We start from the raw sequence: 60,948 nt of genomic DNA, 5'->3' as shown, positions 1-60,948 counted from the left end.
AGTCTCAACTGATCCAAGTTCAAGGTGACAATATGAGGCCAAAAGTTAGTTTGAGCTTCTGTTTTCATGTCCCCTACATGCTGGGTCAAGGTCAAAGCCATATTTTAAGTACAATAGTTTGAACCTCCATTTTTTGTCAGACCTTTATTATATCGTTTTGAAGGATTTTCTTTAAATGTAGATACCTCATACTTGCACAACATGAAAATTAGTTTACTTCAGGACTCGCACTATGTTACACTATAAATAATGTCAATCTTATTTAATGTCAATCTATTCACACTATAAAACATGAAAACAGTGTTTGTGGTACAGTAGGGAAAAAATGCCCAGCAATACTTTATTGGTCATTCTCCGCTTGGGTACTACTTAAATGTACATTGCGTACTCGTTAAGTACCCTTAAATGTACCCTGGGTATGTAAAATATACTAACATATTCCCTCCAATTTATACTGTACCTGGGTTCTATTCCCACTCAAAATTCCAATGACGTAAAGCGTGCTATTAAATTTGAAGTAAATTCTCGTTGGCCAAAACCTGCCTCAACATTTTGTGAGGAGTTCGATAATATTATGACCATTTTACAGAAAATTTACATTAATATGAACATAATTAATTTGGAAAAAAGCCAACGATGACCAATACAGAGTTAGAATTCTCGGGTACGTTTCCGTTTTTTTCCTTAAACATTTAAGTATACTTAAGAGTACCCAAGGCACATGTTAGTAGTATCCGAGTCGACAATTAACAATCAAACCCCAGTAATCAAGTAGTAAAAAAAGCCGACAAATGTCCCATAATCCGAACTAAACAAAGAAATAATATTTTAACAAAATGGCGACCCACGCAAGACATGGTTCGGGCTGGCCAGTAAAACGGCATCCTTCCTCGGAATCCCACGCCGCCAGTAATGAACAAAAGCCAGGAAGCCCAAGATTGATAAACTTGTAAGTATTTTTTCTATAATCGCATGAACAAATGTGACTCATTTGCTCACATGAGTATTGTATAAAATTGAATAGTGGTCGGATGTTTATTTTCGGATTCATCAAACCGAAAGAAACTATTACTTTTCCCGCTTTTTAGACTCTTGAGTTCCGTGATATTTTTAAAAGATAGCACCCAATACTTGCACTCAAATTAAATTGTTGTCTTGTATTAAGCGATACACAGCATAAGAACTGATTGTGATGTTTTGTGATGAAACTGACATGTTCAGTCACAAGTTTCAATCAACTCAACATCTATCTTTTAGACATACTTGTTTGAATAAATCTGTGTTAGAAAACAAAACTGCATACAAACAAAATTACAATACTTAAACCATTTATCTGATAACTCAAATTTATTTTCCTTGGAATTATGCAAATGACAGGGCTTACAATAGACTCAGAACTCTGAGCTTTGGCACTAAATTGTGTTTGACTTTATCATGATTACCTGTTATTATGTTATGTTATAATCTAATTAAGTTCATGACCTCAGTCTGCAAAATTTACCCATCACGCTAAGGAAAAAAATTAGTAGCCAAATTTCAGCACTTACCTTATTTGCTCAATGATAGACATATTCATTATCATGAATCTATAGGTATCAACAATGACTGTATTAAATCAGGGGTTTTTCTGCCTATTTTGGGAAAAGGAGTCTGACCAATTGGGAATTTTTTATCGACAAAATTGGTCATTTTGGGAATTTTTGCTTCGATGAAACGGCTCATTTGGGAAAAAATTGTGAATTAATCATGCTTAAATAATTCAGTGGTTTAACAAATAAATTTGTTTTTATTTGGTTATTTTGTCTTCTTTATGTAAACAGATGCAATATTGGGCATGTTAATACAAGTACTGCAGTTTTGTTTTTAAGTTACAGTTACACTCTGTGATAAGAACTGAACAGTCAAAACCTTATGGCAAATATTTTTGACCAAAACAAACACTGGTTAGTCACACAAGTTATAAGACACTTCATTCTTTAAAAAAAAAAAAAAAAAAAAAAAAATTTTTTTTTTTTTTTTTTTGGGGAAATTGATATTTTTTTAAATAATTTCGGTTTGGGATCGGGTCCGTTTGCTTTGGGAGTGCCTCCGTCGTCCGGAGGCGCAGACAGTGCTGAAAAACCCCTGTAAATTATCAATGAAGTCAAATTTAAATAAATTATTTGTTACCTGAAATCAAATAATTTTATGTTTATTTTTATTTTTCATTTATATTTATTTTCATGCACTGGCATAAACAGTATACAATGATAGAACTTTCAGATTATGCCCCGGTCTTTGATTGGGTGGGTCGTGCGTAACTCTTATTCGCCACCCCCCTTCTCCCAATAATTTTTGCCGTAGTCTGGTGCTTCTTGATTCTTGAGAAATACATTTACTACAATGTATTCTTGAATTGACATATTTTTCCATAGTTGCAATATATAATTTATTGAAATGTACCGGTAAATTTGTAAGTCTTAAATACTGCATGTACTGAGTGGCTAGGCTATATTTAGTTACACATCGTCTGTTTAAAAAAATGCTTTGCATGCGTAGAACTTAGCATTGCAGACGGCAGCAATACTTTCGCGCTCTTTCTTATAACACCGGTTTTACATGGCATACCGGTATTAATGCATGTTGAATAGTTATTATCATGTGGCTGTAGAAAAACGGTGTAAATCAGTTCTACAAATAGACATGACAAAATATACATGCACTGGATTTAATTTGTTACCGCATCAAATTATTAACGGGTTTGTTTTTCACAACTTACTCGCCTTAAGTAATTTTACACAGCTCACCAATTGCAATTAACTGTCTTCTCATAATTAATGATTGTTTACAGTACGGTGAATAGGTGAGATGATTATGCCCGAAACCGCCTTTAATGTACTGCTTTATTTACCGGTTTTATATCACGTATTAATGCTACAACTGTGATTCATTGTTAATAAACGCTTACTCTGTGACCGACATCAATCAAAAATAATAATCGCTATATAACTCCGGCCGCCTCCATAAACATTCTCGTAACCGATTGAACGTTACATTTCACAGTTTGGCGACTGGAAAGTTACCCGAAAATTTCCCGTGATGCATCCGTCAGTACACATGACTGTGTTATGTGGCTTGAATATACGATACGGGCATCCGGTTATCTCTAATCAATGGACTATCTATTACCACCTGGAGCTTTTATGGCGATTACATGTGGAAATCGGTACCGAGTTCTCTTTAAAAGTAGGGAATATTATATACTTATAGAAAATATCAGGTTTTTTTGCAATCGCCATTTTCATTAACATTTTAAACTTTAAACGCCAGCTGAAAGATTCAATCGCCTATGGCGATTTTGGCGATCGGAAACGCTAACATAGCATCAGAAAAATTGAATAAAGATCACCTGATTGCGATGATAAAAATCTGAGAAAATAAACCAATAAAAAATCAATTTACGCATTTCAGGTGTAAATTCTTACAGTGACACCGCTTGGTTACTTCCCTTAGTTTTCTTTCATTAGTGATCTCCCATAGATTTTATAGAGAGTGTCAAGTCCGGCTGACGTGTTTAAAATGACTTAATACTTTTGGTAAACCGAACTTGCATTCTACGCTGATAAATGAAATAATAGTACAAGGGTTTTTATAAATTAAGTAAAACGGTTGAATGTGTGTTATTAATAGCTTTGAAAATTACGAAATACCTCGTGGTCGTACTCCCGATGGAGCTAGATCTATTGACACTGACAGTCTATCAGATGATGAGAGTGATGAGGATGATGATGGTGAAAACTTCGAAAAAATAATGCAAATAACATTGCAAAATATTGTAAAGAACTCTCAAGAATCAGATGTGATGGAATAAAAGTTTGAAGCCTGCAATACTGATTTGTTTACAATCTTACCCCCTCCCCCCCCCCATAGCAATCTATATATAACGACTGTTGTCGTCCTTTCATAATAATGTCACTGCAAATTAAATCATTTTTTTTCTCCGGCTATGAAACATTAACTGGCTATGACATTTTCAAAGTTTCATAGCAACATTGGCTATGAAGACAGAAAAGTTATTTTTGCAGACTGCGACCTAAACATATTAAAATTCAACAAATAGCTTAATCAGCTCAAATATATTCTTTTTGAAATGTATTCATGTAAGCAAATTATTTTGCTTAGTTTTCAATGAAGCTTAATTCTCCAATAACAGCACAGAAGCTATTTTAATCAGGCTTTGATAACACATGTTCTTCCTTATTTAAGACCTGCTGAATATCGGCCCTTTTCCCTAGACGTATTTTTTCCTTGAAACAGAAATTTTCCCCAAAACAATGATATCTATTTAATATTCGGGCAGTCATTGAAATTTAGATGTAAATCTACAAGCAAGTCGGGCTAGTAATATGGGAATTTGAACTAGCCCGAGTCAGATTTTACTAGCCCAAACATTTTTGTTAAAAATGCAGATAAAGATAACATAAAACATCCAAAGAAGCATTCATTTATTCAATCTTTAGAACACAATACAACTCTCTTATTAATTTCATCCTCATCCAAGTTAGCTTCCTCGTCATCTGAGCCAGCCTCTTTCGGATCCTGAAATAAGAAAAAATCAATTTGACACACGGATTTCAATTTAATCACAATTATAAATATATACATTAAGTTTAGGTAAAAAATTAGCAGAAATGTATCCCATATATCCATGTGAAAGAGAGAGCAAACCTGAACCACCAGAAAATATATAAGCAATTTAGTGCCAGGTTATTCTACAAAAAGCTAGTTGACAACAGCGTCAATCACACTTACCTCAGATTCGCATTCCTCAACGACATACTTCAATGACAACTGTTCGGCCATTACTTTCTGTGTCCCGAACGAAATGCAAAACATTTATTTTACATAATAATAATCCGGGAACCACAAAACCATGCACTTTATGCGCAGTAATCCAATTATCGGCTGATTGCCCAGCACGTGTGCGCAATGTGTTAAGACATAAGCGGCAGTTGATATAAGCGACTCAAAACTTTGTTTACAAATATTGAAAATGAAAGTGGAACTCGTTTTCTGTTTTCTGAATTGTACAAGCACGTCGGGCTTGTAATATTGGATTTCCTACAAGCCCGAAAGAAAAAATACTAGTTTTTTGCTGTCGGACTAGTGCGAATTTCGACGACTGTTCGGGGGAAACCTTTCATTATATAAGTTATCCTGATCCAGTGAAGAAAAATATTGGATAATTAAATTATCTGTTGCCTTGAATTTTTAGCTCACTTGATTGCTCAGGTGAGCTTTTGTGACTGGTCTTTGTCCGTCGTCCGTCCGTCCGTTTACATTTGTTCGTAAACGCTCTAGAGGCCACATTTATTTTCCGATCTTCATGAAACTTGGTCAGAAGCTTCGTCCCAATGAAATGTCCGTTGAGTTCGAAACTGGGTCGTGCCGGGTCAAAAACTAGGTCACTAGGTCAAAAAAAACAAAAAAACTTGTTAACACTGTAGAAGTCACATTTCATGCCCAATCTTCATGTAACTTTGTCAAAATGTTTGTCTTAATGATATGTTGGTTGAGTTTAAAAGTGGTTCCGGTCCGTTGAAAAACATGGCTATAGAGAAACCTTGTAAACACTCTGGAAGTCACACAATTTTTGCCCATTCATCATGAAAGTTGGTTTTATTGATTTCTCGGACGAGTTCGAAAATGGTCTAGATCGGTGAAAAAACATGGCCGCCAGTGGGCGGGGCATTTTTGTCTATATGTATATAATGAAAACATGTCAACACTCTAGAAGTCACATTTTTTGCCCAATTTTCATGAAATTTGGTCAGAACATTTTGTTTCCATGATACAAGAGTTGAGTTGGAAAATGGTACAGGTCAGTTGAATAACATGGCTGCCGGGGGGGGGCAGTTTTCTTATATTTATATAGCAAAAAAAAGCTTGTGAACACTCTAGAAGTCACATTTTTTGCCCAATCATCATGAAACTTGGTGAATAGATTTCTTTTATATATATCTCAGATGAGTTTGCAAATGGTCCCGATGGGTCAATAAACATGGCTGCCAGGGGGGTGGGGCAGTTTTCCTTATGTGACTATATAGAGAGAAACCTTGTGATCGAACACTATAGAAGTCACATTTTTTGCCTAATCATCGTGAAACTTAGTCAATACATTGGTTTTATTGATTTCTTGGACAAGTTGGAAAATGGCTCAGATCAGTGAAACGCACTTTTTAGCTCACCTGATTGCTCAGGTGAGTTTTAGGATTGGTCTTTGTCCGCTGTCCGTCCGTCCACATTTGGTTTGTAAACACTCTAGCATTCACATTTCTCAAGCATTCTTTATCAAAGTTGCTGAAAGATCTCAGTCAAGTTTGATGATGAGCAAAATCACATAATTAATGCCATAATTATCGCCCTTAGATTGTCCAAATTTTCATTATATTATACAAAATCCTTGTAAGCAAAGTTTGATGCTTGGTAAGGGGGGTCAACTCAAAATATAGGTCACCATTTCAAATCTTACAAAAACAAAAACACTCCCTACGCCAGAGTTTCGGTTCAATAATGATGAAACTTGACCAGGATGTTTGTCTGGTCAATATCTAGGTCATGTTTGACATTTGGTAAAGATTGAATGAACCGACTCCTCACAGGGGAGCGAACTAGGGCCATCTTGGCCCTCTTGTTTTTTAAAACAGTAAAATATGTTGAATTGATTATTTAAGACTTTAGTGTGTGTGAATATTCTGGGCAGTTATTTGTTGTTGTTTGTTTCAGTTGATCAATTTATTAAACTTACAGCGACAATTATATTTGCTGGAATTTCAATTTGAAATAAATAATTGAGTTATTGCCTTGGTTGTAAATTTTTATGAACATACGGTGAATAGATTTCTCATAATCTCTTTAAAGAAATCTCTGGAGGGAGCAATATACATGTATTTACATTTAATAACCATTTAGTGCGTTCGTATGTTTTATGCTCAGGATTGAATCAGAGTCCTGCTTTGTAATGCAAGCATTTTGCAATTATCCTATTTTTTGACTACTGCGAATTATCTACCTTGCATAATTTTTTATGCAAACATTTCAAAGAAGGTAACTCCAAAATATTTTGATTTTTATGTCAAACAAATTGTGTGTTTTTATTGTATTTCACTAAGGTTTGTGCAAAACATCATTTGCAAAGCAGAGCATAGCATTTACAAAAATATGCAGATATAAAGTAAGTCTTCATAAATTTCAGTTATTTGACCCCTGAAATTTCAAGCGTAGGGTCATGAGACTTCTGTTTTTAGCTCCACTGGCCAGAGGCCAGCGGGGCTTATGTCATCCTCCTGTGTCTGTTGTGCGTCTGTGCGTGCGTTTACTTTTCCTTAAAACATCCTTCTCCTAAACTACTTCTGATGAAATTTCACAGGAATGTTCCTGGGGTGAACCTCTTTCAAATTTGTTCAAATTATACCCCGTGGGTCAAATTTGACCCTGCCCCGGGGGTCACAAAATTGAACATATGCTTATATAAGGCCTATTTTGTGAAAACTTTCAAAATTCTCTCATCCATAACCATTGGGCCCAGGGCTATCAAATTTGGTATGTAGAGACATCTAATAGTCCTCTACCAAATTTATTCAAATTATGCCCCTGGGGTCAAATTTGATCCTGCCCCAGGGGTCACAAAATTGAACATATGCTTATATAAGGCCTATTTTGTGAAAACTTTTAAAATCTACTCGTCCATAACCATTGGGCCTAGGGCTAATAAATTTGGTATGTAGAGACATCTTATAGTCCTCTACCAAATTTCTTCAAATTATGCCCCTGGGGTCAAATTGACCCTGCCCCGGGGTCACAAAATTGAACACATGCTTATATAAGGCCTATTTTGTGAAAACTTTAAAAATATTCTTGTCCATAACCATATGGCATAGGGCTACCAAATTTGGTATGTAGTGACATGTATATATAGGGTCTATTTTGTGAACACTTTAAAATCTGCTTGTCCATAACCATTGGGTCAGGGCTACCAAATTTGGTGTGTAGTGACATCTTAAAGTCCTCTACCAAGTTTTTTCAAATTATGCCCCTGGGGTCAACTTTGACCCAGTCCTGAGGGTCACAAAATTGAACATATGCTTATATAAGGCCTATTTTGTGAAAACTTTAAAAATATTCTTGTCCATAACCATATGGCATAGGGCTACCAAATTTGGTATGTAGTGACATGTAATAGTTCTCTTCTTAGTTTGTTCAAATTATGCCCCTGGGGTCAAATTTGAAACTGCCCCGGGGGTCACAAAATTAAATATATGCTTATAAAGGTCTCATTTTTTGAAAACTTTAGAAACTTCTTGTCCATAACCATTGGGCCTAGGGCTACCAAATTTGGTATGTAGTGACATCTTATAGCCCTCTACCAAGTTTGTTCAAATTATGCCCCTGGGGTCAAGTTTGACCCTGCCCCGAGGGTCACAAAATTGAATGCTTATATTAGGCCTATTGTGGGAAAACTTTCAAACATCTACTTGTCCATAACTTTATGGCATAGGGCTACCAAATTTGGTATGTAGTGACATGTAATGGTTCTTTTCTTAGTATGTAAGATTATACCCCTGGGGTCAAATTTGATACTGCCCTGGGGGTCAAAAAATTGAATATATTCTTATAAAGGGCTTATTTTGTGAAAACTTTAAAAATCTCTTGTCCATAACCATTGGGTCTAGGGCTACCAAATTTAGTATGTAGTGACATCTTATAGTTCTCTACCAAATTTGTTCAAATTTTATCCCTGGGTTCAAATTTGACCTGCCCTGAGGGTCACAAAATTGAACATACGCTTATATAATGCCTATTTTGTGAAAACTTTAAAAATCTGCTTGTCCATAAACATTGGGCCTAGGGCTACCAAATTTGGTATGTAGTGAAATCTTATAGTTCTCTACCAAGTTTGTTCAAATTTGACCCTGCCCCGGGGGATCTCAAAATTGAACATATGCTTATTTAAGGCCTATTTTGTGAAAACTTCAAAAATCTTTCTGTCCATAACCATCCAGCCTAGGGCTATCAAATTTGGTATGTAGTGACATCTCATAGTCCTCTACCAAATTTGTTCAAATTTTATCCCTGGGTTCAAATTTGAACCTGCCCCAGGGGTCACAAAATTGAACATATGCTTTTATAATGCCTTTTTTGTGAAAACTTAAAAAAAAATCTTGTTCATAACCATTACGTCTAGGGCTACACAATTTGGTATGTAGTTACATTGTATAGTCCTCCACTTAGTTTGTTCAAATTATGCCCCAAATTTGACCCTGCCCTGGGGGTCACAAAATTGATTATATGCTTATATAGTGCCTATTTTGTGAAAACTTTAAAAATTCTCTTGTCCTTAACCATAAGGCATAGGGCTACCAAATTTGCTATGTAGTGACATCTAATAGTTCTCTAGCAAGTTTGTTCAAATTATGCCCCTGTGGTCAAATTTGACCCTGCCCGCGGGGTCACAAAACTGAACATACGCTTATATGGGGCCTATTTTGTGAAAACTTTCAAAATCTACTTGTCTATAACCATTGGGCCTAGGGCTACCAAATATGGTATGTAGTGACATCTAATAAATCTCTACCAAATTTGTTCAAATAATGCCTCTGGGGTCAACTTTGACCCTGCCCTGGGGGGTCACAAAATTGAATAAACGCTTATAAAGCGCCTATTTTGTGAAATCTTTCAAAATCTTCTTGTTGAAAACCATTCAGACTATGGCTACAAAATTTGGTATGCAGTAACATATTATAGTCCTCTACCAAGCATGTTCAAATTATGCCCTTTGGGTCAAATTTGACCCTGATCCGCGGGTAACAAAATTGAACATTATATATGTTTATATCTTGCTTATTTTGTGAAAACTTTAAAAATATTCTTGTCCTTAACTCTAGGACCTAGGGCTACCATATTTTGTATGTACATGTAGTGAGATATAGTAGTCCTCTACAAAGTTTGCTCAAATTATGCCCCTGGTGTTAAATTTGACCAAGCCCAGGGGGTCACAAAAGTGTACATGTGCTTAAATAGGGCCTATATTTAAGTATTCGCACATGCAGAGAATATTTGTTTCAGCCTTTTTTCAGCAGTGGAGCGATACAGGGCCATCATGGCCCTCTTGTTTTAACTCTATTTAAATCTCTTAGCCTATTACTGTTAGTGTTTAAATAACCTTGTTATATGATGGCTTATATCAGGTATCCCCTTACTAACTACACATTTGGCACCAAGGACCCACTTTACGAGAAGGATGCTTCAGTTCCAGCCAGATTTCAGAGGATGCGTGACGAATTCGACAAGTACGGAATGCGAAGATCTGTAGAGGGAGTGCTCATTGTTCACGAACATGGGCTGCCTCATGTTTTGCTGCTCCAGTTGGGAACCACATTTTTTAAACTGTAAGTTTATTTTGTGTCTTTCTGTTAATGTTATACTTGAATGCTAATTTAGTTTCAGTGTTGTTCCTTCCGTGGCAATAAATTTGTGCTTTGTTTAAGCTACAATTTTCTAGTAGGTATTGATTTTTTTTCTTTTTGTGTTGATTGTTTATGCATAATTTTCTGTTCATGTACAAAATTGACTGTTGAAATATTATCTTCAAATTTTGGGGTGCGATTTTTCCGCAGATGTGCACATTTCTGAGGATCTGATTGTCCCATGGATCATTTCTTAAATACGTGTAAATTAGTAAAAAAGGATGAGTGGTGGTACAACCAATTCCGCAGAATATATAATAAGTTAACCCGAAAATAAGATTTTGAGACCTCCGCATATTACACTGGCAGCATTATCTAGTTGCTTAAAAACATTTTCTGCATAGATCAGTGTTATTTGCTGAAAATTGAAATGTAGATATTAAAAATTCCTGTATACGAATGTGTCTTGTTTTTATCAGGCATACAAATTATTTTTTTCTTTTGCCCTTGAAATTGTTCGTTCATTTAAATAAATATTTATCACATACATGTATTGAATCTAATAATTATTTTTTTACCAGACCTGGAGGTGAGTTACGCCAAGATGAGGATCAAATTTTGGGTTTGAAGCGGCTACTGACAGAGGTTGGTTCATAACTGTTTCTTGTTCTACACTAGGTTGGTGCTAAGGACTCCGATTTTAAGAAACTTAAAGATGGCATTTTAATAAAGCTCTGTTCATTAGAAATCCCTTGGTATGTTTGAAAGAATGTTTTATTTTGCCATGTTTTCAATTGTTTTCAAAATATCCCTATTTTATATTATAATAGTCATGGAAATTGGTAAATCTTTGGTGACATCACGTTCAAAGCTAAACAAATTCTACATAAAGATTAATTCCATTTTTATCTGCGGACTACTAGTATAGGGAAGATTAAATTATATAAATAATGTGTGGTTAAGTTGATTCAACATTCGAGGTATTTAATCTCTTTGACAATGCACGAGAATAACGAATACAGAAGGCTTGATGACCATACCATGTGAGTTGGGTTTTTTCAGTCACATTTTGGGACGTTATTCAGCCCCATTTTTAAATGACTGTCTAAAATATAAAAAATTAAGGTCTCCCCCTTCTCTATTTTTTTTCTATACAAATGTAAATATATTAATAAAGTAATAAAACAAATTGTAATATAATGCATCTTTTAGTTAATGTCCCTATGCAGCTCTATGGTTGAACCTTAGGCTTAGAAAATATGATATATAATTCTAAAGTTACTGAAGTTAAAAGTATTTGTTAGCGAAAATAAAATACATGGACACCAATTTAAAAAAAAAAATCAAAGTTTTTCCCAGTCAACATGGCCCTGGAAAATGGTAAAATAAAGCACTGCTACATTTGTATGTCAATGATATTTACAAAATAATGGTCAGTTGTGGAATCTTTTAAACTGAACTATCAGTAGCCATCCAGAGTCAACATATTGTGATGCATTTATTTTGTTATTTTTGTCCAATGAATTATAACAAGAAAACTAAGACCAAGCTTAACCCTTTGCATGCTGGGAAATTTGTTGTCTGCTAAAATGTCGTCTGCTCAATTTCTAAAATAAGCATTTTCTTCAATTTTTTTCAAAGAATACTATCAGAATAGCAAACAGTTTGGATCCTGATGAGACGCCACGTTTTGTGGCGTCTCATCTGGATCCAAACTGTTTGCAAGGCCTTCAAAATTCGGTTCCAGCACTGAAAGAGTTAACCATTTCCCCATTGGAAGCAACGTGAAAATGGCTTTTGCAACCAGCATAAAACAAGAACAGTCTGCGAGTCTATTCAGGTTTTATGCTGTTTGCCATTCATCAGTATCTTAAAGTTGGAAATGAAGCCTTTAAAACTTGATTCTAGTAAAGAAGACTTTAAATTTGATTAGATTTTCTGAGGGACTACAAACGCATCAAAATGCGTTGATAAGGGGTAGAGCGTTAAAACTTGTTTGTTTACCATTGCTTATCCAGGGTCACCAATAATGAGTCAGAAGTTAAAGGGATTAGACTTTGGTATTTACTACAAAGTGACACTTTTTGGAAACGATTTGAAATACTTACAAAAATGTACCTTGCTTTTGGTTTGTAAGTCTACTACAAGACTTACAGATCACGTTAGAATTTCGTTACAGTCAATAAGTTTTTGATACAGTAATGCAGGTGTGTGATTTTTCTGCGGATTTCCACGGATCAGGTTGTCAGGAGGTCATTTCCATTTAGTAATGGGACTTGGACTTCAACATTTGCTCTAAAATAGCTGCTTTTTAGCTTCAACGTGCAGTAGTGTGTCCCAAACACAGCTCTTGTTTGGTCTTATTCTGCCACATTCCAAAAGTGAGTTTTTCCTAAAATTCCCAAATAAAGGGTTTCCAAAAAAAGAAATCAGTTGCAGCGTTTAGTTCATTTTCCAATCCAGCGCTTTAAATTGAACCTTAGTACCGGTAAATATAATATTAAAAACTCTTTATTCTCAATTTTAAAGTATTAGTAGGGAAAAAACAACAGCATCAATATCCCAATTTCAGTCAAAAGAACAATTTGTGTTTGAAAATGCAAACGGCCCAGGCCCAATTCCCGAAATAATGGAGAAAAAAAACTACTGGTTTCAGACTCTGGGGCGGCAGGATGGGGCTGCCATGGAGTGGACGGTGGAGGAGACCATCGGTAACTGGTGGAGACCAAACTTTGATCCCCCACAGGTGAGGCCTTCAGCGAGTGAAACAAAATCTAATTCTTATAATTGTGAAGATGTTTGTCCCATAGTTTGTGTGATGTAAGCTTGATACATTTGTTCAGTTGTTTAAAAAACAGCCAACCCAATTGATGAATGATTGTTATCTCTTTCATTGGTTGATTAGACTTTTTCTGCATGGTATATAGAGATTGCACAGTGTCCTTTGATGTGCGGTGTGTGTCCTCAACTTTAGCTTGTTAAAACTCTTAAAGGCCCAATTTTTTAGACAATTTTATGTTTCTTAACCCTTAAAGCGCTGGAGCTGAAATTTAAAGGCCTTTGCAAACAGTTTGGATCCAGATGAGACGCCACAGAACGTGGCGTCTCATCTGGATCCAAACTGTTTGCTATTCTGATAGTATTCTTTGAAAAAAAATGAAGAAAATGCTTATTTTACAAATTCAGCAGACGACATTTTATCAGACGACAAATTTCCCAGCATGCAAAGGGTTAATAGACAAAATGTAGTCAGAGGTCTAATCTGTGCAATCCAAATCTAGGTCACCATGTCAAATCTGTACAAATAATTCTTAGTGAAACTTGATCAGGAGTTTATCTATTCTAACAATTTTCTAGGCCATGCTTGAATCAGTATGCATCTGAATGCACATTAAAGAACTCCTGAAAGAACTGACACTTGATTCATTTTTGCAAATAGTAATGCGACTTTAAAGCGTGCAATAAGGACACTGTTATTAACAATGATGGATATGTTACAAGTAATATGTGCCAGTTTATTAAAATATCAATAAAATTATGATAGTGACAAATTTATTAATTTTTGGTCATAAACCATATTTATTTCACAAAGAGTATATTTGTTTTGTTCTTTATATTTTTGTTTTTCTTCTCGCTGTGGTCTGAACAGTAATGTTACACATTAACTCAATCCTTATTCAAGGGTGTTCAAGGTCACAGAGGCTTGTAAATGAAATATCTGCACCACGGTATGATCAAATCTATCCAAATTATTTTATTTTAAAAAATGTTATTTTCCAGACTGTGTGAACTATTTGTAAATGTATTCTTGTTCATTTCAGTATCCTTATGTTCCTGCTCACATAACCCGGCCAAAAGAACACAAGAAGCTGTTCCTAGTGCAATTACCTGAAAAAGGTACAATTTTTAGTTAAAACCATGTGAATTTACTTGAAATGATCCACTATTGTTACACTTACAAATTTATCAAAATTTACAAATTTATGTTTTCCACTTTCTAATTTTGCTCAAGTTGGTAAAGTGTTTTCATTAGTCCACTGGTTGGTACCAGGGCTTATCTATCAGTTGACCTTTCGTTGCTGCCCAATATCTCGAGCTACAACCGTGCAAAAAGAATGATGGCTTCTTGGAAGAAAGTGAAGTCACCTGTTGATTTTGAGGTCATAGTTCAAGGTTATAGGGTCTTGTCAGAGTAAATTGGTTTAAGCAAGATATTTTCAGAATGCTTTGACCTAAAATCATAAAATCATGAACATCATATAAGTATACAATGTTTATTGAAACATCATAGCGAGCTTCACTCTGGAAAAATGGGGCTTAATGCACCTGTGTAAAGTGTCTTCACAATTTGGCCTGTGCACACCGGACAGGCTCATCAAGACTGACACTTTCCCCTTTGACCTAAGATCATGAACATTGGTATATTGATCACTTATGAGAAAAAGAAGACGCATTTTGATATTGGGATTCATAGGTCAAAGGTCAAGGTCACTTGGTCTTGTAAAATGACATCACAGACTGCACAGGCTAACCTGGCTGGTATTAGTAAAGCCCCTAAGACAAATCTTTACACAAGCTGGATTTAAGGGAAAATTTTAAAATTGAATTTTCTATTGAAATTCTAATGATTTCAGTTATGTTATGCCAAAATACTGTTCTTCTATGCAACATTTACTCATATAAACCAATTAAATGAAAAAAGACACCAAAATGAAAGAGCAAAAGACTAAAGGAATTTTTAATTATTTAAGGAATTTTGTTAAGTTTACCTAAGCCGTATGAATTACACTTTACACAGATACCTAAAGCCAGTTTTTCCAGAGCAATGCCCAAGTAATTATAAGTAATCTGCTTTCCCCTGCAGCATTGTTTGCTGTTCCGCGCAACTACAAGCTGGTGGCTGCACCATTGTTTGAGCTGTACGACAACTCCACGGGATATGGACCAATCATCTCCACTTTGCCACAGACACTTAGCAGGTACCATGACGTTGTATTTTGTCCAATTTTAGGCTTTAATTCTGCCCCATGCCCTATGTCAAAAAGTATGTATTTCCCAATGGCTGCCTTAAATTCCCAGTTGAAGATTGCCAATAAAAAAATTGCTCTATGGTTCTATGGGTTGCACCTTAGTAGATATAATATTGGAAACACCTATTCACAATTTGAAATTATTGTTAGCAAAAATAACAATTCTCAATTTTAAGCCAAAACAATGTGATTTTTTCTCTTAAATGAAGGTGCTGGTCCCATTCCCAAAATGATAAAAAAAACACTGAGGTACAGGCACGCTTTATAATTTGTTTTGTTGGATTCCCTGTAGGGGAGATAACTTGTGTCCAATACAGACATTTTGCAGCTAGAGTTGAAGAACCTGTTTTGTTGGGGGGGGCTGCATGGTATAATACATAGTAGAGGCTACTTGAAATGTGGACAAAGTCTTGGCAGCTAAGAGTTGCAGAACCTGTTTGCTTAGTGCAGCTATATGGTAATTAAGCTAATATGGTCAATTATCTTAAACCCTGCCACATACTCTTAGCAGGTATGACAGGGCATGTTCTTTTAGGGGAATTACTTTCATTCACCAGATAGGTTTGCAGGCAGCGTTTATGGTGGAGAAAGCATTATAATTCCACAGAACAATATTTATCTGTACTCATTCACAAGACGCTTAACAGGTAGAGACAGTTGAATTAACTAATTTGTGCGGTAATTTTCGTGAAGGTAAATTGAATCTAAGATCAGGCTCTTTTCAGCTAGATTTGCTGAACTTTGGTAGTGGGGCTTCAATATGGACTTAATATCTTTTATGTGTCGTGCACCAGAACCTTAACCCTTTCTTAGATAAGACTTATTGGCCTTTGTTGTTAGCTCGACTATTATATATGAAATATATCTAGTGGAGCTATCCTACTCACCATGGCGTCGGCGTTCCCGTTAGCGTGCAAATGTTAAAGTTTGCGTACTACCCCAAATATTTCCTATGTCTTTTGACATATTGCTTTTATATTTTGCATACTTCTTTACCAACATGATTCCAATCTATAAAGAATAGCAGAAAACTGTATCAAGCATTTTGACAGAATTATTGCCCCTTTTATACTTAGAATATGCATATTATTATTATTATACCACATTTATAAAGCGCCCTTTTCATACTCGAGATGTGCGTTCAAAGGCGCTTTACAGTTTTTCCCTGATCACTGGGTCATAAGTCGTCTGTTAATATCTTGGCGCAGTATGCAGCCACGGCATATTGGCTTATTTCCCTCACAGGTACCCATTTATACACCTGGGTGGAGAGGAGCAGATGTGGGAAAATGTCTTGCTCAAGGAAATTCCAGTGGTCGGGGCGGGATTCGAACCCGGGACCTCTCGATCCCTACGCCAGCGTCCTACCATTAGACCACTGCTCCCACATATTATTGATAAATCTATGTTAAATTTTGCGTACTACCCCAAATATTTCCTATGTCCTTTGACATATTGCTTTCATATTTTGCATATTTCTTTACCAACATGATCCCAATCTATAAACAAGAGCAGACAACTGTATCAAGCATTTTGACAGAATTATGGCCCCTTTTATACTTAGATAATTGAACATTTTGGTTAAATTGCCATAACTTCTTTATTTATGATCACATTTGATTCATACTTTGACAAAACAACACTTACCTGACATACCACAATGCACTCCACCCAAACCATCCCCCCTGCCCCACCCCAGAATCCCCCCCCCAAAAAAAAAACATTTTTTTTTCTTATTTTTGAAAGATCATCTATTAAATGACCACACCCACATTATACCCCCCCCCCCCCCTCCTCTCCATGATGGCTTATGTTATACTGTCGAGCACTCGAATAGTCGAGGGCGCTGTCCTCTGACAGCTCTTGTTTTTGTATGATGTCACTTTTCAGGGCTACCGTATATCTTAGATACAATACAAGATTTGAACATAAACTTAATATATCAATTAGGTCAATTGTTATAAAATTTGTATTATGAAAGCCTTATTTTATTTTGAGATTATTCATCGATTATAGTCCAAATATTTTTTTGCTTGCGCAAAGGCATAAAGTGATGATTGTATTTTAAGGTAAGGACATATTTTCTTTTGGGGAAAATGTATTCCTGGCAAATATTTATTAAATGTATTCCTGGCAAATAATTATTAAAAAAACAATGGCATTGAAAGGCGTAATTTTCTAATGCTATGCAAGCTATGCTATCCAGTTAAAACATGTTCAATTGGCAACAGTTGTTAGCTACACATACTTATATTGTTATCTTGTCAGCACTGAATGAATATTGAGCTTACTTTATATTATGGTAATATTGACCTGAAACTTATTAAGTTTTTCATTAAAAGTAAGTCTTATTGTGTTTCCTACTTTGAAAACATAAAAGAGTGTTGTACTTTAGTATTGAAAGCTTTTAATCTATCAAAGTTGAAGATTCCAGCTTCAAATTTAGATTGAGTACTTGCTGTTACCAAAATGATGTAATAGTCACTAGGTCAAAGGTCACAGGTTTTTTCGGCTCCATTTTGGGAAAATGCCACACTGGAATTTTGGGAATTTCGCGTCGTGAAAACCCCCATTTTGGGAAAAAAAATAATCGCAAAATTGGCTCAATTGGGAAAAATTATCGCATGTAAAGTGTTTTTTATATTTCAAAGAAGCCGTTAACTGGTAAATAACGACTATTTTGATAACTTATTATTAAAATTTTACAAAATATTATGAACATGTGTAATAAGTGCAGGTTTTTTAATCTGAATTTGGGGAAAAGGTCTGATCTTTTTTGAGGTGAAAAAAATCGCGCGAAGCGCCGGATTTGGAGGAAAATAAGGAAAGTCTTAAATAATCATTAACATATTTTACAGTTTTTAAAACAAATTCAAGGCAACAAATAATTTAATTATGCAATACTTTCTATTTTCTACACTGGATCAGGTTAGCTCATATATTTTAAAGTTTAAAAAAAAAAAAAAAAAAAAAATTTTTTTTTTTTGGAATTAGGATTTTTTTTCAATTGGGAAAAAAACAACCAGATTTGCATTGGGAATTGGGCCGAATTTTGGACCCGTGGCATAAGGCGGAAAAAGCCTGGGTCAAGGTCACTGTGACCTTTAAAAAAAATTCTGACAAGCTTTCATTTATTCAAAACTGCATCCGTAGCCGAGCGTGGGACCCGTTATGCGGTGCTCTTGTTTTGATAGGATTCTACCATCCATCAAAGGATTTGCATCCATCCATAAACAAACGTTATTTGGTGGGGGATATCATTTCAATGAATTGTTTTCTTTTAATCTAACCAGCATTTTGTTACACACTTATGCTTGGATCATAGAAGGAGAAATTTTGTTTCACTATGAATAAGGGCTTTGATTTGATGCATTAGTGAATAAATAAATCTCCATCATACAGTTAAGAATTAGAAAGGTATCTTGTTTTAATAGACAGGGGAGATTTTGGGTGGCAGAGAGAATAACTTGGGTGGCAGCCAAGGAAATATTTTATGATCCCAACAACTGCAGATGATGGGATTTATATATAGGGATTAGCCTGTCTGTTCATTTGTTCCTTATTCCGCCCCTAGAGCGTTAACCGAACATGACTTATTTTGTTTACCATTGATAATCTAACATACTCACATCACCTAACATTATTTTGACCTTGACATTTACCGACCTTTGGATTAACCCATTTATGCCCAGTGGACTCTCCCATCCTTCTTAATTGGATCAATTTATTTTCGAAAATTAGGGATGTCTAGTTTACTTATTTCTATATTTAGAATATTTATTACTGAAAATCCTTTTAGCAAACAGCGCAGACCCAGATGAGACGCCGCATCATGCGGCGTCTCATCTGGGTCTATGCTGTTTGCAATGTCCTTTTTTCAGGACGCTAGGCATAAATGGGTTTAATGGGAAGGTATTAATTCATTGTTTATCCAAAATAAGTAACATTAAAAAGGCTTCCTTCAAAGCGTCGATGCTTGCAATCATGTCTTTTAACACACCCACATCACCTGACCCCTTATTTACCTTGACAATCACTTACTTTTGGGCTTGGACTCATTTTTAATGACCAATGAATTGGCAGTTTTCCTTAGATGGTTATAGTGAAACCTTGTTAACACTCTTAAAGTCTTATTTTTGGTCCTATTATGATGAAACTTAATCCAAAATTTGTCTTTATGATATTTTGGCAAAGATTGAAAGTTGTTCCTGTCTGTTGAAAAACATGGTCCTGGGAAGTCTTCCTCATATAGCCATAGTGAAACATTATTAACTTTCTTGAACTCACATGCTCATACAAATTTGCTCTGAACATTTGCATACAATTTGCTCTGAACATTTGTATATTGATATCTTGGCAGATTGTATAAAACCTTGGTAGTGAAACATTGTGATCACTCTAGCAGTCACATTTTTTGTCCAGGACTCGTCAAACCTGCTCAGATTTTTAAAAAATAATGAATATAATAACTTGGCCAAGTTCGAAAAATGGTTTTGGTCGATTTAAACGCATTGCCACCACAGTCGGAGCAGTTTTTAGCTCATCTATTTTTTTAACAAAAATTATGAGCTATTGTCATCACCTTGGCGTCAGCGTCTGCGTCGGCGTCCGGTTAAGTTTTGCGTTTAGGTCCACTTTTCTCAGAAAGTATCAATGCTATTGCATTCAAACTTGGTACACTTACTTACTATCATGAGGGGACTGGGCAGGCAAAGTTAGATAACTCTGGCGTGCATTTTGACTGAATTATGTGCCCTTTTTATACTTAGAAAATTGAAAATTTTGGTTAAGTTTTGCGTTTAGGTCCACTTTTTTCAGAAAGTATCAATGCTATTGCATTCAAACTTGGTACACTTACTTACTATCATGAGGGGACTGGGCAGGCAAAGTTAGATAACTCTGACTGGCATTTTGACAGAATTATGTGCCCTTTTTATACTTAGAAATTTGAAAATTTGGTTATGTTTTGTGTTTAGGTCCACTTTATTCCTACAGTATCAAAGCTATTGCTTTCATACTTGCAACACTTATTAACTATCATAAGGGGACTGTGCAGGCAAAGTTATGTAACTCTGACTGGCATTTGGACGGAATTATGGGCCCTTTATATATAGAAAATTGAAAGTTTGGTTAAGTTTTGTGTTTTGGTCCACTTTACCCCTAAAGTATCATAGATATTGCTTTCATACTTGGAACACTTGCAAACTTTCATATGGGTACAGTAAAAGGACAAGTTGCATAACTCTGGATGTCATTTTTACGGAATTATGGCCCTTTTTTGACTTAGTAACTTTGAATATATGGTTAAATTTTGTGTTTCGATCCACTTTACTTCTTAAGTATCAAGGCTATTGCTTTCAAACTCAAATACTTTCATGCTATCATGAGGTTACTGTACCTGGCAAGTTGAATTTTACCTTGACCTTTGAATGACCTTGACTCTCAAGGTCAAATTATTAAATTTTGCTAAAATTGCCATAACTTCTTTATTTATGATTAGATTTGATTGATACTTTGACAAAACTACTCTTACCTGACATACCACAATACACAATAAACTCCCCCCCCCCCGAACCCCCCCTTTTTTTTTTTTAAGATCATCTCACAAATGACCACCACACCCTCACACTATACCCCCCACCCCCACCCCACCCCCTCCCCAATTTTTTTTTTTAACGGTTAAAAAACACAAATATTTATTTTGATTATTTTATGTTTGAAATACCGTCCAACCATCGCACCCAAGAATCCCCCCCCCCCCCGATTTTTCTTCACTCCACCATTCCCTTCTTTGTGATTGACAATGAGAGTCCCTTCACCTTTAAAAAGAAATAGATGAGCAGTCTGCACCCGCAAGGCGGTGCTCTTGTTCTTACATGTTGTCACTGACACCTTGCACACTTTGTAAAAGTCACACATTTTGATTAACCAGCAGGAAACGTTATCAGAATTTTACTTTTGTTTAAATGACATCACAACCAAGTTTTCAAAAAATCTTTGTCAGAAGCAGCATTTATTACACAAACATCACATAAAAAGCTGATCAAAACATTTATTTAGCAAATATACAATGGCAATTTGCAAGAAACCATTATAAAGACTCGGACACATTTTTGTTGGCTGTCGATGGCTTCATTTTTTTCCTTTTTCTTATACAAAGTACATGTAACATGTATATTCCATATTGTTAGATAATTCTACATCAAAAACTTCAGGTCAGGATTTCTATGTGCCATATTTGATCAAATGATGATAGGATCTAATACTACATCCACGTAGAAAGTAAATTAAACTGACATTATTGCAATTTTCAAGAGTAAAGATATCTATTTTTATAACCCTTTTACAAAGTCGGTCTACATTCTCATTCTTCCCTAGACACAAACTTATCTGCAGGCTTTCTCTTACACTTTCAATGGACAACATTCAAACTTGCAGGTATTGTTTCTTATGAAATTGTGCATATGCAATTTTTATCGCACTGCATAACACTTAACAAGAGTTATTTCTGTTTGTAATTTAGAATTTTTAGCTCGGTTGTTTTTTGAGAAATCCGAGGTATTGTCATAGCTAGCTCGTCGTGTCCGCCCTCTGCGTTGTGCTAAAACCTTGACATTTTGTCAAGGTTTTGAACATTGGCTTTAAAATCAAATTACTTTAACCTACAACTTTGAAACTTCATATGTACCTTCACAGTCACGAGTTGTACATGCCACACCAATTTTTGGGTCACACTTCATATGTTGCTGCACAGTCACGAGTTGTACATGCCACACCAATTTTTGGGTCACTAGGTCAAAGGTTAGGGTCACTGTGACCTCTAAAAAAAAAGTAAAAAAAATATTATATTCTCACAAGCTTTCATTTATTCAAAACTGCACCTGCAGCTGAGCGTGGCACCCGTTATGCGGTGCTCTTGTTGTATCATTGATTTGTTATAATTTAAATTTGAATAAAATAAAACTCTGAAACTAGAATATTCACATGTGTTTCAATTGGTGTGTCACAATGTTTTTTGCTCTCAACTGAGTTTTATCCAATAATGACCCTGGGGTCATACCTGGGCGCACCCAGTCGGTCAAATTATTCATAAAGACTAATATAGGTAGCAAAATAACTTTAAAAGTCATTTCCTCCACAAGAAATACAAGCTTTCCTAACGTATGACATGTTACATTTTATTGTGGTTCTTTCGAATTTAGTTTTAGAAATGCCCCTGTGTTCAAAGTTGGCTGTGCAAAAGGGTCTTATTTTTCATTGTAACAATATGCTATATATTACTTTTTGCACTGTCAGAGGGCATCTTTCAATCTAGTTCTAATTCTTCTAGATGCCAGTAGTTCAAATATAAATAATATTTAAACTATTTCATTTCAGATTAGTTATTCTATTTTTGATAAGTAATTTTTTTTCATGGTAATGCAGATTAATTAAGTGACACCAAATTCTGTAATTGTCGTAAGTATTTTCACGGCTTGATGTTATTTGTAAATGATTTTGATGTTGATGTAATAATTTTATGATGTCATTACAATTTTTATTATGCCCCCGGATCGATAGATGGGGGGTATATTGTTTCTGGCCTGTCTTTCTGTCTGTCCCAAAACTTTAACCTAACAGCAAAGTTTTGCAATAACTTTTGAAATATTGAACATAGCAACTTGATATTTGGCATGCATGTGTATCTCATGGAGCTGCACATTTTGAGTGGTGAAAGGTCAAGGTCATCTTTCAAGGTCAAAGGTCAAAAAAAAAAGCGGCGCATAAGGGGGCATTGTGTTTCTGACAAACACATCTCTTGTGTGAACTCATTTTTGAAAGTCCAAGAATATTAACTTAAATAAGGCTATTTTAGCAGCCAAAAACAAAACAAACAAAAATAGATAATTTCTTGGAAGCTATTAGAAGTCGTGCGGTGATTTAAAATTGTTGCCAAATTGAAACTAAAGGCAGGGCATATGTGAATATTTAAAATGGCTTCCGAGAACAATTTCTAATGACCTAATCATTGTTTTAATGGTCTAACATTGTTTGGGATTATTATATCTCGAAGCTGAGAAGCCTTAAATTGTCAAACTGCAGTGACTTGGCTGGTCGTAAATCAAAGTTTATTAAGCAACCCTATTGTGAACATGCAGTTTTTATGAGATCTCGTTTCGTACACAATAAAGGGACAATATAAAACCTGTAAATCCTATGCCCCCTGACGTTCAGATTGTAACGAAAATATGTACGGCGTTGATGATTAGTAATAATGTCTTAAATGTTTTCCTAATTTGTTGGCTTACGCACGAAGGTAATTACAAAAAGTCTATTGAGATGTCTGTTACTCCTGAAGGTTTTGTTTCATGATTAGTGACAGACACTGTGCAATGAAAACGGAAGAAAAGCTTAAGTTTTATTGGTTGTTGCAGCCGGTGGCAAAGCAAAGGACATTTCTGAGCAAAGGTTTCAATTTGACAGGTCTTAAGGTTGGAATTCACCACCAAAAAAGTGGAATCGTTTTTTAATTTACACATGGCACTCTTAAATTGTAGTGGATATACATATGTACATAATTATATGTTATAAATTTTAGACAAATAATACCCTTAGGCCTATCTGAAAGATTTCACAACGCGAATTTTCCTGATTTCAGGGGGTTTTTTGGCAAATTTTTCCAAATTGGAACAGTTCTTTTCCCATTTGGTCAAGAAAAATCGCTGTTTCAATAACAGTTACTTCTCTTGTATGTACATGTACTTAAGCTCACTTGGAAGTATTAGCCAATGTTTGTCATACTTTTGGGTTTTTGTATTCTGAAATACAAAGGAAATAAAATGAAAGGTTTACGCTGTCAGAAAAAAGACGTTGATTTATTTAATGAAATCATTTTTTAAATTAGATCATGTAACGTTTGTGTGCAGGAAACATTAGTGCCCTTTTAATGAAACAAATTACAATTTTCAATTAATATCATTTCTTGACCTTTTTGTTAAAAAGCAGCAATACGCTGTTGATTTGTTGGCTAGGAATATCAGATATCAGTTAAACAGGAAGTGCTGCTTCTATGGTTAAGCATGTGGAATGATGGGAAATATCCATGGATGTCGTCTGCTTCTGGCATGGATAACTGTCAACTTCCTGTTTGGACAGCTCAGCTGATGATGATTTGTATGCTTTTTGGACTCTTCACAAAAGAGGAGCTGCCAAATATTGTTCTCTCCTTCAAACAAAGAGCTCCCTAAAAACTAATACTAATGTGTTAGCTCAAAAACTGCCTAACTGGAACTATATTGTGCATGGCTTTAATGCATTTTGTTTCTCATGTGAGAAATTATAGTGTTTTCATGCCTCCCAAACAAAAGAGTTCCAGGTTTCGTATTTTTTGAAGCTGGAGACAAAAGATTTTTCTTTTATTGTACTGTTGAACAATGGGGTGTTGAAGAAATCTTCAAGATGTCCTAAAGGGATTTTGAAGACGATAATATGCTGAATCATTAGAATAATTAATGACAAGTTGTGCTTCCATTGTGCGTTATGTGTTGCGCTGTGGATTGGAAATTTGTTGATTTTCTTTCAAAATATCTTTATTACTTTATTGTATAGCTATTGTTGATTGTCTCAAATTGGTTCTCTTGCTTGCTGAGATTGCAAAATACAATGATGTGAAAGTTTGATTTACTTTGAGATTAAGAAAAATCTTGTGTTTAATCAAATGTTTGCAAATCTTTCTCTCACACCAAAATTATGCCATTTTAGACCAATTATATAAACAGTTATTGCCTTTTCAATGTTATTATTTTGTATTTTTTTATCCATTCTACCAAATTAAACTTTAAATAATAATGAAAGCTGATCATTTGTTTGAATTGCTTACAATTAATCACTTTGCCATGGAATTGCTGAAAGAATGTTTTACACTATCCTACTGATTGAACCAGGGGCTTTGTCTTTGTTCAAGAGTACAGCAGTACAAATAGGTTTATATTTACACATTAACCCATTTATGCCTAGCGTCTAGAAAAAAGGCCTTGGCAAACAGCGTAGACCCAGATGAGACGCCGCATGATGCAGCGTCTCATCTGGGTCTGTGCTGATTGCTTGAAGAAATTTCTGTAAGAAATATTCTAAATATAGAAATAAATATACTAGACATCCCTAATTTTGAAAATAAATTGATCCAATTTAGAAGGATGGGAGAGTTCACTAGGCATAAATGGGTAAACCCTTTCAGTGTGGGAACCGAATTTTAAAGGCCTTTGCAAACAGTTTGGATTCAGATGAGACGCCACAGAACGTGGCGTCTCATCAGGATCCAAACTGTTTGCTATTCTGATAGTATTCTTTGAAAAAAATAGAAGAAAATGCAAATTTTAGAAATTCTGCAGACGACATTTTAGCAGACGACAAATTTCCCAGCATGCAATGGGTTAATAAAACTATAGAATGCCACACAGTGATGCAATTGTATCTCTATTTTATTGAGCAAGGCATTTGACAAAAGAGCAACAGTGCAACTAGATTAACCCTTTCAGTGCGGGAACCGAATTTTTAAGTTTGCAAACAGTTTGGATCCAGATGAGATGCCACAGAACGTGGCCTCTCATCAGGATCCAAACCGTTTGCTATTCTGATAGTATTCTTTGAAAAAAAATCGAAGAAAATGCTAATTTTATAAATTCAGCAGACGACATTTTAGCAGAAGACAAATTTCCCAGCATGCAAAGGGTTAAAATGGCGTCATTTACAAAAAAATCTTCAACAAGTAGTCTGCAAACTTGCAAATTGCACCTCATTAATTTGTTATCAACAAATAAGTAATATCAGAAATGTTTCTGAATACTACTTGCTTATACATTGTAGTTAAAAAACACATTAATATGGACTGAAGATTGATTGCGGAAGTATTTTAAATTAGTGTAGAAAATCTCGTTTATGTATTGTCTGGAGTCGTATTAAACATAATTTGAGTTTTGAAAAAGGAAACTGTATATTGAAATTTGTATGTAAAAATTAAAAGTATATTGGTAGATTTTATTTTGTTGTGCAGTGTGATCTCAATGCTGTTAGCAGTTTTCATTGCAAATAATTCTTCATAATTGTACAGCAATATGTAAAAAGGGAACTGGTATTTGTCTGCGTAATTCATATTAACTTTTTAAACATTTTTGTTTGAAACTTTTTGGTTCGCATTTGTTTTTAAGTAATTTAACCAGTCTAATAGCGGCTCTAATTGACACTTTTGAATCACATTTGTTTCATTGATTTTCTAGGCACCAATTAATATTCACACTTCTATTTGGGTACCGCATTGGACTCAATACTGTGAGTGTGGACAGATGGTATTGTAATGTAACATTCTTTATCAAGTTATGATTTGCATAATCCTTCAAGTGCAACCCTTGCTGACAATTTTGGGTGCCAAAACAGTGAGGCATAAAAGACACCTCTGAGAATATTGTAATGGTGTCTCGTGTTGAATACACAAAAGATGAAGAGTCAAACTTTAAATATTCTTTAATAGAAACTCAAACTAGAAATGGCGCGGCAGAGGCCGACGCGTATCCCCACGCCGCATGTTTGACCCAGGGGCGCCCCATGGTTGGTAATGGGTCCATGCATGGTTGAGATTGACCGTATTGTCATAAGAAAAGTTCCGTATCAATTAGAAGTGAATCGGTGTAGAAATGAAGAAATTATAGTAAAAGACAATTTTGGGTGGGTGTGGCCTATTATGGGTGGGGCGCCTCAGGGTTGGTAAAGGGGCCATACATAGTTGAGATTGCCCGTATTGTCATAAGAGATGTTCAGTATCAATTTGAAGTAAATCGGTGTAGAAATGAAGAAATTATAGTAAAAGGCAATTTTGGGTGGGCGTGGCCTATGTGGGCGGGGCGCCCCAGGGTTGGTAATGGCGCCATGCATAGTTGAGATTGACTGTATTGTCATAAAAAAAGGTTCAGTATAAATTTGAAGTGAAACGGTGTAGAATTGAAGAAATTACAGTAAAAGGCAATTTTGGGTGGGCGTGGCCTAAGTGGCCGGGGTGCCCCAGGGTTGGTAATGGGGCCATGCATAGTTGAGATTGACCTTATTGTCATAAGAGAGGCTCAGTATAATTTGAAGTGAATTGGTGCAGAAATGAAGAAGTTAATGTAAAATAACATAAAAAAATGAGTGAAAATCTCTGACCCGGCCCCGCCTCAACCCCCATAACTTTTTACCCAGGGGTCAGATAAAAATTCCGTCACTATCACCGTCCCATATATGCTCATAGCTACCATGTATGTTAGTTTCAAGGTTCTAGTGCTAATAGTGTAGGAGGAGCAGGTGGCCAGGACTGACAGACAGACGTACATCAATACAATATCCCCACTTTTTCTCCGAAAAACGTGGGGATAATAAAGTTGTTGTTGTTTTTCATAAGAATAAGCACATATATATTTAGTTTAATTGATTTTGTTGGCATCAGAATAAGTACTATTATAACAACCTGTTACCAGTCTCCTATTAATCTTGTCCTGCTTAATATGTCATTATAGTAATTCAATTAATGAATGTAAAGTCATAGCAAAATTAAATGGCTTTTTCAGAATTGTTTAAAAATTAAATATTGGTTGGCAAGGATTCTATGAAATATTTTTTATAATTGATCAACAGAAGTGTGGCCAGAAAAGCTTAATAAAATTATAGGAAATAATGCCAGTAACTTGATACTTGTAGCATGTGCTGGGGTAGGCATATTTGCATAATGATGACATAGCTTGCAAGATTTACATGCTCCCTGCATGATGGTATATTATGTCTGGGCCAAGAAGCAACTGATTTTATTGGCGTTTGGAGCCTGCATCATCAGTTGCAATTGATAATTAAGTGTTTTATTACCCTCTGCATCACTCTTATTTAATGCAGATTTGTTGTGAAATTGAATTTGTCCAATGTGGCATGAGTTTTTTTGGGTTCGTTTAGGGAAATAAATTTTCAACTTATAGTAAGGAGTTATCATTTATGTTGAATTGTATTGTAGTCGTATTAACTGAAAATGATCCCAATTCAAATTGAAATTAATGAAGTGTTTCCTCTCCAAATATTATTTAAGGACTTTAAAAAAATAATCCAAATCCGTGCCATGTGAAACTGCCAGTAAAATTAAGGCCCTCTGAAACAGCCAGGCAAATCAAGGCCCTGTGAAACTGCCAGGCAAATCAAGGCCCTGTGAAACTGACAGTAAAAATCAAGGCCTGTGAAACTTCCAGTTAAATCAATGCCTTGTGAAACTGCCAGTACATGTACAATCAAGGCGCTGTGAAACTGCAAGGCAAATCAAGGCCTTGTGAAACTGCCAGTAAAATCAAGGCACTGTGAAATTGCCAGTAAAATCAAGGCCCTGTGCTTTGCAATACAAGGCCCTGTTAAACTGCCAAGCAAATCAATGCCCTGTAAAACTGACAGTAATATCAAGGCCCTGTTAAACTGCCAGTAAAATCAAGGCCCTTCAAAACTGCCAGTAAAATCAATGCCCTGTGAAACTGCCAGGCAAATCAAGGGCCTGTGAAACTGTCAGGCAAATCAAGGTCCTGTGAAACTGCCAGGCAAATCAAGGCCCTCTGAAACTGTCAGGCAAATTAAGGACCTGTGAAACTGCCATGCAAATCAAGGCCTTGTGAAACTGCCAGTAAAATCAAGGCACTGTGAAATTGCCAGTAAAATCAAGGCCCTGTGCTTTGCAATACAAGGCCCTGTTAAACTGCCAAGCAAATCAATGCCCTGTAAAACTGACAGTAATATCAAGGCCCTGTTAAACTGCCAGTAAAATCAAGGCCCTTCAAAACTGCCAGTAAAATCAATGCCCTGTGAAACTGCCAGGCAAATCAAGGGCCTGTGAAACTGTCAGGCAAATCAAGGTCCTGTGAAACTGCCAGGCAAATCAAGGCCCTCTGAAACTGTCAGGCAAATTAAGGACCTGTGAAACTGCCATGCAAATCAAGGGCCTGTGAAACTGCCAGGTAAATCAAGGGCCTGTGAAACTGCCAGGCAAATCAAGGCCCTGTGAAACTGCCAGTAAAATCAATGCCCTGTTAAACTGCCAGGCAAATCAAGGGCCTGTGAACTTGCTAGGCAAATCAAGGGCATGTGAAACTGCCAGGAAAATCAAGACATTGTGAAACGGCCAGTCAAACCAAGGCCTTGTGAAACTGCCAGGCAACACAAAGACCTGTGAAACTGCGAGGCAAATCAAGGCCCTGTGAAACTGCCTGGCAAATCGAGGCCCTGTGAAGCTGCCAGGCAAACCAAGACCCTGTGAAGCTGCCGGGCAAATCAAGGCCCTGTGAAACTGCCATGCAAATCTAGGCCCTGTGAAACTGCCATGCAAATCTAGGCCCTGTGAAACTGCCAGGAAAATCAAGGTTCTTTGAAACTAACAGGCAAATCTTATTATTTTAAGCCCCTATTAGTCTGACTAATACTAATGGACCTCCATGGCACATTTATCTGATGATACTAATGGACCTTCACTAGTGGCACAGGTGTATGATTAACACCTCATTAGATGACAATTGGCTGCAAGTGTTGTGATCTTTCCCATAGATTGCAAACATTTGTTGAGTTTTAAAATGCTGTAAGTGGCTGTGGATGGGGGCCATTATCCCACTATGTGTTCCACATTGCCTCAGTGAAGTCACTCAGCTGTGGTGGCAATTACAGTGTCAACTGTCTGGGAGTCTAATGTTGTATTGTCTTGACATCTCCTGTGTGGGAGCCCTACTGACAATTAACAGAAATTTTTGTTGAACTTTGCACCTTAGGGAATTCCATACTGGTCATGTATTTATTTGTTGGGCTAAATATTGTCTGACTTTGGTTCTGATATAATAAGTTCATCTTCTTTTGAAATAAATTTTAGCAGCTTTAAGAATTAATGCCTAAAATAAAATTAAATGTATGATTAATATTTATGTGTAATAACAAGTTGTGTTTTGTAAGTAAGTGTATATCTTAAGTAATGTATTTTTACCGATATATGAATTATATTTTCAGACAAAAGGGATAATGACAGATGTTTTTAGTTACTTTTCTTATTGAAAAAATGCACCTTTTGTGAATTTGTTACTATTATCATCAGTGGTAATGGACACTAAGATACTGTAGTGAAACTGCTGCTAAATTTAACAATACAAGTGCATATGAAGGTAAATCTGCTGTAAAATATTGCTAATATGTTGCATTACCAACATGTAGCAGGATATCAGATGGTGATGTTGGCATGACAATCTCAGCATCTACAGATTGTTTTTTGTTCTAGAGTGCTCGACTACAATGCCCAGTCTGGAATGCTGGCTCTTTGCTACCCTTGCATGGCGTGTGTGTCACCCAAAAAACTCCCAACGTCTTTGTTTAAAAGAGATGACGAATTTGCAGCACAATACACCCCCAGCCTTGTCACAGAGGACTTGGCATGTGCTCTCGAATAATTATAATTCTTCTACCAAAAAAGGATTGATAGCAATTAAAGGAGCCATAAATTGTTCATTTTTTGATGTCTCATTCTTGGGGTATTAAGGGTATTACAATCGGCGATACAGGGGGACAGTGCTAGTCATCGATGAAGAAGTTCTCACATTGTTAGTTGATTGGCCAGAATAATTGGATTAAGTTTCAACGTTTGTTGGGCGCCTGTTCAGGATTTTAGGGAAAATATTTTTTGACACTTTTGTCTTAAGACTCCAGTTACAAATGACTTCTTTATAAAAAATGAGTCAAGTCATAATGGGAGTTATTCAGCCAAATGTCCTGGCATAGGTCTTTACAGGAGTTATTGGCACTCAATATTGTTTGCGTTTCATGGTGCAAGATCGCTACTAACGTGTGCCAGCAGCTCTGTTTGTTTGACCAGCCTTTTGAAGACTCGTGACACCTTAAAATATTTACATAAAGTCATGAAGTTTTGTTTACACAGAAACTTAACTTTATTTTTGCTAAAAGAAATTGATGCTTATTGAGTAATAATGATTCTGCATGAGAACGCTATAATTTAAGATTTTTTGTTGCAATTAATGGATCCTTTGCTAGTGTAGAGTAAGTGAAAAAAAAATTGCCTTAAAGGTTTAAGTACTGGTACCATATGTGTTGGGGAAAACAGCGCAAACAAATCTGAGATTTGAAAAAATTACATTGCATATTCTTAAGATTGTTTATATGGACGACAATTGGGAATTTTGTAAAACAAGTTAGAAATTGTGAAAGTGCCTTTTACAGGTACACATGTACTTTATAAAGATTGGCTTGAAGTATGTTCTTTGCAAATAGGATAAATCAAAAACATTAAGGTCGAAAAGAGAAAAACTATTGTGAGTCATTTTCAATCATGAAATTTAAGTTATTGGATACAGTTGCAATAACATAATGCAGATTTTGCTCCCAAGAGGGTAACAAAGCTTTCATATATGTATAGATACCAGTAAACTATTTTATTTGATGAATGGATATATTTTATGCATAACACTCACCTGTTCGCTATTTAATTTCTTAATTGGTTGGCATATTATAACACTGATTTTTATGGCCAATATATGTCAAAGAAACCATAGATTTCAGAATGCAAAGGTCTCAGATCAAACACCCTAAGAGCTCTGAGATCAAACACCAGTTGACCTCGCATGACCTGTGACCTTGATTGACCTGTGACCTTGTGACAAAGGTTTCCCTGGGGATGGAGCATCTGTCATGGTGCTACAGGGATAACAACAGCTGATGACCATGTATTGTTCCTTTCAAGGCATCAATTGTTCCCCTTACAGTAAGGATAGCTTGTTGATGGTGAATTGAAATTGGAGATGTATGTTGATATTTTTTTAACAATTATATCTGAAAACAGGGTTAAGCTCTTGAAAATGTATGTTTTTAGAAAAATGTAAGTTAATGTAGAAAGTTTTTTAATTTTACCAGTAACTCAAATGCTGTTTTGCATTCAGATTGCCAAAATACCTATGTAACTCTAAGTCAATGAGATTTTGCATCATGCAAAAATGGGTGTTATTTTGTATGCAGTTAGCATAGCTCTGGACCAGCCTACGCATCTGCACAGAGATCTGATCTGGAGTGACCTTGTCTGCTAATAAGACTGAAACCTAAAGATAATCAGGAACGATACTTTCCACTTATATGGTATTTTTCGTTTAAATGAAGTGTCTTTAGCGATGGATTCATTCAAGGCAGTAAGTGGCATTCCTGATTAGCCTGTGCAGACTGCACAAGCTAATCTAGGATGACAATTTATGCACATGCAGTAAGCCCTATTTTGTAAGAGCACCGCTCAAACATGAATAGCAGTAATTAATGCAACATTATATTGGCGAGTGGGGACGTGGACCACCTGTAAGTTTCAATACCGAAATAAACTGTCACACAAATGTATCAGTGCCCTTTAATTATGGCTGCAACTCAAGAATAAAAGTCCCCTGCTGGTGTGTGCATGGACATCTGTCGTTCTGGACACTTGTAAGAGACACTTGCTTCCCAATATAGTGACCAGTACCTTGATATGGACACTCAACCAGGCAGTAGCTGGATTTTTATGGACTGTCCGTACAATAAAGTCATTGATATGTGAAATTAAATTGTTAAGCTGTAAAGTCTTTAAATACCCTTGTCCTTTTGTTGATGTTTCTGCTTCATTGTTTTAATTAGTGCAAATGTCTCTAAAAGTTTCTACATAATTGGTATTGAATGTTCTAGCCCAAATACGAATTTCTTGATGTGTTGATTGGCTTTTATCAACATGATAATGTAACTTGGATCGGCTTAAAGTTTTGCCTTTATATACAGTAGAGCTATGTTACGTTACTGGTTTCATAAAAAAAAAATAACCTGGATTTCGTGACAGTTCTGGAAGTGATTTGCTACCCTGTTAATGTCACATTTCATTCAGAGTATTGTTTTATGGGCCATTAGTAAAATACAAAAGAACCAATGAAAGGCCTGAAAAGAAAATTTCTTTGTACAATCTGTCACTTTGGGTTCCACTCTTAACTTGGTGTTCCACTCGGTTATAGATTCCTCATTTATATTCGGATCACACTACTCACATGCTCATTTCATTTGATTGGCATAAAAGTGTGAAAACGTTAACAAAAGATTTAACCCCGGGGATATTTACCCACTGAAAGCAGTTCTAAGGAATCTAATTATGGCGTGTGGTGTGTGTTTTAAGGTCAGGCAGGGTTGTGGTGGTACCCTGATTGGAAGTTTTTGTGAGTAAATGGCTACATTTAAGGTCAAAGTGCGAGACCAAGATACTTTTGTATCAGATATTTATTTCTGCATAAAATACAAAAAAATATTTTCTTTTTATAGTCTTCAAATTCAAAATGACATCACTTGTTACTAACAGTTTAAGATTTATCAATCAGATGTCATTTGTTTAATCTCTATTTGGCATAACTTTAGTTTTAAACATAATAATTTGTAAACAGGATAAAATATAATTACAGAATGCTGTGATAAATTCATTTGTATGTCAAGAATATGCACGTCTTTGTTTTGTTATTTTCACTTATAAGCTGTTTCACTTATAAGCTGAATCAGATTTTTTTTAGATCATTAATTTTTTAATAATCAGTTATTTCATTTTTCTGTGTGGTTCTGTGCTTAATTTATAGAGTATTTTTTAAATCTTGTTATGGCGCATAAATTTAAGTTAAGATGTGATTCACATAAACAAGCAATTACATGCCATGATGTAATTGCTATATAATGATAAACATCACAGATATTTGTTGTTTAGTGTCTCTAACAAATGGAGACACGCATTAAACATTTTTTAGAACTCTATGGTCTCGAGATGTCATCAACAGTTAAGCTTAATTATTGACAATGTGGCTAGTTCTCATCAACAGATGGCCAATTTGTAAATGAGCAAATGATGAAAGTGTAAAATCAACTTGCATTGAATTGATGAAATTTATGTCCCCCTGAGACTTGCAGTCATCTTTGTTCCGTTAAATTAGCACAGAGGGTCTAGAAGAAAGGCAGCCATAATGTGTTGGTTACAGTTGAATTATTGAGATACAACTCTGGACTGTTCTTGTAATACAACAGTTACAGTTTGTGCGATAGTATTTTGGTAATAAAATTGAAAGAGTTTGTTGTGTGATTCTTGTAATACGACTGTTCAGTGTTAATACAGGCAATTTTCAAATCATTTTTCAGTGTAGTGATATTATTGTCTAGAAACTTGACTATTATTACATTAAATTAGTCATTACTTGACGCATAGTAATTTGGTCTACCAATTTAAATTTTAAAAAAATTTAATGGAGTCTTTGTACATTTTGTACCAAGCTACTGTTTCTGAAGTGTTAATGGTATTTATAAATGTTGTGTTTTGCCCACTCTACATGTGTTTAAAAGTGTACACTACATTTTGTAAATGTTTATGATAACAAAATAGAGTTAAAATGCTTTATATAAATACTGTTTGATTAGATAATTAAGTGTAATGACTTTTCGCCCCAGCACATTTATGAAGTGATTATGAATATAATATTATCCAACATTTATCTTTAAGAGACGAACATAATTACAAATGTTTTCTTCCAAGATATTACATTTTACTTATAAGTATGGTGTGAAAATAAAAAATGGGTAAATTTCACAAAGGCAGTTATAATTTCTGATATTTTTCTCACCATCAAACACGCTGCATATATATTTTTGAGGAGCTTTAGTGTACTAAATGTTATTAAAATAGATTTCTGTGTATTTTCAGGTTTGATTTCAACTACAACTAAACCAAGTGACAGAGAGAACAAGTATCTTAGTGGTTTGGTGACAAGTTTTGTGGCAGCTTCAATCAATTTTGATGTTCACAGTCAATGCAACTGAAGTGTCATCTGCAGCAGTCAAACTTGAGAATGAAAGTGATACAGTTTTGTAATGTGTACATAAAACTTATCAGTACTGAGTATTGTTATCGTCCTAATTGTCATCATCATCATGATAGTGTGTTCCCACGCAACTGGTTCTGTTGCAAGAAACATTGCTGATTGCTTTGTGTTTGTTGTAAAATAGGCACGTTTTATGTATGTGTTTTATACTATTGAAGCAAAATCTGTCTAAACATGTATGCATCTCTTGACATTGCACAAGTTTTTGTACAAAACGTTAAGAAAATTCAATATGTTAGAGTGAAATGTTATAAGGAAGAATTTTAAGTACTTTTTTGCTTTGCTTCTTAACACCTTTTTTTCAAACATTGTACAAATTCATACTAATAGTAACTGTTTTGTATGGTTAGTACTGTCATACATCGTATTAAAATCATGAACATGTTGTGTTCTTTGATTTTTACTGGAAGCAGATGATTTTTATGCAAATAGATATTTATGAAAAAATAGATATAAAAGTTTTGCTGACATTTTCATTATTTGAATACCTTTCAGTATTCTACTTTTTCTTGCTTTTTTAACAGGATCATATTTGTTACTTCTTGTTGGCTAAATACTTTAAAGGACCTTTTCACAGATTTTGGCATGTATTGAAGTCTGTCATTCTATGCTCTATACATGTATTGATAAATGTAAACATTGGTTCTAAAAAGCTCCAGTTAAAAAACAAAAACATAATTAAAGAAAGAAAAAAAGGTAACCGTAAACTGGGCTCGAACCACTGACCCCTGGAGAAAAAGGCCAACGCTTAGACCACTCGGCCATCCATGCTCATTCAATGAGTGATGTATTTTATACTTTATATAAACAATCCTTGTAGTTTCACAAAATATAATGACAACAACAGAATCTCCAAATTATTCAAGCATTTTTCGATGCAGCACTTTATCATTTTTTAGGTTTTTAATCATCAAAAGATGCATATAATGTATATTTTAAGTCATGGTTAATGTTCAGTATTACTGTGTCCTCACAAATATAATGACTACAACGAAATCAGGGAATCTGTAACAATATTTTTATGTTTTGTTAACCAAAACGTGAAAAGGTCCCTTTAAGTGGAATGAAGGGATTTTGAGTATAATTTTGCCAAATTTGCTTAATAATCTAAAAAATACATGAGCAATATCAGTAAAAACAAATACTGTAGCTGATCTGCATAACTGGAATTAATGTATTCGTTAATAGATTTTTTTTGTGCCTCTTAGCTTCGGACATTCTAAGCACCAATGTCACTTAAGAATTGTTTTTACATTAAAGTTTAAACTTGACCTACAATATAGGGGAAAAAAGTTGTATTATTTATTTATTGGAAAAAAAAACAAGCAATAACTTTGTGATTTTGAATAAAGATATATTTTGTTTGTTCTCTCTACATGATAAGAGTAATCCTTAGCATTATATGTGTCTTGTTCTAAGAAAACTGGGCATAATGCATGTGCATAAAGTGTCGGTCCAGATTAGTCTGTGCACTTTCTGCTTTTATGACATTTATCGTTTAAATGAAGTCTCTTATTAGCAAAAATCCAATTTAGGCGGAAAGTGTTGTCCCTGATTAGCCTGTGCGGACTGCACAGGCTAATCTGGGACGACACTTTACGCACATGCATTATGTCCAGTTTTGTCAGAACATGACTCATATGAACAATGAGCTTCTCTAAGTTTCCCTTCAGAGATAATTGTTCATATCATTTCAAATTTTCTAATGTTTAATTAGAATATCTTAAACTAGTTTTGATTTGTCCAATAAAATAACATTATTAAATTGTGATATGCACAAGAATAATTCCCAGGGGTAAATCAATCAAAACACATTGCAGAAAGAGTTCTTGTTCTTGCTCTCTGTTAAATGTTTACATTGTTTAATGTGTTTAATTTTAAATAGATGACAGTGTCCAAGAAAGAAAAACAAGAATAAATCACTTTTCAAATATAAAGGAATTTAGAGCTATGCATCGCTCAAGAAAATTGCAGTAATTAGAGTTTGTAGTTGTTCTTTACACAAGAAGAACAAGATAAAAGAGAGCACAAATAAATGGCGATACCACTGAGATACGTATTTTTACGCATTTGTAGTCCCTTAAAAAGTTAAATTTACTTAAAGACCTCTCTTACTAGATTCAAGTTTTAAAGGATTCATTTCCAGTCCTAAGATACTGATGAGCAATAAACAGCAAACAATCTGAACAGACTGCGAGTTACTCGCAGGCTGTTCTGTTTAAACCGGTTGTCTTTAAATGTAGTTCACCCTACTAATAATGCACTAACTTGTTTCGAATTACGTGAATCAAAGATCTATAAATTTCTTGATAGATCTTTGCGTAAATGGCTACTGCAAAATTTCTTCTGAGGCTCAGCTGGTTACATCCACAATACAATGGGCGGAACAGGCAAAACATCGCATTTGACAGACCGTTAACTGTTTAAAATCCCACGGAATGATTCCGGTAATGACGAAAATGAGCCGATAAATTTTACTTAATCACCCCATTCAGTAAATTTTCCCAAACGGAAGATTCCCTTACCAACAGACCAGTTCTTCGCAACATTGCCTTTATCGTCTTCGCGATTGTAATAGACCTACAAACTCGCTTATTTTGAGGTGGAATTTCAACAATGCGTACATTTTGGGAAATAAAGCGAGTGCTTGATAGCCGCCTCGTGTGATGGAGAGAAATTAGGACGAGATGAGATCGACATTACAGATGGTTACGGTAATTCAAGGGACGTTTAGAGGACTATACCTGCCAATTAGTCTATTCCGAGTTCATTGTTTTATGAAGTTGATGATTTCTTCAAGATAGGATGCAATGCCTGTGGAAGATATGTTGCGGTGACTAGAGTTGGGCTTATAGTTTTAATTGTATACTTAGATCATTATAAGTGCATACGTAAAATCGAACGACTCGGAAGGTCAGTAGCTGGGGGTTGGATTATTGCAACTATAGGATTGGTCGTTAACGTCAACACAAACTGTGGTGTACGTAAAGTATATGGACACATAAGCCCAAAGCCCGAGGAACGCCAGACAAACGGTATCCGTTAATAGAGAGCTAGTGCTCATTTCAAGCAAATCTGGGCGCGAAAAGCGATAGTTTTGAATGACATATATCCGAGAGGCAAATTTCAAGCACGGTTTGATATCAAGCTTCTATCCCATCTTTAATTCTTTCCGTTCCGCGCTATAGAATTTTATAAATTCCGATTGGGAGTAACTTAACGCTAGAGTAATTAACTGAACACTATCGTTTACCTGTGGTGCATACATCTGCGGCACGCGCTGCGTTCATTGGCATGCGGTTTGCACGTGACGAATTAACGGCGGATTTCGATTGGATGCTGAAGCGTATTTGAGATAATAGCGGGTTATGGCTGCAAGAATGTCATTCAGATGCTCTTGCGGTTAAAACAGTTTCAATAATCACAGACTATAAACCCATTTATGCCTAGTGGACTCTCCCATCCTTCTAAATGGGATCAATTTATTTCCAAAATTAGAGATGTCTAGTATATTTATTTCTATATTTATAATATTTCTTACAGAAATTCCTTTAAGCAAACAGCGCAGACCCTGATGAGACACCGCATCATGCGGCGTCTCATCTGGGTCTACGCTGTTTGCCAAGGCCTTTTTCTAGACGCTAGGCATAAATGGGTTAATAATCAACTTTCAAAAATGTATTGATATTGCTGAAGCAATAAAGACCAGTAGCCAATTGTATAAATCTGGATATCTCTTATCCAGCGGATAACTTTTGGCTATCTTCAATTTTATGATAGGATAACCAAAAATTATCCGCTGGATAAGAGTTATCCAGATTTATACAATTGGCCGCTGTTGACAATAAAACTGTGCTCAGCGGTTATCTACTGGTTTAATGTACACATACAGAAAAGCATCAACACACCGAGAACCTCAAGTGCAGTCTATGTTTTGTGTTCACTAGCAATTGTCTTAAATGTGCGTAACTGATAACAAAATACATGCACGATGCATAAATAAACGGAACATGAAGACTGAAAATAACGTTTTTTTCACATTTTTCCCTTTGCATATAATTATAACATTTTTTGTAGACCAAACCACTGCAAGACAGAACAAAACCAATGTTTTATTCACTAAAGCATTTTACAGCTCATCGTGATCAAAATAAAGCATGTATACATGCGTGAAAAAAGTAATAACGATATTAATAAATTATGCTGTTGAGTGTTTATATAGCTACACACTGAAATGAGTTTTTATACTCAACTATATATTCACCCATTTATGCCTAGTGGACTCTCCCATCCTTCTTAATTGGATTAATTTGAATTGGAGGTATGTCTAGTATATTTATTTCTATATTTAGAATATTCCTTACAGAAATTCCTTCACGCAAACAGCGCAGACCTTGATGAGACGCGGCATCTTGCGGCGTCTCATCTGGGTCTACGCAGTTTGCCAAGGCCTTTTTTCTAGACGCTAGGCATAAATGGGTTAACGAAAACAAAAATAGTGGAGTCAGCCAAAAAGGACATTCATTTCATAATCGTTTCATAATACACTGTACATATTAACAAACATCGGCGTTAACAGACAAAACACAGTGCAATCATTTCATAGTAAACGGTAAATAAATAACAATAATAAACGCTGAGTTAAAGAAAAATAAAATTATTTCTTTTCTTAAAGCATGTAATGCATGAATTGCTAACTTCTGAAGGGTACCTTTATTATAACTTTTTAAGAATTTCAAAAATGTATTCATACTTGGTCTTATTGAATAGTGTTACGATATATTTTTGGATCTTTCTTCTAAATAAAATGGACAGCTATGCCGAAAAATACCTTTAACGTAATGATGTTTAGTTATGCTAGATCCACTCATGTTAATAACTGTACTTACTCGAGAACTATAAAACAGTCAAAATACCTATTATATCGTATATAATTTTTCCGCCACTATGTCCAAATAATACGTTATTTTATTTACGCGTATAATACGGTGCACCATCTGAATTACGACGCATCTATGTCATTCGTCAACAGTTGAGTGACAACTCCTGTCTTCGAAGAGTTAACCATGGCGAGGAAATGAGACATGGTCTGTCGTGAGTGGAGTTCGTTACGAGACTCAACCCTGAATAAACAATTCCACGAGCGGGACACTGAGTAGGCTTAAACATACCCGTCTTACGCAACCCGTTATTATGATCAATCAGAAACCATTGGTTTCCGAATTGCTCTTTCTGGCAGCGTCTAAAATACTTTAATACGTTGCGCGGGGAATCGCGATGAGATAGTTCCCGTAGTCGTTTTCCCAATGATTACGCAAATTACAAGCTGGCGTCATTTTTCATTCCATTGTTTATCGCTGGCAAGATTGGTAAATGACTATAAGAGGCGCTGTAAATCTGATGTGCGAGCATTTATCAAGTGTGAACGGTGGTAATCTGGTAGCCGGACTCAGACGTGAATCATCTGTGAACGATCAACGGGACCGTGTTGATCAATGCGCAAATGTGAGTCGTGTTCTAAGAAAACTGGGCATAATGCATGTGCGTAAAGTGTCGTCCCAGATTAGCCTGTGCAATCCGCATGGACTAGCCTGTGCATGGACGACACTTTCCGCTTTTAGGACATTTTTCGTTTAAATGAAGTCTCTTCTTGGCAAAAATTCAAATTTAGACGGAAAGTGTCGTCCCTGATTAGCCTGTGCGGACTGCACAGGCTAATCTGGGACGACACTTTACGCCCATGCATTATGCCCAGTGTTCTCATAACGCGATTCATGTGGTCTTATATTTTTGAGCCTCGCTCTTGGATTGCTTTTCGCTTATTTCTTGCATTGCTTTTCGCTTATTTCTTGCTTTCTTTACTGTGATTTCTAGCATTCGTTTAGGTTCTGTCCTTTTTACTTCTTTGCTCTCATTTCTAACATTTCTTAATTTTTATTACTCCTTTGTTTTTGCTCTCATTTATCTCTCTTTTTTGTTTGCTATGATTTCTTCCATGTCTTGTTATCAGATTTTGCATTTAAGTGTGCTCAGTTTTTCCTTTGTTTTTTCTTCCATTCCTTATACATTGTGTTTTCATATCAAAATTTAAATTTAAAGTATATTGGATGTCTGCGAAGTTTGTTTTAGCGCACCTGAGGCTTAAGTGTTCAATGGTGGGCTATTCTTATCTGTCACCGTCCTGCGCCGTCGTCCGTCGTCGCCAACAATTTGTGAAAAAGATCTTTTCCGTTTTAACCTAATGGGGGACAATAAACCAAGCTGTATAAGCCTCTGACGTGTGTGTTACTCTTCCAAAATAATTCAAACAAGCCAAAAACATAGCCTCCAGGAAGAAGGGCGTGTTGCCTGTTTTCCTTTGTCAAAACATTTACAAAAATTCTTTTGTCAGAAACTACCGGCGCTCGGTTTTACTTGAAAGTACCCCGGGTACTCTTTAGTATACTACAAAATACATGGGGTACAGAACATATACTAAAACTTTACCCGGAGTATTGCCGGATGCATTTAAGCGTATGTTCCGGATCCGGTGTACATTGTAGCATACTTAAGTGTATTCGGGGTACTTTAAAGTAGTACCTGAGCCGACAACGACTAATTGAGCACCTTTGCTCCGATTTTGAAATAGTTAACACAGTTGGTCCCAAAGTGGTCCTCTTCCTTAATATTGTAATTTATTTCGATTCCCTGAAAACTTTCAAAAACACTGATTCGATTATGAAATATTAAATAATATATACTTGATTGTATTTACCTTTAATACTTAAAGTAGAGATGGACTTTTCTGTTTATGGCTATATAGAAAAATATTGTATCAAACATCTTCTACTGATTCATTGAACAATTTCAGAAATGTTCCTTTAGTGTTCTGCAACATATCAGAAACACAACTGGGCCACCTGAGTCCATATTGACCCTCTTGTTTGGACCTTCTAAAGTCTGTTAACATGTTCTGGGACTGACTTCTTCTAAGAGCTCTTCTTTATACTGTTTCGATACAATACATGTAAGGAAAGCTACTTGTGTGAAATACATTATGTATACATATTTATAATAAATACGGTATTGTGCAAATGCCTTAATACACAATTTTAATTTAACCGATTAGTGTTCTTTTGTTTTATACTGTGTATACTTTATTTAGAGCTTAATCGTATATTCGTTTAAATACACCTATACGTATACATACATAAATATTTGCCCATTTTCACTCTCGTGAGAGTTTTAAGTTAAAACACATTTCGATCCTAATATTCAGCCATAACCAATCGCCCATATTTAACGCGTTAATCACCCATTAAGTTTTGACGTTTTTTGCTCTGCAAAACACAGTCTTTTCATCCGCAGTTAAACATTTGCGTCAGTTGTTCGGGTGATGAATTTAGCAACTGGTGGCCATATTTAGCCGAAATCATTATTCATCGAGTTTTTCGGGGAATTTTGCCAAGCTCGTGATTTTCCCCGATCAAATTTTATCAAAATGTATGTGTTCTTTTAAAGCGAGTTCTCAGGCATACCTATAACGTTGGACGTTGCCGGTTCTTTATATGACCACACATAGCGATTTCGTATAACATATCGGTTATAACATTACAGCTAACGATTATTTTTCATTAAGCAATATGATGGCTGCCGTAATGCTTAGCTGGATTCCTCGTCGAAATTGTTGCGCTCCGCGGGGAGCGGTAGAAATGCGTCTTTCAACGCGATATATCGGAGTCATTTTTGTTTTTACGTGCTAAAATGCTGGAATTAATGACTTCGTATAGTCTTATAGCATTTCGCCATAAAGTTATAGTCTTGAATCTTTATCACTGACGCGTTTGGGCTAAAGGATAACGATTACCTAAACAAGTTATGCTGTTGTTTGTACAACAGTTTGTGCATTCTTCATTTAGAGTTTTAATAAACATCGGATATAATATTTTTAATTTTTTCATTTTCTTATGGTTGTCATTATATGTTTTTATGCACTTAAGTTCCATGTTTCCTGTTTCAAATAAGAACTTATCAGGAATTATAAAATCGTGCGTGTTTTCATGAGACTTAATATTCAGAACGTTCCAAGAAAACAAGTCCGCCACACTAGGTGCCAAAAGCAGGTGAAGCTGGTATCTTTATTTTTGTTTATAACTGAATGATTTAAGTAGATGCAATTCTGCATCAGAAACTTTATGTCCAGAAGAGGTCGCGATTCTTATCGGCTAAACAGTTATCGCAGCGGTACGTTCAGCGCTTTTTTACTTCTGTGAGAATGGCCGTTTTTCACAATTTCAAGACGTTCGCGACTCAAATTTTCACAATTTCAAGAAGTTCGCGACTCAAATTTTTACAATTTCAAGAAGTTCGCGACTCAAATTTTCACGAGCAGTTCGCGATTTTTCACAACAAACTGCGAGGGGGGGGGAGGGGGGGGGGGGCAATGACGCTTCACAAAAACAGGAAAACACGCCATGACGTTTCCTCGCCTCTTAACTTAGCAGCTAGGTTTCCCCTTCCCATTTGGCTCCTGGGCGGTCAGGGTTTGCTTGCTTTTCGGTACAGTTAAGCAGAAATGGCATTATGAACTATGATTAAAAATACATCAGGGTGCTAAGGTCCTTACATTATGTGTCCCTCCGCGAAGGGACCTCGCAAACTTCGAACTACATGTATGCACGAAACAGGTCTGAGCAACGACGAGATATGGGCAGCACCCCGTTATTTCGTTCCATAGCTTTTAAAACATACTCAACATACAAACAGCGAAACGGACTGAAAGATTTATCTGACCACATCTTATTCATGTGAACATAGGTGTCCAAAAACCTGCTAGCGGGACCGAGTCGGGCTGCCAAAAAGTAGTTAATTAGAAATGAATTTTTGACAAGGATTTCCTTTTTCAAAGAAGTTTTGCTTCTGATCAACATCATGGCCTTACTCGTGTATACTTATCTAGTTGTATTAGCATAATGATGAAACATATGGTACTCTTTGCTATATTCAACAAGATGAGAATTAAAATTTGTTTGCAATCTGTATATCGAGCATGTTGTGTCAGTTCTACAAGGCGAATAGTTCCTTTGTATGTGTTAAGTTATAAACGATGATAATTATTTCATAATTATATCTGTCAAGTTTACGTTTACTGTGAAAGTTATTCCGTTTAAAGTGGCCGTCCAACAGATTTTGGCATGTATTGAAACTTGTCATTAAATGCTTTATATTGATAAATTTTAACATTTGAACTAAAAATATCCAGTAAAAAAAACAAGAATACAATTTAAAAAAAACGGAAAAAAGTAACCCTCAACAGGGCTCGAACCACTGACCCCTGGAGTCCTGGATTAAAAGCCTCCCGCCTTCACCACTCGACCATCCACGCTCAAAATCAGAGCGGACGTATTGTTTAGCTATATAAGCAACCATCGTAGTTTCCCAAAATATCGAATCGCGTCGACACGACGCTTTATCTGTTGGACGGCCCCTTTAAAACCAAAAAATTTTTGGATGTCATTACCGTAAACATGTTATTTAACTCGTCATCGGGTTAGTAAGTTGAATTCGTTTGATACTTACTCAACACGACATAAGAAATACTTGACTATGTATTCGATTATTCAGTGCTCATGGCCGTTCTTTTCATTGCGTTGTTTATTGGGATGTTTAGCACCAATTCGTTTTTTCTTGTTTACAAAAAGATCATGATCAAGATGTCTTGTTTACATTATTATGTTACCAGACCCTCCAAAATATAATACCGATACCACATTTTAGTACGAGTAACAACATTTATTTAAGACATTTATTTTATTTATTTACACTTAATTTTTTTAAGTTGTTTACCTTACGTTAATTATATAGTTTTGTAGTAAAGGGGGTCCTCGGTGCATGATTTGACGTGTTAGTTTTTTTTTTTAAATATGCTGACTTCAGATGCTCTACATTGTCTATGGTAAAATAATGTGTTGTTTCCCACGGAAAAAATGTGCTGCCATGGATCCAAATCCAATATTTTCGCCAAGATGGCCGCCCCAAAAATCCTAGAAAATACCGTGTTTTCGACACAAACGACATGCAAGATTTTTGATAGCTTTTAAGCAATTGATAACATATTATTTTTGTAACAGAAATACGCTTGTTTTAAATTGGTACATACAAAAATCATAACTTCAGAGTGTCTTCCTGAACCGAGTTAATCTGAGCCTCGTTAAGTGAAAATTGGACTTAATGCATGTGCTCTATGCATAATTCTAGATTAACATGTGCAGTTCCGCTTAACCCTTTAAGCGCTGGAAACGAATTTTGAAGGCCTTTGCAAACAGTTTGGATACAGATGAGACGCCACAGAACGTGGCGTCTCATCAGGATCCAAACTGTTTGCTATTCGGATAGTATTCTTTGAAAAAAATCGAAGAAATGGCTAATTTTAGAAATTCAGCAGACGACATTTTAGGCAGAAAGTGTCGTCCCTGAGTAGCCTCTGAGGACCACGCAGGATAATCTGGGATGACATTTTTCTCAAATGCTTTAAGCCCCATTTTCCCAGAACGAGGCTAATATGCATTTTGCCCCGAGGATACCACTTGTAAGTTTGCGACCAACAGCTGACTCTCGTTCGAAGTCGATTTAATTTATTCCTTAGCATAGTACAACTGTTATAATGGAACTTTGTTGTCGGCCTCTTGTTCTCTAGCCCCGCCCCCTTCCTCTGCGTCGTTGTCTTTCGCGAATTCGCTTTGGACCCCCATGACTATAAAAGAGAAACTCGATATAAGACCGCGCACGTTGAAACACTAAAGTTCTCGCTACAAAAAGTATTTACAGACGCTCAACACTTGTTAAAGTTTCTAGAACAGATTTGGTGTGGCTTTTTAAATTAGATTTATGTGACAATGAGCATGTTTAAAGTTGCAATAACGTACTTGGCTTGACTTTCATAAAGTAAAATTATTTATTTTTTCTTTATATATGAATGTTTATGTCAACAGAAAAGTTGTTGGTTGTGGCAAAGAGCAGTAAATATATAGAATTAAATGGAATTCAGTTTGACAAACCGTTTGATGTAAGTCTGGATTTAAACACGTTCGGAGCATGTAGTGTAAGAATTAAAGTCTAGTTTCGACGTATTATTGAATTTCAAGAATCCAGACGATTGTAAATAATTCCTTTGACACCATTTTTACGGGCCTGCAACGCCGACTAAGACATAAACTTGTTGCGGATAACATTTCTCGAGAAATGTATGTGACATTTACAACGAAAATAGAAGTGACATCTTTACGGGAAAACGTTGTCAATTATGTAATAATGTTCGTCGAAAAAGAATTTCATAATGGGATTACAAGAGATCTTTAGATTGTACGTAAGACAGTTTTACAACGGCTTTTCTCGTGCAATGTTCCATGATAAAGAGAGCGGAGAACTGTACAGAGAAATTACCAAGTAATAGTTTGGCCGATAATACAAATTGCAATTTCTGAAGAAGTCATTACTGCATATTTATATAATAACACTGTGATTATATACGTATTGGACGTTGAACGCTGTGATTGTTTTTGCTGCTTAACAATTGTGACAGAGGGACAGCTATTTTACTCTTTTTTTCAGCGTTTAATAAACGCACAGCTTAAACAATTTAGTATTTTCATAAACTTAGAAAGTACCTAAAGTGTATGTTTATTTAAGTGTTATACAAGCGCGACTTAGCCTGTACGTTTTGGACAAGTGTTTAATTAACCTTAATTCCTATGAATTCTGCCATATAATGTAAAGAATACGACTTTCTCAACCAAACACAATGCAACAACAGTAAATAAGGAATTTGTATTGAAAAGTCGGTTAAATTTGCAATAAAGGTCTATACTAAAATATTCAGCAAAACATATTTTGTAAGACTAAAGACATTGCGCGTGGAAGAGATTTTCAATTATCTGCAATATCATAATGCAAAGACTTTTTAACCGGGGTTATTCATTTTATTTATTCAAAAAAGGAGGGAAAATCCGTACAGCGCCTTTTACCGAAATTAAAGGCAGAAAGGTGGTCGATTTAAGTTTGAATATCATATTTGGGTAAAGAATTGGAGCGTATCGTTCGCCGGGCAGGGGAGTTTGTAGCAATCGGTTAATACACCTGCCGCCCCGAACGCCCAACCAAGATTCTGTATGGTTGAAGCACGTAGAAACATCTGCCACCGCTGAGCAACACGTCATTCCGCGCCCAGTTTGAAAATTTCGAATCATAATCACAGCGATCTTGAATTCACGTGTTTAAATTTCCATAGTGTACGCTGGGTTCGTTACAGTTGTGAAGTGACCGCCTTTGAGGCCAGAGGGTAAAACAGCGGTGCGGACATGGGCATGTGAGGACAGTAAATATCAAATGAATGTGGGGATTATGTATTTTCGCTTGTTTTCGTGCGTTTAACTCGAATAAATGCAACTGGTTGCTTGTTAATAGAGACGTACTTTCGTGTTTAAGATTGAAATTAATATTAATGGACGTTTGAATAATTAAATAAGACATTTCAGCGTTTTCGATCATTTCGTTTTGAGAGTATCTCGGATTAGCAGACTTTGCCTGCTGCAATTAGAGGTTAGAGACAGAGGAAAAAGTCCCTAGGACTAATAGCAACGAACAACAAGTGGAATCGGTGTAGAATTGATTACTAGTGTCGGAAAGAAACGACCTGCTGTCCCCGTAAGGTGTGTTCCTGGACTATCGTGGACGAGTAGATTATAGACGATAAGAGAAAATAAATTGGTCTGACACCGGTTGTGCTTATTTGGCGATTCAAAGTGGCACTTTTGATTATATGGGATTCCGAGTCAATGCGGAGTTGGCCTGCGTGATAAGTGGAAACGACAGACAAGAGAGCCTGTAACGCAACAAGGCGAGGCAAATGTAAAAAAAGTCGAACACATGTAATGTATGAACTTATAAACATAGGGTTAAGATATAAGACTTAAAAAAGACAATTAAAGTGGAGGATTTTAAAGAATGAATAGTTTTCACACCAACGAATTACGATACAGACGATAAATAACAGCTAAAGAAATAAAAATCAACGGATTTAGAACAAACTCGGATACACAACCGGACGGATAATCATAATAAAGAAACAATTACACGTTTTTTTCTGAAAACACAATAGCGGAAAACAAAAGCAGCCATGCCGCGGTCATTTCTCGTAAAGAAGCACGAGGAGATTCGATCCTACCAGAGCTACAAGCCCCGTGTAGACGATACCGACGCCGTCATCGTTCCCGACAGCATATTCGCGCTGACGCCGTACACTCCGGTGCTACTTCCGACGGCGTACACTCCGGCGCTACTTCCGCTTACAGTAAAGCTCAATAACGGTAAGTAACGATACTTGGTTCGAGTATGTAGCAAGTACCCGTATTCACCAATCTAACATTATACTTACGAACGAAGATTTATACGTAAGGTATATAAATATCTGTTTGTTTGTTTCAGAAAGAATTACGTATTTTTCCTGTAATATTTGTTGATTTTGGAAATGGTCATTGTGTTCACTGTTTACATTTTCTTTTAAATGCATAAACTAAATACCACGTGTGACTAAACATTTATATAGTTTGTAATACAAAGCAATTGCAAGAATACCTACGTGTTATGTCTTAAAAATGGTTGATGATTATGGACCCTGTTTTGAAGTTAATATAGTGCTCATGCGAATAATAAAAAGTAGCAACAGAAATGTATAATCCGGCCGACATACTCAGTTGGTAGAGAGTCGGAGCATCCCGGGTTCGATCCCCTACCCGGCCACATGCGTGAGTGTTGGTAATGAAATCATTTGTGCGGCCACCTCTTGTGCCTACATGTAATATCTAAAGCAGTTTTGTGTTACTGGTACAAGAATTACTCTTAGTAGTGGTAAGCCAACTCGTCCAGAAACAGTGTGAGTTGATGTATTCTCCGCCGTGATGACTTAAAAACTGTTGAAAACTTAAAAACAAGTCAACTCAACACACAACCTTAAAGGGACATTTTTACGTTTTGATAAATTGACAAAATCGGGGAAAAAATGTTTCATATCTGCAAAATTTCGCTGTATTTATGTTTTTTGTTAAGAAACAGTATTAGTGAACATATTCTATGCTTTAAAATATATACATTATATGCATCTTTTTACGATATAAAAACCTGAAAATTATCAAGCGTTTCAAACGCGAAACAATTGTATAATTTGGAAAGTTTTGTTCTTAGCGTTTTATTTTGTGACATTTTGAGGAATGATGATATTAGGAACAAAATGCACGTATAGAATCGTGTGAACGGATGGCCGACTGGTTTGAAGCAAGACTTTAACGCCAAGGATCAGTGGTTCGAGCCAAGGAGTGGATTACTTATTTTTCTTTCTTTTATTTCATTTTTGTTTTATACATGAATTCTTTAGTTCCGATGTTTACTTTTATCATTTAATTTTTAACTTCAAAACATGCCAAAATCCGTGAATTGGTCCCTTTAGCTGTAATAAACAACGGGAACTCATATATATGTACTTATACAGTTCCGTTATGAAATCTTCATTATTTTTTAAGCTCGCTTTTAAACGATAAAATTAACATAAGCGCTTTATGAACGGATACATTCGGCATTTAATACACGCCACTCAATGGAATAAATGAAATGCTTAACGTCCCTCGTTGGGGGTCAATTCTATAATATTTCGGGCATTCTGTTTTTTAGTGCAAATCAAATGTTAAGATATTTCGTTTCATATATCCGTTTTGTAACAAACACATTTAAGCCACGCTCTAAGAAAACAGGATTTAATGTATGAGCGTTAAATATCGTCCCAGATTAGCCTGTGCAAATCGCACTTGCCTATCATAGACGAAACGTTTCGCCTGAACAAGATTGTCGCTAAAAAGAGACTCCCTTCAAACGATATTACAATAGCAGCAGAAAGTGTCGTACCTTAATAACCTGCAAAAGGCTTATCTGGGACGACACGCACATGCATTAAGCCCCATATTCATAGACACGCACATGCATTAAGCCCCATATTCATAGACACGCACATGCATTAAGCCCCATATTCATAGACACGCACATGCATTTAGCCCCATATTCATAGACACGCACATGCATTTAGCCCCATATTCATAGACACGCACATGCATTAAGCCCCATATTCATAGACACGCACATGCATTTAGCCCCATATTCATAGACACGCACATGCATTAAGCCCCATATTCATAGACACGCACATGCATTAAGCCCCATATTCATAGACACGCACATGCATTAAGCCCCATATTCATAGACACGCACATGCATTAAGCCCCATATTCATAGACACGCACATGCATTTAGCCCCATATTCATAGACACGCACATGCATTAAGCCCCATATTCATAGACACGCACATGCATTAAGCCCCATATTCATAGACACGCACATGCATTAAGCCCCATATTCATAGACACGCACATGCATTAAGCCCCATATTCATAGACACGCACATGCATTAAGCCCCATATTCATAGACACGCACATGCATTAAGCCCCATATTCATAGACACGCACATGCATTAAGCCCCATATTCATAGACACGCACATGCATTAAGCCCCATATTCATAGACACGCACATGCATTAAGCCCCATATTCATAGACACGCACATGCATTTAGCCCCATATTCATAGACACGCACATGCATTTAGCCCATATTCATAGACACGCACATGCATTAAGCCCCATATTCATAGACACGCACATGCATTAAGCCCCATATTCATAGACACGCACATGCATTAAGCCCCATATTCATAGACACGCACATGCATTAAGCCCCATATTCATAGACACGCACATGCATTAAGCCCCATATTCATAGACACGCACATGCATTTAGCCCCATATTCATAGACACGCACATGCATTTAGCCCCATATTCATAGACACGCACATGCATTAAGCCCCATATTCATAGACACGCACATGCATTAAGCCCCATATTCATAGACACGCACATGCATTAAGCCCCATATTCATAGACACGCACATGCATTTAGCCCCATATTCATAGACACGCACATGCATTTAGCCCCATATTCATAGACACGCACATGCATTAAGCCCCATATTCATAGACACGCACATGCATTAAGCCCCATATTCATAGACACGCACATGCATTTAGCCCCATATTCATAGACACGCACATGCATTAAGCCCCATATTCATAGACACGAACATGCATTAAGCCCCATATTCATAGACACGCACATGCATTTAGCCCCATATTCATAGACACGCACATGCATTTAAGCCCCATATTCATAGACACGCACATGCATTAAGCCCCATATTCATAGACACGCACATGCATTTAAGCCCCATATTCATAGACACGCACATGCATTAAGCCCCATATTCATAGACACGCACATGCATTTAGCCCCATATTCATAGACACGCTTATGCATTAAGCCCCATATTCATAGACACGCACATGCATTAAGCCCCATATTCATAGACACGCACATGCATTTAAGCCCCATATTCATAGACACGCACATGCATTAAGCCCCATATTCATAGACACGCACATGCATTAAGCCCCATATTCATAGACACGCACATGCATTAAGCCCCATATTCATAGACACGCACATGCATTAAGCCCCATATTCATAGACACGCACATGCATTAAGCCCCATATTCATAGACACGCACATGCATTAAGCCCCATATTCATAGACACGCACATGCATTAAGCCCCATATTCATAGACACGCACATGCATTAAGCCCCATATTCATAGACACGCACATGCATTTAGCCCCATATTCATAGACACGCACATGCATTAAGCCCCATATTCATAGACACGCACATGCATTAAGCCCCATATTCATAGACACGCACATGCATTAAGCCCCATATTCATAGACACGCACATGCATTAAGCCCCATATTCATAGACACGCACATGCATTAAGCCCCATATTCATAGACACGCACATGCATTAAGCCCCATATTCATAGACACGCACATGCATTTAGCCCCATATTCATAGACACGCACATGCATTAAGCCCCATATTCCCATACACGTACATGCAGTAAGCCCTATATTCCCAGACACGCATACGCATAAACCCCCATATTTCCAGACACACACATACATTAAGCCCCATATTCCCAGACACACACATGCATTAGGCCCCATATTCCCACATGGACGCTCATTTAAATAAGGCCCGCGTGGTACACGTCAAATGATGTATATAATTGATATTTTAGAGCACAGTAAATGTTCAGTATTATTGTTTCCTCATCATTAATATCATAACTACAACGAAAATTTGCTAATCTGAAACTTTTTTTCCAATTTTGTCAATTTACCAAAACGTGAAAAGGTCTCTTTAAGCAAAAAAATGACATAACTAATTTAAAATCAGTCATTAAAATACATATGTTTGAATACAGAACAGCTTTGATTTTTTCTTTGATTTTTTACAATAGCATTTTATTCAAAGACGCTTCAATTTAAATATTTGGTCTTTAGCAACAATATTGGTATCCCAAAAATTGTGCGTTCATTATTGTGCGCCATTTTCTGGCGACGGAAAGCATTCGTTAAGCAATAATTCCCTCGATTTTACATCAAGTCATTAAACATTCTTTTTTTTTCACAAGCAAATACCCTTGCACCGATTCGTCAACTAGAAGCTCAGGAAGGTGTTAATTACTGAGGATAAAACAATTGTCTTGCACATCTGCACTTCATGGTGATTCCATACTTGAATTTTAATTGTATCGCTTTTGAAAGGTGAAATAAGGTAGCTATCCGAACACAGGACCGTTAATCTATTGCCATGCAAATAACTAAGTTCAAGGGCACATAACTCGGAAAAGAGTGAATAATTGAGTCGTGTTCTGAGAAAATTGGGCATAATGCATGTGCGTAAAGTGTCGTCCCAGATTATCATGTGCAGTCCGCACAGGCTAAGTGCGGACTGCACAGGCTAATCTGGGACGACACTTTACCTACATGCATTATGCCTAGTTTTCTCAGAACGCGACTCAATTGGTTATGAATAATCTTGTCTAACTAGTGCATACACACTTCATAATTATGACACATTTTTCTTCCAATCTAATCGGTTGACAAATATCGTGGTAGATGGGCAGATGATGTAAATACCGAAATTGTGAATCGATATTCACCTCCTATCTCGGTTTGCGGGGAATGGGGGTGGGGTTGAGGGTATTACAACTTACAGTTTCAACTCCATAATTTGTTTACATTCCATTTCGGGCGAACTTCGCGGTCGGATTTTAGGCTTAAGGTTTTCTGGATTAAAAAAACATGCGGCTCATGGTGACACTTTATTTATGATTTAATGGAAGAACTAGAACTCATTATCAAACTTTTTTTTGGTGAAAATTACATTTTACAAGTGGATTCAAGTGGATTCCAGTTCAAGCCAAACTGTTGCAACGGATTGCAAGTAGGCTTGACCGCATTTTCTATGGGCATTTATTTCGTTTTTATTATCGAACAAAACGAGATGATTAAATTTTAAATCTGTCAAACATAAGCGTTCATTTGCCTAATGGTTAGGGCTCTTGGGCGTTAAAGTGTCGATGGTTTAAGTTTTGAACGGGGCCTGGTTTCCATTCCGGCAGCTAGTTAACTCAAACGCAACTCGAATGCAAACCTGTCTAGAGCAGAACATAGGGAGCAGGGATCCGTCTTATTTAACATCGTATTACCAATCAAACTACGATGCATTTTTATTGAAATATAATCGCTAAGTGCCAATATATGGTCACATTAAATTACGTTGGTTTGGTTGATTATCGCGGCACTGACTTTGTAGTAACACTAGGGATAATGAAATAGGATGCGATACTGGTACATTTCAGTTTCTATTGTACGTGCTTTCTGTTCACGAATGATTCTTATACTTTAACCCATTTATGCCCAGTGGACTCTCCCATCCTTCTTAATTGGATCAATTTATTTCGAAAATTAGGGATGTCTAGTTTACTTATTTCTATATTTAGAATATTTATTACTGAAAATCCTTTTAGCAAACAGCGCAGATCCAGATGAGACGCCGCATCATGCGGCGTCTCATCTGGGTCTACGCTGTTTGCAGTGTCCTTTTTTTCAGGACGCTAGGCATAAATGGGTTAAACAAGTTCTAAAAAATAAGCACATACATATTATTTAACAAGTTGTTGGTAATACAGCGTATTTTCACCAGTAAAATAGACATCATAAGAGCGCAAATGACAATACAAAATATAGCTTATGATTATGAAATGATTTTGATTCATACACCTTACATTAGACAATGTCGATCATCTTTACATCCGTCATTGTATACTTACTAACGCACTGTCACAACATAACGGGCTCGATTGCGACATGCTAAGGCTGAGAGTTGAGTCCGTTTTTACAGAATCAAGGAAGGGTCTCGTGGATGCAGGCATTTAAAAACATTTCAAAGGAGTCAAAACGGCACACTGACCAAACATTTTCAGTTTTCTTTAGATAATGTTAAGAAAACCTGTTTTAATAATTGTTGAAAGGTTTGGATTGTTTTAAAATAGCACATCTAATGTTTCCAGTAACGGTTCCTTTGAAATGCCATTACAAAATTACTGTAATCAGGATTCACAGAGGCCATAAACACTCATTCTATCAGTGCCTAGTTGCCGTTCATTGCGCATAGTTTTATTTACTATCCCGCGCAACGCGAACATTTTCCTTAGAATTTCAACCCTCGTCATCGATTACAAAACACATTTTGCGCAGTTTAGCCACCAAGGCTGTAATTTCGTCGGCATGAGGTATTGCTCCACGTGTTGCTAAAGTTTCCGGCATTGATTCGAGCGCTTTATTTGCAGCCGTCTTGACACCTGCTTGGTGGCAAAACACCGAATAGCGGCCTTTTTAATTACTGCCTGTATTAAGCTAATTTACAGTCATACCCCATGACTGCCGTGCATTTGCGGACAATTTGATAAAATGGATTTGGAACAAACAATATGTACATTCCGGTGAACAGGCTATATTGGTACATCATATAGACCGCGCAATGCGAAAAGGGGTCTTATACCTTATGCGACCAGCGTGAATCCAGAGCAGACTGATAAGACAGTACATTGTCCGCTAATGAGATCACGAAACTTTGCATGCATTTATTATCCGACATGGTAATTCGCCATCTAGTCTGGAGCTACACTGGCCGGAAACGGCGTAAGACCCTTTTTCCCACGACGCGGCTCATATATCGCCGAAAGAGGATCTTAATTGTAAAGACCATGTTACTTCGAAATTCCCTGCCCCAGTAAAGCCTTGAACTACTCAGGTGCCGCCACAACGTGAGATTTTTTAAACCTACCAGGCCCCTTATGTTGCCAACAGACGAATTCCGCCCCAAACCCGTCCAGCACAGTTTACACTGTGGGTGCATACACGAGTAAAGAAAAATTCATTAAACATCGAGACAACGGAATTGGTTTTGCAGAAAGTTTATATATCACAATTGCCCTGGTTCTTGCCACCAAGTCTGTTCGCCGAAAACACCAACCTGTTCGGCCCTTTTCTCAATAATTGTTCCATATAAACCCGCACGGTTTGGCATCGCCTGCTTAGCCCATGTTCCCGAGTACTAGAAAATCACCTGTCAATGTTCAAGTGGTGTCATAAACGCAGCTGCGCTATCACTATTCCTGTGTAAATCAATTGCATTGTAAGCGGCCCATTTTACTTGTTTGATTTAACACTTTGCATGCTGGGAAATTTGTCGTCTGCTAAAATGTCGTCTGCTGAATTTCTAAAATAAGCATTTTCTTCGATTTTTTTTTCAAAGAATACAATCAGAATAGCAAACAGTTTGGATCCTGGTGAGACGCCACGTTCTGTGGCGTCTCATCTGGATCCAAACTGTTTGCAAAGGCCTTCAACATTCGGTTCCAGCACTGAAAGAGTTAATATCGAGATTCGTCTCTTGATTCGCTTGCATGATGGAAGATTGAAAATCAAATCTATAGACGATTAAACTGAACGTTTTCATTCACGTGATGTTTGAGAATTGTATTAATTTTATGCATGTTAACATAAATTCGTTTGCTTTAAAGATTTGATCTATTCATTAAGGTTATTTATACAATTTAAAGTGGCTGAATTTAAAGTGACTGAATAAATGATATGCGAGATCTTTTTGAGTTAAGTGCGTTTCACTAAGAATTGCTCCGAAATGTTGTTGGTCTGTTCAGCTTAAACATTAATTATCTCTAATGTATTTTAAGTTTAAAATAGTTTTAAAATAAGTTTGTTTATCGTTGCAGGCTATATTCAAGACATCGTCAGTCCGACGCTTCCGTTGGAGTCCGCCGACAATTCACCGCAGGGAGCGGCCAGGGATGATGACGAGACATCAGAAGTGGAACCGCAGCTCCAGTTGCGCAAAGAGAAGCTTGACGACAACGCTATAGCCGCCGAAATCATCAAAAAGTTCCAAAAGAACAACTACCCTACCGGCGTATCTAGTAACGTCACGATCGGTTACACGTATGACGCATTTTTCGTCAGCGACGGCAGGTCACGTGGCAAGAACTTCGGCGAGAAAAACGGCGGGAAACAACGTTACACGTGCAACGAGTGTGGCAAGGACTACGCGACGTCCAGCAACCTGTCACGTCATAAGCAGACGCACCGAAGTATGGACAGCAAGCTCGCGAAGAGGTGCCACCACTGCGGGAAGACGTACGTCTCTATGCCGGCGCTCTCAATGCATCTCCTCACACACGACCTGAAACACAAATGCGACATCTGTGGAAAGGCGTTCAGCCGCCCGTGGTTACTGCAGGGCCACTTCCGGTCGCACACCGGAGAGAAGCCGTACGGATGCGCGCACTGCGGCAAGGCGTTCGCGGACCGCTCTAACCTGCGCGCGCACATGCAGACGCACTCAGCCTACAAGAGCTACAACTGCAAGCGCTGCAACAAGTCTTTCGCGCTGAAATCTTACCTGAACAAGCACTACGAGTCCGCGTGTATCCGAGACGACGGCGAGTGTATTGACGTTGACGGTGACGTTGACGTGTCTTCCACGTCATCAACGTCGTCTACGTCTTCCGTTTGCTCAGATGATAGCTTCATACACGCGCGCAAGATCGAATAGCCGTCTTCAGGCATGTCAATGATAAATGTGAGGCCAATCGGTATGCATTACTCGGGATCGTTCTTTAGACATCCCACAAAGACACCAAGTACTGGTTCTACCCTGGAAACGGACTCGAGAGCGTTTTGACAAGCCTTAGGCTTTCGATGCAATAGCGCGAAAATATATAGGATTAAAATTAATCAGTAATGACCCATCGGACGCTGCAAAGTACGAATGATAATTTACACAGTTAAATGCAAGAAGACTTGCTTTAAGTCACTTGGTGAGTATATGAAAGAGAAGATGCGCCGTGCAAGGTTTTAAAGAGTTTTGACATAGGTGAAAATGGAAGAAGATTATTTGACCATTTAAACCGTATTCATGAAACCCTCTTTTCCGTATATCGTTTCAAATGGGGTAAACGTTGAATGAAGCAACGCAGTCACGTGGTGATGGTGACACGATCTTTACCTGTAAATGGGACTGGTTTAAAGAGACGTGAACTTTAAAATAATATGGTACCATATGAAGTTGTATTCAGCTTTATCTACAAGTCGTGATTGTGTCCGAAAAGCATGGGTGATCAACATCAAGACGACGACAGATGGTGAGGTTGTTCAATGAATCGTGCAATAGTCAACGAGGTGCAATAAACACATGCAATATGGTTGTGGCCACAGGGTAGGGGGTCTCCTATGAGTTTTCATTCATGGTTGTGGAACTTTACCATTCCAAAGGTTTATATTTAAATGACAATATTGTTGTGGCCACAGGGTTGGGGTCTCCTATGAGTTTTCATTCATGGTTGTGGAACTTTGCCATTCCAAAGGTTTATATTTAAATGACAATATGGTTGTGGCCACAGGGTAGGGGTCTCCTATGAGTTTTCATTCATGGTTGTGGAACTTTACCATTCCAAAGGTTTATATTTAAATGACAATATTGTTGTGGCCACAGGGTAGGGGTCTCCTATGAGTTTTCATTCATGGTTGTGGAACTTTGCCATTCCAAAGGTTTATATTTAAACAATAAACACATGCAATATGGTTGTGGCCACAGGGTTGGGGTCTCCTATGAGTTTTCATTCATGGTTGTGGAACTTTACCATTCCAAAGGTTTATATTTAAATGACAATATGGTTGTGGCCACAGGGTTGGGGTCTCCTATGAGTTTTCATTCATGGTTGTGGAACTTTACCATTCCAAAGGTTTATATTTAAATGACAATATGGTTGTGGCCACAGGGTTGGGGTCTCCTATGAGTTTTCATTCATGGTTGTGGAACTTTACCATTCCAAAGGTTTATATTTAAATGACAATATTGTTGTGGCCACAGGTTAGGGGTCTCCTATGAGTTTTCATTCATGGTTGTGGAACTTTACCATTCCAAAGGTTTATATTTAAATGACAATATTTTACATTTTACGTCTTACCGATATTTTACTTTTTTACATTCGTTGTTTTATTGATATTTTTTAATGTTATAGGTTTAGTGACTTTCATTCGTCTCTTTACAATAATGTATTCGTTGCAATAGTTGCACATTCCCTTTCCTATTTTTAGGGATTTGATAATATTTTTACCATTTGGTAAGACGTGCAATAGTATACATGCTTCATCAGCAATCAATATTTACCGCTTGTGTGCAATACTTGTGTTGAATAGCTTTCTATATTTATAATAGACAATAATTTTGTTTACATTCCATTATTATACATCTAAGTGCAATATAAAAAGCGTATTTTTGCGATGTTTAAACGAATGTTATACTGCAAACAGTTAGTTCATGTACGAGTAATTTGCTCGTCCAGTTCATTTCAAAATATGACGATATATTGCTTATTTGCAAGAATGATTGATTAAAAATATCAAGATTCCAAAATACGAATTCCTCTATACATGTATTTATTTGTATATAGATTTTCACATATGTATGTACAATCCATTTTTAATTTCATGATTTTTATAAATGTAGTTTTAACAATTAAATGAAGACATGAATTTTGTTCTGTCTGCAAAGCAGTTTCAGTACAACGAACCCTTGTGGACATGTACATAGTATTTATTTTCTTGTCTTTTTCTATGTTTTTATATTTTGACTTCTATATTGCAGTTGGAAAAGATTACAATAGTTAATAAACATAACACTTTGGAAATCATAATTATTTTATCATCAAATTAGTTTTCTTTGTATAGTATTTCAAAACCAATCATGTTTTTGCTTCAAAACAGTTCAACATTTCATAGAAAAGTTTAAATAAAATCATTATATGGAATTTTATAGACTAAAGGTAACATTGTTTTTAAGTAACAGTTTCAGATCTAATATGTACTGTAAATCTGTTTTATAAAACATTTGATCAGAATGTAATATTTGTTCACCTATTGTACTGTTTTGCATTATGTAGATCGATGTACATTATGTACTGGATTGTGTTGCAAGACAATGGTCTCAAACATAAGTCTTCCAATTTCACCAAAGTATTACTGTTACTTATTGGATGCATCTCTTGTATGTGTAACTGTTCGAGTATATGTGACGTAGCTAGAGTATTGTGTAATAACGAATGTATATGTTTGTATGTTATATTCTGTACTTGCGAAATTGTATGACATAAGCCTTCGAAAAATGCATTCATTGCATTATTAATGTACGAAAACAAGCATATGGAATTTTATATAAAAAATAATATATTAAGTGTCAACGATAACATAAATCGCAAAGATAGTTTCGTTAAATTTAATTAACAAGATAACAAGATGTTTATCTGGAATTCAATGCCCAAACTAACAACAATCACACGTTTTAACTAACTTTGGCATATAAGATGGATGTCACATATCACTTATATTTTTATTATATTAAAATGATAATCTATATCAGGAAATAATTATTAAAAGCCAAAACCATAAACAATCAATATCAATATATCAACATAATATGTGTCTTGTTCTGAGAAAACTGAGCATAATGCATGTGGGTAAAGTGTCATCCCATATTAGCCTGTGCAGTCCGCATAGGCTAATCAGGGACGACACTTTCCGCTTAAACTAGATTTTCGGTAAAAAGGGACTTCCTTTAAACGAAAAATACCATTAAATCGGAAAGTGTCGTCCCAGATTAGCCTGTGCGGACTGCACAGGCTAATCTGGGACGACACTTACCGCACATGCATTAAGCCCAGTTTTATCAGAACGCGACTCATATTTTTGGGTTCACTTACCTTGTTAGTATACCTATGTAAAAGTAAAGACGTAGTAGATTATTTTAGTAAATGTGAGACATCGTATTTTAATTAAAACGAGCGCGAACGATCATTATATTCAGATTAGTGAACGTGTGTAAGAGTAGATATACAATATAACCACGAATATGCTGGTGTAAATCTATG

General features: G+C 36.3%; 2 protein-coding genes across 2 annotated transcripts; both read left to right on the top strand.

The window, feature by feature from the left end:
- The first annotated feature begins 761 nt into the window (after positions 1–761).
- Positions 762–36,767, top strand: LOC127845033 (cleavage and polyadenylation specificity factor subunit 5-like). Its single transcript, XM_052375655.1, has 7 exons — positions 762–949; positions 10,227–10,427; positions 11,027–11,090; positions 13,102–13,191; positions 14,267–14,342; positions 15,310–15,424; positions 35,226–36,767. The coding sequence occupies exons 1-7, from the start codon at positions 837–839 to the stop codon at positions 35,245–35,247; spliced, it is 681 nt and encodes a 226-aa protein (XP_052231615.1). The 5' UTR covers positions 762–836; the 3' UTR covers positions 35,248–36,767.
- An 11,789-nt stretch (positions 36,768–48,556) lies between these two features.
- Positions 48,557–57,575, top strand: LOC127846208 (transcriptional repressor scratch 2-like). The gene is made up of 2 exons (XM_052377379.1): positions 48,557–48,746; positions 56,740–57,575. The coding sequence occupies exons 1-2, from the start codon at positions 48,557–48,559 to the stop codon at positions 57,573–57,575; spliced, it is 1,026 nt and encodes a 341-aa protein (XP_052233339.1).
- Positions 57,576–60,948: the final 3,373 nt, after the last annotated feature.

The sequence above is a fragment of the Dreissena polymorpha genome, chromosome 9 (genome assembly GCF_020536995.1).
Source record: "Dreissena polymorpha isolate Duluth1 chromosome 9, UMN_Dpol_1.0, whole genome shotgun sequence".
NCBI lineage: Eukaryota > Metazoa > Mollusca > Bivalvia > Myida > Dreissenidae > Dreissena > Dreissena polymorpha.
This window is presented reverse-complemented; position numbering and strand designations above follow the sequence as displayed.

Bases quoted from the DNA above. Each gene is read 5' to 3' on its own strand.
- LOC127845033 (XM_052375655.1), top strand. From the start codon at position 837: ATGGCGACCCACGCAAGACATGGTTCGGGCTGGCCAGTAAAACGGCAT. The intron at 13,192-14,266 runs GTGAGGCCTTCA...TGTTCATTTCAG, and splicing joins CAAACTTTGATCCCCCACAG to TATCCTTATGTTCCTGCTCA. The intron at 15,425-35,225 runs GTACCATGACGT...GTGTATTTTCAG, and splicing joins TTGCCACAGACACTTAGCAG to GTTTGATTTCAACTACAACT.
- LOC127846208 (XM_052377379.1), top strand. From the start codon at position 48,557: ATGCCGCGGTCATTTCTCGTAAAGAAGCACGAGGAGATTCGATCCTAC. The intron at 48,747-56,739 runs GTAAGTAACGAT...TTATCGTTGCAG, and splicing joins TACAGTAAAGCTCAATAACG to GCTATATTCAAGACATCGTC.